Source organism: Raphanus sativus, chromosome 3 (genome assembly GCF_000801105.2).
Source record: "Raphanus sativus cultivar WK10039 chromosome 3, ASM80110v3, whole genome shotgun sequence".
NCBI classification, from domain to species: Eukaryota; Viridiplantae; Streptophyta; class Magnoliopsida; order Brassicales; family Brassicaceae; genus Raphanus; species Raphanus sativus.
This window is the reverse complement of record NC_079513.1, coordinates 6,675,763-6,747,851: the sequence shown is the minus strand read 5'-3', so window position 1 is coordinate 6,747,851 and position 72,089 is coordinate 6,675,763. Positions and strand designations below refer to the sequence as shown.

General features: G+C 32.4%; 4 protein-coding genes, 1 long non-coding RNA gene and 1 other non-coding gene across 7 annotated transcripts; 3 read left to right on the top strand and 3 right to left on the bottom strand.

Moving 5' to 3' along the window:
* Positions 1-18,473: 18,473 nt before the first annotated feature.
* LOC130509932 (uncharacterized) lies at positions 18,474-20,720 on the bottom strand. The gene is made up of 2 exons (XM_057006249.1): positions 20,286-20,720; positions 18,474-20,189 (listed from the first exon to the last, which is right to left on the bottom strand). Exons 1-2 carry the CDS (start codon positions 20,718-20,720, stop codon positions 18,474-18,476), a joined length of 2,151 nt encoding a protein of 716 aa, XP_056862229.1.
* A 1,604-nt stretch (positions 20,721-22,324) lies between these two features.
* LOC108846164 (uncharacterized) lies at positions 22,325-22,984 on the top strand. Its single transcript, XR_001948607.2, has 2 exons — positions 22,325-22,538; positions 22,628-22,984. It is a non-coding gene; the product is annotated as an uncharacterized LOC108846164 (long non-coding RNA).
* Positions 22,985-30,495: 7,511 nt separating this feature from the next.
* LOC108844286 (uncharacterized) lies at positions 30,496-32,557 on the top strand. 2 transcript variants are annotated; one of them, XM_018617513.2, is made up of 7 exons: positions 30,500-30,837; positions 31,057-31,098; positions 31,268-31,399; positions 31,482-31,726; positions 31,996-32,032; positions 32,112-32,169; positions 32,252-32,557. In XM_018617513.2, exons 1-7 carry the CDS (start codon positions 30,709-30,711, stop codon positions 32,323-32,325), a joined length of 717 nt encoding a protein of 238 aa, XP_018473015.1. In that variant the 5' UTR covers positions 30,500-30,708; the 3' UTR covers positions 32,326-32,557. The 2 variants fall into 2 exon arrangements, with proteins under 2 accessions (XP_018473016.1, XP_018473015.1); XM_018617514.2 differs by lacking the exon at positions 31,057-31,098 and having other exon boundaries at positions 30,496-30,837.
* Positions 32,558-33,708: 1,151 nt separating this feature from the next.
* On the bottom strand, positions 33,709-34,593 carry LOC108845037 (uncharacterized). Its single transcript, XM_018618307.1, has one exon. It carries the CDS (start codon positions 34,591-34,593, stop codon positions 33,709-33,711), a length of 885 nt encoding a protein of 294 aa, XP_018473809.1.
* Positions 34,594-38,913: 4,320 nt separating this feature from the next.
* On the bottom strand, positions 38,914-39,020 carry LOC130510364 (small nucleolar RNA R71). The gene has a single exon (XR_008944036.1). It is a non-coding gene; the product is annotated as a small nucleolar RNA R71 (small nucleolar RNA).
* A 26,584-nt stretch (positions 39,021-65,604) lies between these two features.
* Positions 65,605-69,030, top strand: LOC108845731 (probable xyloglucan glycosyltransferase 12). Its single transcript, XM_018618899.2, has 4 exons — positions 65,605-66,997; positions 67,217-67,816; positions 67,891-68,004; positions 68,091-69,030. Exons 1-4 carry the CDS (start codon positions 66,251-66,253, stop codon positions 68,724-68,726), a joined length of 2,097 nt encoding a protein of 698 aa, XP_018474401.1. The 5' UTR covers positions 65,605-66,250; the 3' UTR covers positions 68,727-69,030.
* Positions 69,031-72,089: the final 3,059 nt, after the last annotated feature.

Sequence of the window (72,089 nt, the reverse complement as noted above, 5' to 3'; positions counted from 1 at the left end):
TTATGAAATTATGACGTTTCTACAAAATTTTAAAGAGAAAATGATAGATATAAAATAATTAAGATTAATTATTGTATTATTTGGAAACATTGATAGTAGTATAAAAATATATTGTTTGGAAACATTGATAGTAGTATAAAGAAATAAGTATATTGTTTGGAAACATTGATAGTATTATAAAGAAATAAGTATATTGTTTGGAAACATTGATAGTAGTATAAAGAAATGAACATTAGTGATTTAATGTATGTTTAATTATAAAGTATAAAGGTGTATTTAATTTAAAAACTTACAAAATAAATGTTAGGTCCAACAGAATGTTTCTGTTTTAATAAGATAGATTATATACTTTCATTTTCTCAAAACTTATAAATAAAATAATATTTTACATATAATTTGAATAACATATGTAAGAATACCTAAATTAACATATAAATTGGTTTGGTTTAAATATTTGGATAAATAATCAATAACTTTTCAAGTATTTTGGTGTTTTGAGTATACATTAACTATTTTAGATTTTTACTTTTTACTATTTGTGTATATTTTCAAGTATTAAGACCAAATTAAAAATATCATATATATTATGAATGTTTTTATATAAATTAATTTTAAAAATATATAATATATATATATATATATATATATATATATATATATATGAATCTATTTCGGATCCATTTGGGTACTCAAAATACTTCGGTTCAGATTGGATTCGATTTTGGTTCTCTAAATACCAGAATTTTGAATAATTCAGATATTTGATCAATTTCGGTTCGGGTTTGGGACTACTTTTTCGGATCGAGTTTGGTTTGGTTCTTCGGATCTGAATTTTGTGTCCAGCCCTAATATTGACACGAAAATAAATAGCAATATATTTTTGAAATATACATCCGCGCGGGCGCGCGGGTTAAAATCTAGTTTTACATTATTGGGAAGATTGATTTGAAAACGACCAGTCACGTTTACGCTAGAGTTAATAAGAATACAGCAGAGAGCTAAAACGACCAAGCACCTACGAAATAAGGAAAATCTACCAAGCACTATACGTGTCCACTTAATTTAATAGCCAATATCAATATGCATCATACAGACAGACGGTTGTCTTATCTTCTTTTACGTTGACTATTTTTTTTTTTGATATTTTAAATGAACTTTTCCGTTTTGTATATAATTATTTCTTTATTTAGTAAAATTAAATATTTCGACCAAAAAGAATCTCAATGCCTTCTAAGATTCCATCAACATTTTATATAAAATTTGGCATATCATATAATAATCTTTGTACGTCAAGTTCTAACACATATATTGTTGTAAAAATGAATAATACAAAATAACAAGAAATACAGATAACAATATCAAAATAAATAAAAAAAAGAAAAACAAAAAAAAATACATTGCTAGTGTTACAGAATATTTTATGAAAACTCAGTAAATTTTTTTTTGTTCTGGTTGAAATTAATGTGTTATTTAAAGGCAAAGTGAAGCCTCTTTCTAAAATATAACCATCCTAATGTTTTATATGAATGGTCAAGCTTCATTTTTAAGGACTAAGTAGACCCGCATGGATGTATTTTTTTCAAAAATATGTTATTATTTGTTTTTCATATTACTATTATATATTATATATATCATAATATAATTAATCGTATTTTATATGTACCATCGAATAAGTAGTCATATAATTATATGTACCATCATATATTAATTACATATATAAAATATTTTTTAAAATTTAATGTAAAATATAAACTAGAATCTAATTTGGTGTTTGAAATTGTGATTTGTATAGTATTTTTTGTATGTATTGAAAACATTTTTTATAATGGCTATTGAAAAATATTTTAGTAAAAATCAATTTTTGAATATATGTATATTTTGGAATCATTTTTGATGTAAATCAATTAAATTATTATTTTTATTTGAAATATGTATATAAATTTTAATTTTTTATAATTATTTTAAACAAAAAATGTTTTTAGATAATTGGATTGAGTCGTTTTCATATATTTTAAAACTGGCCTAGAGAGATAGTTTCGATAATATAATGGACTTCCAATTTTTCATAATAACTTAAGTCCATTATTTTAAAGATAATTAGATTGAAAATTTTCATATATTTTTAAGTTGGTCCAGATATATAATTTCTCATTATTTGTTTTGGTTTTGTTTCAAGTTATTTTCTAATTTCAATTATTTTCTGCTTTTATACATACTATCATATAAGTAATCATATAATAAAAAGTATTTTATATGTATAATCATATAAATAATTACATGTATTATATTTTTAAAAACTTAATATGAAATATAAAAACTATAATTTAAGCTAGCGTCTGAAATTAGGCTTTGTATTATTTTTTTAAAATATACTGAAAACATTTTTTATAGCGGTTATTAGAAAATATTGTAGTAATAATAAGTTTTGAATATATGTATATTTTAATCAATTTTTTCTATATAAAACAATTTTAGATTATGTTTTTATTCGAGATATGTATTTAAAGTTTAAATTTTATTTTATGATTATTTTAGACAAATGATGTTTTAGGTAATTAAATTGGGCTATTTTCATATATATATTTAAAGGTGACAGAGATAGATAGTTTTTTAATGGATTTACAATTTTTCTTAATAACTTAAATCCATTCCCTTTTTTTAATGTAAACATTATATTCATTTTATACTATATTCTTCTTTCTAAACAAATTTCAAATGTGTTTTAATTTTAATAATATAGACTAGACTTTGATATGCGCGTCCGCGCGGATGTATTTTTCAAATATATGTTGCCTATTTATTTTCTATGTCACTATACTATATCATATATGTGTCATCATATAACTAATCGTATTTTATACATACCATCATATAAGTAATCATATAATTAATAGTACTTTATACGTACTATCATATAAATAATCACATATATTATATTTTTAAATTTTAATATAAATATAAAACCATAATTTAAGTTGGTGTTTGAAACTGAGCTTTGTATTGTATTTTTCTTATATATATTGAAAATTTTGCTTATAATGGTTATTGGAAAATTTCTTATATATATATATATTTGAATCAATTTTTGATATAAATCAATTTTAAATTATTATTTTGATTTTAAATATATATATAAAGTTTACATTTTGTTTTGTGATTATTTTAAACAAAATATGTTTTTAGATAATTAGAATGAGCTATTTTTCGTATTTTTAAAATAGACTAAAATAGATAGTTTTTCATAATATAATTTAATTTTAATTTTTCTTAATAACATAAGTTTATTATTTTATCTTGTTAATATAATGCTATCCATATATCAGAAAACATCATGTTTATTTTTATACTGTTATTTATGTTTCTAAACAATTTTCAAATGTATTTCATTTTAGTAATATAGATTTGACGGGATTTATATGATTGGTTTATATGTATTGCCAAGCCGGATTCTAAAAAGTCCAAACGCAAAACAATATGTACAAACAAATCGCCATGCCAAGGTCGAAGACTTATGCGAATGCTATTGTTGTTCTATTTAACATGATTTCTGTATGTATAAAATAGATAAAACGGGGAATTTTCAAAAATACCACTTTCAAAGTACCATTATTCATCTTTACCACCACAAAAAAAAAACACATTTTCAAAAATACCTTATTTATTAAAATGGTAAAGACTCTTATATCTTTATTTTTATATATTTTTCAAAATTCTAATCCCAAATTCTAATTCCTAAACCTCCAATTCTAAACCCTAAACCCAAAATCTTCAACTCTAAACCCTAAGCTATATACCCTAAATTCAATATCCTAAACCCTAAATCCTAAAGTCTAAACTATAAACCCTAAATCCTTAACTCTAAACCCTAAATCCTAAACTCTAAACACTAAACTATATACCTTAAACCCTAAAACATCAAATCTAAACCCTAAAACAGTTTTATTTCAAATGTGAGATACTAAATTTAAATGCTACATATTCATGTATATTACTAAATTTTATATAAGATATAATATAGAAATAATCTTTTCAAATATATTTAAATAATTTGATGACTCATTTACTGCATATATATATATATATATATGAATTTTAAGAATTCAAAGATAATAATATTGTTTTGAAAGATCATTTTCTAACCATACTTACAGTTATTCTCTAATCAGATATTCTTTAACCGTATTATTCACAAACCAATTTTTACAATAAAACTAAACAGATTTATTTAAAATGTGACATACAAACTTTAAATGTTATATATTTATGTATATTATTTCATTTAACATACAAATATAAACTATAAATAATTTTTCCAAATATATGTTTCTATATTTGATGATTAATATAATTCACACATATATATATCTGGATTATAAGAGTATAATAGATAAATTTCAATTTAAAATTTTCTTCAAAATAAACATATAAATATAATTTACTTATCATATGAAAAACATATCTATCTATCTTATTAAAACAAAGTACATTTTATTTAATTTAAATATATTCTGGAAATATATATTTATTAATATACATAAAAATTAACCTATTTTTTTTTAAATTACATCAGAAAATGGTCAATGTAATTAAAAACAATTAACTTACCGTATATTATATAACGTATCATTTTGATTGATTTAATATATAACTAACAAATTATAAAGAAGTAAAACCCATCATTTATCATAAATGTTATATATATTACAATAAAAAAATATCTGTTGTAAATATATGTTTGTATAACTATTATATTTTTGTATTTTGAAGAATTCTGTATGTCTATTCTATTAAAATAAACATTTGTGTGGTTATGCGGATAAAACGCTAATTTTAACTAGAAACCAATTTCCTTAATATCAATTTAATAGGTTGCGATGATCTGATTAGATCTTTTCCAAAACCAACAAAACTTGAACATCAAATAGAACACAGCGGTTTAATTACATATACAAAGTTAAATGAATCAAAATATCTATTTTTTTACAAAAATAAATATTAGGACATTCGTTAGTTTCAATAAATTTTCTTAAAACCATATTTCATATTTAAAAGTTACAACCATTTCCAATTATAAGTGTATACTAGAGAGTATCTAATAATTTTTACACTGACTATTCATAATTTTCTAAATGTTATAAGAATTTTATGTAAATTTGCCAATTTAATTTTCTACTTTTTTAGTTTTTTTCATCAGATATTCTAAAAGATCTGGAATTTTTCTATTTTATTTCCTGTTAACCTTTATAAATAGATATTTAAATTGTTTATACAAATCTCTAAAATTAATAAGATATATTTACAATTTTAGTTCATAACTATTGCATAATTTCAATATATCTTAACTTGCGTTCTCAAGTTGGAGAATGGAGATTTCCCTTTGTGGGAGCACTGAAACCATGAGGTAGCCTCATAAACACTTAGTCCTTCAAATCTTCATGAAAAAACACATTGTGTACATCCATCTGATGAAGTTTCCAGTTCTTTCCAGTAGCAACTTGAAGAACCAATCTAATTGTATTCATTTTCATCACATGGGCAAAATTGTCTTTATAATCAACTCCTTCCTCTTGTCGAGTACCACAAACAACAAGTCAAACTTTATACATTTCAATCGATCCATCTGCATTATACTTTATTGTGAATACCTACTTGCATTCATTATTCCGCTTGCCATAAGGAAAAAAATTCAGTTGGCCATGTCTTATTCTTCTCTTGAGCCTCTATCTCTACTCTCATTGTTTCTCCCCATCTTGAACATTTCATTTCTTCAGCAAATGTTTTTGGCTCAGTGCCAGAAACTACACTAGCAAAAAACTCTCTATGTGACTCAGAAAATATTTCACAACTCACAAAGTTATCAATTCAGTGTTATAAACTTCCATCTCGATTCACAGTAGATAAATAAATAGGAACATGAATCACTGTTTTAACCACATAATCATGTAACCTAGAAAAAAAATTATCTCTTTCTCATATACCGTCCTAACATTGTATCTGATGTAACAGTCTCCACATATGTCTTTCATGTAGGTTCAGATTGTGTTTCTATCTCACAATGGTTCACAACTACAAGCTCTGATTGTGTCATACATTCTGCTTCATTCTCAGTCGCTTCCTCTCACACAATTATTAGTTGTTGTAGAGTTATTGGTTGATGTACATCACTATATGTAGGAGTTTTCCCAAACAAAATCTCATAAGGGCTTCTTCCTTTGTGTATCTCACATGGAGTCCTTTATTAAATGTGATGCATCTGACACACAGTGATCCCAAAACTCTATAGGCAATCACGCTTGAAACCTCAAAGCTCGTGCCACATTCAATATATACCTATGTTTTCTCTCAATTCTTCCATTCTGTGAGGTGTACCTACACACAAAGTCAGATGTACTACTCTCAAACGATGAAAATAGTCTCTCATTCTCAAGAATTCAGTACTATCTTCACATACTTATTAAATTGTCTCTGAACTAAAGAAAAAAAATCCACTATAGTTTTTTCAACTCGAGTATTGTCCACAAGAAGAAACACCCAAATAGCCCTAGAATAATCATCCACAATCGAAAGGAAATAAGAAAAACCATTCAAGCTAAACGTCCGATACGGTCCCCATAGATCACAATGTATTATCTCAAAACACTTTTTACTTTTGCTTGAACTCAGCGGAAACTCACTTCAGCATTGTTTCGCTTTAAAGCATATATCACGCCAAGATTCACCAATACTTCCACTATAACCACCATGTAATTTCTTGATTACCTTTTCAGAGGCAGTGTCCCATCCTCTTATTCAATACTTCTAATAATTCGACCTTACTCTCTCTTCTAACACTTCAAATATGTTTCATTCATTGAAGAAAATACATTACTCTCTTCTTTCACCTGTTCCAATCACCATATGCACCCCAAAATCATATATAACACATCATGTCTTTTAGTCAATGCAGCTCAACTCATTAATCAACTGTGATAGAGAGATAAGAGTACAACTCAAATCTTTTACAAGCATAATTCTTGTCAACCTCAAATTCTCTGTCAATATCAGCAACTACATTCTTCACATTTGGTAACCCAAACAAACACGATGAGACTCTATATACATCAACAAGAGAGCTAAATGTACCAGTCATATGATGTGACCAATATCAATTATCCACGTATCCATGAACCTTCTTTCGCTGAAAAAATTAGCCGATTCTGATTTAAAACAAGGATAACCCAAAATTTGTTTCCATTTCTCTTTCTTTCAAACCAGTTTGGCATGGGAATCAATCTGCATCATAACTTTGTGAAGACACAACCATTGTGGATGCCTCTTTACTTATTTGTCTCAGTGAATCGCTTTCCGCAACTTATTCTTTAATAACCCTAAGACCGCTTTCCGCGAATCTAATCTTATCTACTGATGAACAGTCTTCATAATCGATGAACAGTTTCTGATGAATATTATCCGATGAATAGTATTCAATGAACAAAAATGTTCCAAACAGTATCTAAAATCAATGAACAGTAATACCATGACCAGTATCTGAAATCTATGAAAAGTATCTGAATTGTGGATAGTACTCAAATGATGAATATTATTCTATGAACAGTACCCACGAAATTAACAATCGCTTTCCGCGAATTCAATGTACAATAAATCCAACATTCGCTCTGACTTCGTAAAAGATCTGATTTTTTTTCTGTCTTATTTTTTGTTAACTTTTACAAAGAGATCTCTGGATTACATATACAAAGTTCTTATATTTACGATCTTAGTCTATAACTATTACATAATTTCAATATATCCAAATATTCACTTAATATTAAAATTGGAGCACTCTTACAAACTAACCTTATCCTCATGTGTTATTAACCAAAATGTCATTTTCTATATGTCATCACAAGAGCTCTTCTCACACTCTTTAATTAAAAGCACTCTTTTCACTAGCATAATTACATGTATTGCCATTGTTATAGACCAACCTTAGTAGACATTTTTATTCATTACTTGCATCAATGAGTCTTGCATTAAAATTATATAAACTAAACGTGTTTACAATTTTCACACGAGCCGCACAAATATAGTTATATAAATATATACAAAATAATTATATTGTAAGTTATAAGCCGCACAGATAAACCAAACTTCTTATATAGTTATATAGTTATATAAATATATGAAAATAATAATTTTATATATAGTTGATATGGTAGTATTGTTACAAAAAATAGTTATACAAGTAATTTTATTCTTTTTAAGACCTAATAATTGAAAATTATATTATGTAGATTTATGTAATGTCTACTAAAAATAGTTATAGAAATAATTATATTCTTTTTACATGTTCGTATCTTCGCAATTGTAAGAACCATTACATTTGTATATTCAGATAATATTAAGATCATCATACTATTTCTATATGGTATCGAAAAAGCTCCGTTTGGTATATGCTTTCGCACGCATATCTTTTATAAATAGTATGAACATATAAATCGTATTCGAAAATAGAGAGAATATATTCATCGTGTTAGAAAATATAGATGTATGCCGATTAAGATATAAATAAAATCTTATAAAAAATTGATAATATTATATTACATCTGTTTTCTTTGCAATATATTGAAAATCATTGATAATTTTCCTTACATATAGTCACATATCACGCAAATTTGTTGTTAAAATAATTAAGTTTCATTTCAAATTTGACAATACAATAATTATATATAAATTAAATTATTGATCTTTCCATTGCTGAATGTGCGTGAGCTAGCCGTGGTCTATATAAGGTAAGTTGAAGGACAAAATCTTCTTATTATGGTGTGCTAAGGAAATTTGGACGATATTCTTGGAGCACATTTTTTGGTAAATTGATTCTTGATTATTTTATATAACTAATCAAATATGATTTAATGATTTGAAATCTAATCCTTCCTCATCATGTATATAAATATGTGGTACTTGAGCACATATACTCATCACAATCTTCTTCCCAAACCTTCATTGCATATTTTTAATAGGATTACAAACAAATAGTTTTTGAAGACAATTTTCATAGCAGATGTGATTTTTTGAGTTTATTTGTTTATTTGTTTCTTTATGATTTTTTCCTTCCGTATTTTATTATTCCATTGACTATATTTTGTTTTATCTTATACTCCCTCTGTGTTTTAAAAGATGCATGTTCTGGAAAAAATATTTGTTTCAAAAAGATGTATTTTTATGTTTTCTATATAAAAATTGCAAATTTCAATAAAATTAATTGAATTTATTGAAAGACTATTGGTTAAAATGCATTGAAATTTGGTAATTTCTAAAACCAATGCATGATTAATGTGTTTTCTTAATATGTGTGAAAACTCTAAAACATACATCTTTAAAAAACAGAGGGAGTATTCATAATTTATATTATGAAAACAAATTATTTTACCTATGTTTCGTTTTTGCGCGGGAAGAATAACTAATTTTATATAAGTCTTTGCTTACTCAAATAGATATACTTCCAAAATTTATACTTCAATTATATACAACCAACAACACAAGTTATTTATTCGTTCAGTCGTTCATTGTATAACATGTAATATTGTGACTATAAATTTTGCACTTTTAATACCTAAAGATTGAAAGTTATAATTTTTTTTAATTTATTCATGCGCAGTTTCTTACCTAGTTTTCATTAAAATAATTAATATTGTAACTTTGGAGTGCATTTAACACAATTTAAAAACTTTGTATTTGGAAACTTGTTTTATTTTCATATGCACTAATCAGGAAATGATTGGCTATTTATCACTTGAACAAGAAACTATCTTACGTTTGGGTTTTTCTTGTTTCATAACCATATTCGAACAATTATTGTTATTATCTTTAATTTCTATTCTGAAAATTTGGTGAATGATTTTACAGAAAAGTTTGTTTTGGAACTCGTCTTTTTATTTTATTTTAGTAGCATTAGTGTTTATGTTTTGAAACAATAATCCTGTTTCAATTTTTAAAAATAAGAAATTTCTTATATCTTTTTAACTTTTAAAGCTTCAATGAACCAGACCACAGCAATATCTAGAATACACGAAACAGGTGACTGTACTATTCACTAATAAGCCAAATATTGTTTTTTGTTTGCTTAACGCATAAACGCGTATGGTATGGTTCGTTTTCATGCATTCAAAGCAATAAATCAATCTTATTTTCGAGTTTTAGCGTAAAAAAAGCCTGGCTAAGTTAGAAAAAAAAAAGAATAATAATAAAAAAGCCTGGCAAAGGAATCTGATATCAAAAATAGATTAGATGTCATCGGATAATTTCTTAAAGTAACCAGATAGTTTTTGTAACAAAATAAAACTATTTCAAAATGAATAAACTAAGGAGATTTAAGGAAAAGTCGTACGTGGGTCGAATCTTATGGATTCTCAACAACCAGATAGGCTCTTAGCTTTAACCTGTCGCACTCACATCCGCTCAAACGCGGTACTTGCTTCTCAACAACGACAACTATTTTTTTAGCCAATAAAGAAAAACAATTGTTTAGCAAAAAAACAAAACATTATAAAGGATAAAAGGATAGTGCCGGCCGACATATATTTCGATATACTATTATTGTAGGTGATAATAATTTAGATGTTTTGCTTACATTTACGGGCTTAACAATTTTGAATGCATGTTTAATAATTTATTTAAAAATTATAAACAAAATAATATAAATTCAAAGATCTTAAAGTAAAATTTTTCTCATATTTTTGAAATATTTAATAATTAACTAAATATTAATTTTATATTCAATATCTTTTATTTTAATAAAATATCTTTTGCAATGTAAAATAAACTTAAAATATCCATATATACGTAAATTATATTTATTTTAAAATATATGATGTAAAATATTTTAGATAATATAATATAAAATCTTTTAGATAATGATGAATACCAAACTAATGTTTTTTTTAGTTTATGGGTAATTATATATTAACAAATATAATCTAATTATTTATTAAGAATAATAAAGATTTCAACACTCTAAATTTAAACGTGAGAACGAACAAATTATTATAAAAATTATTTTAAAATAACAATACAATATATAACAATTATCTTATTTTAAACATTATTAAAATTATTAATATAAATTCATTTTAACTATATAATAAATTCACAAATAATAGTAAAGATATAGATAAACGATTCTATATCTTATTTTTCAACCTTTATAACAAAAATAATTATTTTAAGATAACAATACAATGTATAAATTATCTTATTTTATTAAAAAAATAAACTGATTAATATAAATTCATTTTTAATTATAGATACAAATTTATTAAGGGTAGTATCGATATTAACTATTCTAACTTTTAATATAAGAATTCTGTTATCAAAAATCACTCCGCAAATAATAGTATAGATAGATAAAAGTAATTTGCAAAATAAAACTCTAATTTTACAAAACTAGACCCTATATTTCTAACTAATTTTTTTTGGTGGACCTTGTGTAAATGTGCCTTGGGCACATGACAAGAACCCGCACTGGTAATTATATCACTGTTGGAATCAAAATCTACGTCATCGAGATCAACACACAAAAGGACTAAATACGATAAATAATCATTCAGTAAAACCGAGCTGGAGATACTGAGACATTATTCTACATACGCCACCGAATATATCGACAGTCAATCAAGAACAAGATGATTGTCTCGACTTCAAAACATTTCAAAACAATGAAAATTAGCTATGTATTTCTTACTGAAAACCAACTCACTACATGATACATGCTCGAAATCCATCTTAGTTTAGATAACATGGGTTTAAGAACTCATGCTTGAATGGATGGTGAAGGATGGTAGAAATGAGGAGGAAAGTCTGTTGTTTGATTCCACATACATCAATCGATCAAAAGAACTTGATCCACATGCAGTAAGAATCGAGATGAAATGATGACATCATATAGATCATAAAATGATCTCTTAGAGCATCCACATTGGTAGACCTCATGTGGGAGTCTTTAGCCATTATTAAAGTATTATACTTTTTTATTTTTTTTGAATAGTTAAAGATTTTTAGGATAAAAGTCCGTCCAATGGTGAACTCCAATTACGAGTCCTTAAAAAAAAGAGTAGCCTGATAGTTACATCTGTTCCTCCACTCGCAATCAGCAAACCCGCATACAAAATCTTAATATTACAGAGCATTATACCATTTAGTGAAGACAAGGAAAGAAGAAGATGTCTACTATGGGAAAGGAGGTATCATTACTATTTCTGCCAAGTAATGTGGACTAGAGACGATCTCAAACCAATCTCCATGTGGTATTATGTACTCTTTCACTTGGCTAGGAGTTTCTCGGAGCGAGCCCTGCAGTAGCATTTTTTTTTAATAAGAAGAATCTCATTGTAAAAAAAGAAGAAGTAGAAGATCAATCACACGTTGCCAACGCATCAAGGATCAGGTCCATAAAAGCTTACTTAAGGACTCATCCTTAACTAACAATTTTTTTATTATTATTTTAATCTCAAATGTACAAGGATTTATGCTAAGGATTGGATTAAATTCCTCGTTGCGAGTGGTCTTATACATCAGCACACTCAGCTTTATTTGAAAAAAATAATGTATTAATCATAGAGAGTTGAATGTTTATAAAGCTGTAAAGAACTTTATAAAAGGGGGTTTCAGTTGTTTTGATAGGTATAAATCGACACAAAACTGAATATAAACTCAAACAACATAATTATTAAAGGAAAACTATAATGCATCTAAAATAAATAAAAATGTAATTTTACCAAAATAAAAAATGTTATTTAATCTAACTACGGCCTTGATGATGCTTGAACTTTGGTCTCTTGTAGCTTTATAAAGTAGAACATTTATAAATTAATACTCGATAAATCAATAATTTATATAAAATAATAAATTTGCCGGTCCCAATTTGGACCGGTGTAAAATATGATACAAATCGATAAAATAATAAGATAATATTTTTTGAAACTCTCATATAAATATATAATCCCATTAAAATCATAAATTAATAATCTATCAATATATATTTTTATCTAAACTAATAATCTATCAATATATATTTTTATATAAGTACAAACTAAACATTATATTGAGCAATGGTTTTAGTCCTTGTCAATATAATGTTTAGTTTGTACAACTAACCATCTCTAAGAACACTACGAGCAATGTCTTGAGCAATGGTTTTAGTCCTTGTCGATTCCTGTTTAAAGGTCACACTGTTGAAGTTGTTGCAGAGCCCTGTGATTGTATCCAAAAAGGTCCTATAGGGGGCCAAGCAACACCATTAGTCGGAGCATCCATCAAATTCCGATTGTCCAATCCAATCACAATATCATGGTGACCCAAGTCTCGCAGACTTTGAAGAGCCCATATGCTACATCTTAGTTCCCAAGAGATTCCCAAGCAAATGTTCTTCATCCATGGGATGGCTCTCCTCAAGTTCTCCGGAATTGTATTCTCTATCATTGTCTCTAACGCTACTTTCATATTCTCACAAAGGTATCTATTTGAAGCTGACAGAGTCGGAAAATGCACTTCTTTCAACATCTCTTGAGCCGGAATGCATTGGAACACAACATGGTTGATCGTCTCAGCACTGTTTCGACAAAGCTTACATTCCAACTCTACATTCATTTCTCTTATTTGGAGTCTATCAGTTAGTGCTAATGCTCCTGAAACGGCTCTCCATAGGAACAATCTTATCTTAGGTAAAGTCTTGATTTCCATATCTTTTTTTCAGTTCAGTAATCCTATGTTCCATTGGAGCGACAGCTACGGAATATGAGTTGAAACTGTTAGCAGCAAGCTAATATCCACTTTTGACCGTATAGGAGCCATGATCCGTAACAGCCCATATGTTTCTGTCTGTTATCCTTCCTGATTGACTCTTCTGTATTCTTTTGACTCCATTAACTGGAAACAGTCTGTTTAGCTCCTCGATGCTCCACTCTCTGTTTTCATTGATGAGAGTATTGACCTTTCTATTGACCTCAATGCTCATCTCCTTGTTGACAGGTTGTCTTGGACAAGTATCCACGATCCATTTTTCAGACCAGATATAGGTAGATTCTCCAAAAAAGTTCTCTGCCAAACAGGATGCTGCGCTAAGCATATGAAGGCCTATATATTTTGCCGCATTCCGAGAAATTTGATGATGCGTAGTAACAACTTTTGAAGACTCTCCCAAGTAAGGTGTCCAGATTGTTAAAGATCCTCTAGGATTGCTTAGCCAGCAGCGCTTGATTAAACATCTCTATATCTCGAAAATCAAATCCACCATTCTCTTTTGACATGCACAATTTCTCCCAGGCAACCCAGTGTATCTTCCTCTTGTCCTCACACGCGTCCCACCAAAAGCTAAACATCGCTGTCATGATCGTCTTACAGTGATGTTTGGTGAGATGAAAGCAAGACATCGTATAAACTGGTAATGCCATTTCTATCGCGTAACACCTCTTTGCCTCCATGTGAGAGTTTCTTTGCAATCCAACTCTTTAATCTTTTATTAAGCTTCCCTCTAATGGATGCAACCAGCTTCTGTTTCAATCCATTGAAACACTCAGGTGAGCCCAAATAGTTAAATTAGGTATTTAAAATTCAGTTAAATCTTTTTTTTTTGTCAAAGAATACTTCATTCAAATAGCACTTGTCAACGACAAGAAAAGTAACTGAGAACAAACTGAAAAACCAAAACAAGACTCGAAAAAGATAAGAAGAGAAAAGCAAGGAACAGAGAAAACAAGATAAGAAAAGAACATCAGTAGATGTTCAAAGAGTAGCATGTCAGAGCGCCGAAGAGGGTAAGGTCATTCCGGAGACCAGCAGTCTACAAGCTTGGAATAGCAGAGGTATCCAAACTCAGTTAAATCTATACTATTAAAAGAGAAACATTATGAAAAAATCTACTTAAACAAGGTTGTTGCACTTTTATTAATAGTATATTAGTAATTTAGTTAATGGTCTTACATATCTATATATATAAAGTTGCCTTTTCTGGTAGCTCCTGCGTCCACGTCAGCAAGGAAGAAGGGGCTTTTTTGACACGTGTCTTCTCCTTTTTACGTGATTTCTGTGTAATTATTGTTTTAATTTTTGGGAAAATTGTTTTTTTGGGCCAAAAAAACAGTAACTATGTCCCATTAGTCTAATCTTATATTGGTTATGTCCTATTAGACTAATTTTTTTCTAAATGGCAATACTGCCCCTAATTTCAATTAAAAATACGAAATAATAATGAAAAAAAAATATTAAGTAATAAATTATATTTTCAAACGAAAATGATTAAAAGAATATATTAAAATCCAAGAAAAAAACAAAAACGACGAAGACAATTTTGCATCGGGACCGATCGATCCCGTAATCACCCGATCGATCTGAATCAGTCGATCCCGATAAATGTCCAGAACAAAAAAAAATTGCGGACCATATTCTGATCGAGCGAAGCCCAGGTTAGCCGATCTGCTATAGCTCGATCGACAGTAGATCGATCGGTCATATATTGGAGACCGATCGATCCCGTGTCCATGTTAGTCGAAAAATGATTTTTTGGTTTTAGTCGGTTAAGTCCGGTTGGATTCCCACTTGATTTAAACCGAACAAGCACGAATCTACACTATTAAAACTCGATTTCTAATCTATCAAACCTATTTTTCTCTGCTCCTTGGAGAACAAGGGGTAGAATATCATATTCCCAAGTTTATAAACCCTAACTCATTCAATTTCACTCTGATTTCGACGATTCTTGAACCTAGCCGAGAAGATTTTGTGATCTCTTTCTGAATTTATCACTATTTCAGTCGATTTACAAAGGTATGAAATTCTATCACCAGTATTAGAATTCGAAAATATATATATATATATAAAAGAGGCAATTTTTGAATTTGTTAAATTGTCTGTTAGGATGATGATTAACGAAGATTTCACACACAATCTATTATTTTAGTGATTCATATTAGTTATTGATAGCTATTATATTTTAATTATGTTTAATTTTCAGGTATGGAGTTGGAATTGCCGAGTCGTCAATACGGTGAAGGCTTGGAACCTCAGGTTAAAAAGATTAATAACAGCTGCCGTTTGAAACTGCTCGAGTTGCTGAGAAAAAAAATGGAACCAGAATATGATGAAGTGATGAAAGATCCCCTTTTCTCGCATATTATGAATATCGAGAAAAATAATCTGAAGTTTTCGGCGAGGCTAGTACACTCTTTCTTGTGTAAGGAGTTGATAACAAGCAAGAGACATGAGAAGTGGTTCACATTTGCTAAGAGACCTATGCGTTTCGGATTGCAAGAGTATCATGCTGTAACTGGTCTCAAAGTAATGGAAGAAAAGAAAAGTAGGTTGGTTAAATGGAAAGATGATGATGGTTTTTGGAGCAACCAGATAAAGACAAGAGGGAAAATCAACTTGCAGATCATAAAAACCCAGTATTTGGAAGAAAGCAGTACCTGGACTTGGGTTGATAGGGTGAGGCTGGTCTATCTTTGCGTTGTTATGGGTGTGGTAATGGGGAGAGATGAGAAGGTGAATTTCCCACTTCTTTACATGAAGTTGGCAATGGATTTGGACAAGTTTCGGAACTACCCATGGGGTTTGTATTCGTTCAATTTTCTGTTGAAGCAGATTGATAAAACAAAGGCTAAATTGGAGAATAAGGAGGGGTACCTGATGGAAGGATTTTTGGTTGGTTTCCAGATTTGGATAATGGAAGCTATTCCTGCTTTAGGAGAGATTTGTGGTACAAAAGTCAGCGACAATTACACAGGTCCTTTGTGTGGTAATTGGAAAGGATGTGCAAAATGTTCTTATGAAGATATCATTGGTGTTGAGACTTTATTTCCAGAGAATGTATGCTAATATATTTTTTTTAATAATAATGTTTTCATTGCCTTGTTCACTTTGTTAAAGATTTGATTATTTTGTAGGGAATTATGCATTCACTCATAGAATTCCAATTAACTTGATTTTATCTTTGAGAACTTATTTGTTAAGTTTTTTTGCAGCAAAATGGTGAAAAAATATGCAAGGAAGAAGAACCAGAATACACCATCAGAAGCACCAGAGACACATGACACAGTAGCTGCTTCGTCTTCAGCTCAACCAGAATGTGATAAGCCTCTAGAAGCAGCTCCTTGGCCTCGGGATCCATTGACTCCATTCGAAAATATCAGAATTCGTGGACACCCTATCGAGAGTAAAAAGATGCTGAAAGAAGTTTCATCCTACAATAACCGTGACTACAATGCTGCTTGGAGTGATTACCACTGCATTCTCTACAATGGGTTGCAGCGGATGACATTCAAACCAACAAAATTCATCTGCGATTACACTACAAAGGAGATGGGAATTGTCAAAGATGTCAAAAAGATGTGGAAAAGTATGGGACTTGGGACTCTTGGCTACACTCCGGAACCTATGTATCCAGACTTGGTAATACAGTTTCTCTCTTCAGTTGAGTTACACTACAAGTCTGAGCAAAACAAAGTTGCTAGCGAAGGCAAACTTACTTTCTTATCCAGTGGAGTGCTTTATGAGATGTCTATACAGGAGCTATGTACTCTATTCGGATTTGAACCCAACCATGAGGCATGCTCTTTGTCCAAGTTCCCTTGTGCGGCTTATCTGTGGAATATGATTGCAGACACTTCTTATGTTTCTCGGGAAGCTAAACTTGCAATGGTCAGAAACCCGGTATTGCGAGTGGTAGCAAAATATCTGGGTCATCTTTTACTGGGAAAGGAAGAAGCAGGATCACTTACGGAGGATGAAGCGCAACTTATTCATTATGGACTTCCAGTAGCTATCAGGCCTAAGTATGGCCTGAAAGAGGAACCTCCAGCAGAGCTTTCCGTAAACATGGGAGCATTATTTGCTCAGATGTTGTTTGAAAAGAAGTTTAGAGGTCTCCGTGCTTTGGAGAAGAAACCATTGGAGGATTCTATTGGCAGCTTACTTACTCGGATCTTCAAGTTCCATGATATAGATCTTTCAAAGACTCCTTGTGTGACCAAGATTGAGAGATTTGATGAGCAGTTCTTCTTCAACAGCAGGACTTTTTACCCTGGTAAAATTTACCGTTTTATGGTTCCTGATGGGACTATCCTTCACTGCAAGCTCCCACAGCCTACCATTACGTCTTTGACTTCTGCGGAGAACATGCGTTTTATGCCTTCTTCTGAATTTCTTTGCCCGTCTCCTCAGCCTGCTACAAAGCGTCGCCGTGGTTCCTCTTCTTCGGGTCCTGCTCAAGGGCAACGTGAGGATGATACCATTCATGATATCCGAGTGGATCATACTCCAGATCCTTCGATTGAGTACTTGTTGCCCGCATATACTGGTCAGTATGACTCTGGAGCACCACCATTGGATGGTACACCGCAGCAGCAGTTCGCCTGGACTGCAACAAAGTAAGTAGAAATCAAACAAATATCTTCTGAAAAACGAAACAAAGTTGCCCATAATAACAGCAGACAAGTCGGCTATATTGGCATCTTGCAAGTTGCTCTGTTGTGGCCACTACCAGAGCATCTACTGCACTTGCGAGTCTTACTTCCCTGTGATCCTTGTGATGATCGAATTTTGTCTTCAACGGTTTCATATCTGCTTTTTCTTTTTCTTCCAAGAGCCCTTCTTGTTTCAGGCGGTAGCACTTCTGAGTTTTCCACATTTTCTGGGACGGACCAAGAGTCTTCAGGCACAGTAATAGGATTAATGCTTTCCTGATAAGCTTCTCTCCAAGCTCCCGTGGTGTACATAAAATCAGTCAAAGTGTGTGCTTCTCTGCCAACAGAATAACCGGCTTTTATTGCGTGTCTACAAGGAATCTTCAAGAGGTTGAACTTCCCACAAGAACAAGCCCGTTTATCCAAATCAACAAAGCAATCAATTATATCGCCTTTCACAAGCATCTGACTATCTGTTATAGGGTAAACTACGAAAGTTTTTCCCTTCTCGATTCTCCTTTCAATCTTTTCCTCTACATCTATGGTCAAAGGATGCTTATGTTTTGAAATCTTTTTCTTACGCTTAAAAAACCACCGTGTCAGCATTTCTCTAATACTGTCCAACAAAGGAATAACAGGAAACTCTCTTGGCGAACGCAAAGCAGAATTTATAGACTCAGCAGGGTTGTTTGTCCTAATGTCATACCTGAATCCAATAAATTGACATCTAGCCCATTTTTTCACATCTGCTTCCATTAGATAGGTTCCTATTGCTGGACTGATATTGCAGACATGACCAAATATTCTCTTAAAGTCAGCAACTCTATAAGCCTTCGAAGCCTTAGAAACCAACCCAGCTAATCCCTTGCCTCTGAAATATGTTACCACATTATTCAACAAATGATGAATACAAATACCATGTGCCGCTAGAGGATACACATTCTCAACTGCCTTCGCTATAGACCCTTGTCTATCCGAAATAAAAGCCAAGCCATTACCATCAGCAACAACCACTTTTAATTGTCTCATAAACCATTCCCAAGACTGATGATTCTCAGAGTCTACTATCCCGAATGCAATAGGATACAAATTTGAATTTCCATCTAAAGCAGTTGCAACCAGTAGCACCCCTTTAAATTTACTCTTCAAGAATGTTCCATCTATAACAATGACACGTCTCATGACATTGGTGAAGCCTCTAATCGATTGACCAAACGCTATAAATAGATATTTAAATCTTCCATTGACGTCAGTCTCGTAAGAGGAATGGGTACCTGGATTGGCCTCTTCCAGCATGTGCAAGTATTTTGGTATTTTTCCATAACTTTCGTCTGGAATACCTCTGACGGCATTGATTGCATATTCACGGGAATCCCATGCTAAAGAATCAGAGATCTCACATCCATAATCATGACGCATAATCTGAACAATATCTTTTGCTTTAGGTCCTTCTTTGACACCTTCGTACTTATGCATGATGAGACTGCCTATTGTTTTCGCTGAAGCTGTCTTACCGCCACTGGATTTGTTTGAAGGTGCGCATGAATGTTCACCGACATACTTATTAATAATAAAATATGTAGAGCCCTTCAAACACTCTGCTCGGGCACCCCAATAGCACACCTTATCAGCACATCTAATACACCAAACTGATTTATTGGATTTGGTAACTGTGTAGTGAAAGTTATGCTTCATTGCACATAACTCAAACCTTGCCTTTAACACTGTTTTGTTGAGGAAAAGATCTCCTTTCTTAACCAAATCGAGCAAAGAACTCTTTGCTAAAGTTTCTCTGTTTTCTTTTTCAGAAATGATTTTGTCAGCATCATCATCATCATCTCCATCAACCTCCTCTTGCTTCATCTTTCCTTTCTTTTTCTTGTTATGCTTGTCAGCATCATAATCATCTCCATCAACCTGACCTTGCTTCATCTTCCCTTTCTTCTTCTCATTATCTTGCTTGGCTTTATACGTAACACACAATTGAGTTGACGGATGCTTCTTACAAAACCCTAGAAAGTTTTGAACTTGGCTTGAGTTTGCAATGATCACTGGTGGACATTCTGATGAATTGATCAATCCAATAGGTAGATAACTCAATTCCAAATCTGCATCCGTTACCTTTAAACAAAAATCCTCAATTACAATTTTCTGAAACTCTTCAATAGAGGAGCTCAATTGGAAACCATGTAATCTTCCTCCTATCTTTGCATCAACAGAAAAACTCCAACCTGAAGGTACAACCAATTCCCAAACACCACATGAACCATAGACATGAATCATGGTAGAATGAATGTGAAATTTTTGTGAAAATTTGGTGATCAATCAATGGAATATAGAAGATGACGTGAGATGTTTTTATTTGGGTAATCACGTTTTTTTTTTATTAAAACGATTTTACTTTTTTTTTTTATTTTTTTTTAACGACTTTGTTTTAAAAAAAATATTTTTTTTTATTTTTTTTGTAAATCGATTTTAATAAATAAATAAGGAAACCGAATATTCTCAAAATATTCTCTTCTAATATTATCCTTATCCGTAGAACCTGTATTCTAAAATAGGTAGAATAGAGTAAATATGTTAGAAATCGATTTCTACTAGTTTTAGATTTATAGCAATATGTAGATTCTGATTTCTACAGGTTTTAGAATTTTAGTAAAGTGTAGATTTTGATTTCTACGGATTTTAGAACTATATGTTAAGCGTAGAATGTGTTTTCTAAAGATTTTTAGATTACTATTATTTAAGTAGAACACGTATTCTAAACAAAGTAGATTCAATGAAAAAAGTAGAATACGTTTTCTACTATGTAGAATGTCAATTCTACCTTTTTTAGAACAAAATATGAATTTATGATTTAAACATTTTTTGAACTTAAAAAATATATCTATAAGTTGATATAAGTATTTCATCAGTATTTACTATTTTCTGAATTTTTTTTTGTTTGCTAAACTATTTATTTGATTTATTTTAGAAAATATTAAAGGGTATTAGAGGAAAATATGGTACAAAAAAGAAATTAGACTAATGGGACATAGTTGCTGTTTTTTTGGCCCAAAAAAACAATTTCCCCTTAATTTTTTTGGCTACTAATGCTTTTTGCTTTTGTGGGTTCTTCGATGGCCCATCTCCTTCTAGGGTTTCTGGTTGTTGCGACCAAGGACTAGCTCCTCTTCCCAATCTCTTCGTCTCCTAGAAACTCAGATCATCACCTCTGTAACGTCATCCGTTTCTTGCTTCGATCTCATCATTTACTGCTTACCCACTATTGATTCCACTCTCTCTAAATTATATATCATCACTATCATCAAGAGAAGCCGCCTAAGACTCTTCACTATAAAATGGTACCTTCTCAGCGATGAATCCACAGTTGTACGAAAATTCTGTTCCCGCGCTTAGTGGGGCATTACACAGAGAGACAACAAATTCCGGCTCTCTGATGCCCTGTCTCTATTCGATTCACCGCTGGTACAGCATTTGAAGACCTAACGGATTCTGCTAAGCTGATACCAACTGAGACGTTTCGATTCCGCAGCTACAACAATCTATTGGCACTGGCAAACACCAATAAACAACTACCAGGTATGTTTTGGATCTTCTATATCTGACTGCTCAACAAGTCGTCACCGTATTATTCACCCCATTGGACTGGTAAACTTGCAAGATATACCTGGCCAGTTAACTCTATCATCAATGATGGAACACACGGTTCACATCGTTTCATGCTTACACTACGTATAGAAAGGTACTTTGTGTAGATGGAATTCAATTGTAAATGTTCGTTTTTGACTGTATATCTGAACTTAGACTTTATGGATATTAATAAAATTGAATCTACACAGGAACGTGAATGTATGTGTTAGCATCTTTGATCGTTGGTGGTGAGTTACCTGGAATTAATTTTACTCCACTGCCCTGATTTAAAAAATTTCTATTATATCTTATAGTCGGTTATGAATTCTCTGACTTGTGATGTGTATCTTGTGTGCTCAAAGAGACGTACCATCATTTCAACTAACTTTCCTTTACACAGGTATTCCTTAATGCAACCTCTGGAAACCACATGTGCTTGGACACTGCGGGAAAAGAGCACTATGCAAAGTAAGGAACTCACCTAGACATATTAGACATACATTTTGTTCACGCTGATTCTTTTGAATTAACTCAACATTTTTTCCTGCAAAATTAAGCCTCTGTTTAGGTTGTTTGGAGTGGCTTAAAGCAGACAGCCTCTTCATCAAAGCTGATTCATGCTTAAAAGATAGAACCCCTCACTGTTTCTGAGCTTAACCAATATGTCCTCACAGCTGATCCTCAGGTGATAGAAAGAGTTATATAAAATATAACTTCCTACCTCTAGGAGTTGCACAGTCGAATGTCCACTCTGCTGCTACTTAATATTTTTTGTAAAAGTTTTTGTGAATTGTATAGAGTCTTGCATCTTATTTATTTCCTTTTGTTTTTAGGTTCTTCTACTTATCTTTTCCTCGGCCTCACTACGAAAACTATAGCCTTGACAGTTGTAAATAATATTTGCCTTTCATGCAGCTCATTATCTGTTGTTGTTGTAAAGTAACCTTGGTATCTCACCGGTATACGCTTTCCCACAACATCATGATTAGAACCTAAAAACTTATCTCAATCAATTTCCAAATTCGGTGCTGCATAAACAAATATATAAAAAAAAGAAGAAGATCAACTCACAGTATTTTAAGGTTTGGAATATGTGTTAAGGTTGCTGGTAGTGGGCCAGTGAGCTGATTGCTCTTTAAGTTCATAATGTGTCCACAAGTTGGAAGGTCCAGAAAAATGTACGAGAAAACAAAACTAACAAAACTGGAACGTGAAATAAATAAACACAGAATTTTATGCATCTTACAAATACAAAGTGTCCAGCTGCGTGAGTTTAGAGACTGAGAAGGGTATGGCTCCATATAACAGATTATCAGAGGAACCCCTGAACAATGGATCATTTAAATCTCATATGTAAAAACATTAAACATTAAAGATAAAAAAAAAAGAACATTAAAGATATGTTTTATAAGTAAGGTTACAGATAAATAAGAGAAGAACAATCTCTAATCTCATCTGAAATAAGACCGTTTAAAATCATCTCAGAAGTAAATATGCGAAACCAAAGTCGACAAGCTAACTTGACAAATGCCAAGGACGGCCACAGTTATATAAACATCAGGTTCTTACAACATTATTACCTTTCATGTTTCTCATCTTGATCTCCGCCGTCTTTTATGCAAGAAAAAATAAGTATTGCGTAGGATTAAATCACACATGAAATTTAATAAAACTCACTTCTACCTACATTCTATGATGCAACAAGTGGATACGTTATAACTGTTATGACACTTAGAGGGGTGTATTCAACTAAGAATTTCAAGTGATTTGTATTAAAATAATAAACTACTGTTATTCAAACGTGGATTTTAAAAACCACTTTAAAATCTAGTGTTATTGAACTTGTCATTTTATAAAACACTTTAAAATTCACTGTTATTGAACAAAATTTAAGTTAGAGATTTTAGAGTAGTTTAAGTGTTTCTAGAGTGTTTGAGGGAAGTTCCTTAGTTATAAAAATAAAAATCCAAATCCCACTGTTTTAGATGAGATTCTAGAATGTTTTAACAAAAATCACCTAAATATCTGTAATTTATTGAAATCATCTAAAACTTCATTAAAAATTCAAATCACTACAAATGTTAAATTGAATACATCCCCTTACAGTTTTACATGTTTGAGACCGAATCGTTTGTTCCAAAGTTAAATAATAGTGTTATGTAATTTGAGAATGTCTCAAAGCTTATAAAAAAATATTATGATAAACAAATATGACTACATAATACAAATATGCGGATATTTTACAAGGCATGCACATCATCTGGGCAATCTATGACATGCACATCAATGGATAAGCTAAATCACAATTTAGGTAAATTATCTAATAAATAATTTGAAATCTATGCTTATAAAGTTATTCTATCCTTTTCCTCCTGCTACAACACTTTGTCTCTTTTTAGAATGCTATGTCAGCATCTGTTTTTACACAAGAAATTGTCAGGTTTAAGATTATTTTTTAGGCTAGATTTATTATTTCATGTGACATGATAATGGCTGTAAAATGATGAAATAATTTTTCAAAACTTTGGGTTTCAGTTACATAACTAAATGTTTTTTATTAGAACCATTGCATTTACACATGTTTTCCTTTTAAAAGTTATATATTCTAATGAGAAATATTATACTAATGTATAATTTTCCACATTAGATGTGATATCAGGATGGATAAACCCAGTAATTCGACCTTTTATATACAACAATAGTTATATTTAACTTAGAGCACTATAATTGTAAATTAGTATCTAAGTTAAAACTAAAATAGTTTAATAATATATGCTGAGTTGATTTTGAGAACAAAGAGGCTAATGAAAAATTAGTCAAAAGCTATAAAAATAGAATTAACAAAAATAATTATTTAATGAATATACATAAAATAGTTCAATAATATAAAAGTTCCAATAATAATAGAAAACTTCTGTAAAAAAGGATAAAATCTACTTTTGATAACTTTTTGGTTTCATAAAGTTAAAAACATTAACAAGAAAATAATTGAAAATCCCAACACAAATTAACATGTAATCAGAACAAAAATTTCAAAAATAAATAGTTGTCAAAATATAATATGATATAATAAATAACAATAAATATAAACACAAAGTAAATTATTAAATACTAAATAAATGTAATTCCTTACAAAAACATTAATATACTGATCCCATAAAAAAATTTAAACATAAATTTAATATTGATATAATAGTAAAAAAATATGTTGGTACAGTATAAAAAGAAATGCAAAATAATAAATTGACAAAAATATAAATATAAATAAAAATAGATGACCTAAAATAAAACAAATATATTAAAAATCTAACCTGTAAAAAACAAAACATAACCATAATAAATTATTTTAACAATCACATTAAAAACCTCACTTAATTAAATTAAGGATGAATATTTTACCTACATAATATAAAAATATTGTTAAAAACATAAACAAATATTAAAAATACTTAATTAAAACAGATAAAACAAATAAAACTTGAGAAACACAACTGAGAAAGCGTTTGGTGTGTAGAAATGGAACTATATATATCTAACACAAAAAACTTACAATATAAACAGTTAGACTTCAGATCAGATGTCAAAAAAATGTAACTTCCAAATCAAACATTATACTACATATTAACCGAAATCCGCCCATAGCGATATAAGCTGTCCCATATATAGGGAAATTCATCTATGATTCAGATAATTACAATTTATAAAGAGGTTTTTTATGTTCTAATTTTCAGATTTATTTACGATATATACAGTGTTTTATTTTTATTTAATTTTCAAACAAAATATATAATTTTTTTTTCCATTTCCTAATATGTTTCATTGTCTGAATTAGCTTTTACCAAAAATCAAATAAGAAGAATATATGAACAAAACTTCATCAACATTTAAATTCAGATTAATCTATAAACTAAAATTTCAAATGTCGTTTCTTCTACATAGTGTTTATATAGTACTTAACAATATAAGTATGTTCTCTAAACAAAATATCAATTTTACTTTATATTTAAATTTCAACTAAACTAACTTTGGTACGACTATTGACTTTTTATTCTACTTTTATTAAATCGATTAGTCACAACCAATTATGCTATTCCACTTTGAAGTAAGCAATTTCAACATATTTTTATTTTTATTATATATTTTATTTACTAAAACCATAAAATGAATTACAATTTATGTAAAAATAAAATATACAAACCCGGCGCGTAGCGCCGGAATACCACTAGTAATTATAATAAACCAATTCTATATAATATCATCTATTCAGTGTCAGAACGCCGAAGAGGGTAAGGTCCTTCCGGAGACCAGCAGTCTACAAGTTTGGAATAGCAGAAGTATCCAAACTCAGTTAAATCTATACTATTAAAAGAGAAATATTATGAAAAAATCTATTTAAACAAGGTTGTTGCACCTTTATTAATAGCATATTAGTAATTTAGTTAATGGTCTTACATATAATTATAATAAACCAATTCTATATTATTTATCCACTTCAACCACATAATATGAAACGTGCCGGACCGGGGACCCAATTTCTCAATTTAGTAGACGATGGTTTTTGATATGCAAAACCAATCTATCAATTTAATACATGAGTATATGTTATTAAGCACTTTAGTTATACATTATACATTAATTAATCTAATAAATTAATATATGCCTATATTTACTTCTCTTACTACTAATACCTCAAATCTAAATTTGCGTTTACATTTACTCAACACATCTATACTATTAAAAGGGAAGCATTCTTGAAAAATCTATTTATACAAAGTTATTGCACCTATTCATTTTCTATTTATTATTTTTGGTCATACCCTTATTTTTCTCTAACTATACAACAGTCTAAATAATATAAATGATCGCATGTAAACTCAGCATATCGTTTGATACAGCCGTATTATACATGGTTCCATTTTATTAAAAACTTCTTGATAAAACGTGAACGATGAAACTTAATACCAAAACAAACTGATGAATCTCAGTACCAAGACTTATTTGTGTATATTCTTTAGCTCAAAACTATACAACATATTAATATAAAACATGATTGAATATCTACACATTGAATCTATCACTATATTATATCAAAAACACACTTGCAACTATCATCCCAAAATCATAACATGGATAAAGAGGTAGACCTCAGTAACTTCTTTAAGCTTATGAAATCAGTGACGTTTATACATCAATGTCATTTGATGAGTTTGATAAAACTAAATTATAACCAACATATATCATATTCATCACAACATTATTTATATCAAAGTTACGTGTATTATTTTGACAATAGCTATACTTTTATTAAAAGAGACATTGGTTTTTGCTCATTAACATACAGTAATTTTTGAAACGTTTCATTCAAAGTAAATGTAGAAAATGTGGTTGTCAAAATTCAAAATGTTAATGCTGATATTGCCTAAATTGTAGCAATCAGTTTAAAACCAAAGAGAGTATATTGTGGATATGCTATTTAAATTCATTAACTTGATTAACACTTTTACTAATTTCGAATTCATTTTAAATAGTCGACTGTTTTTGCGGTTCTACGCACCTTTGTAACATACTGCTATATAATCATATTATTCATTATTCATTTTCTTTTTAGTAAAGGTCATTATTCATTATTCATGCTACAATATAATAAGTAGCACTATAAACATAAGAATTTTTCACCCAACTATCAAATTTCAGTTCCATTCCGAACATCTAAAACATTTAATAATTAGTGAAAATAAGTAAACATTCCTACGTGCAAAACTCACAAATCCTTATTTTTAATGAAACCATAACTCTATATTTTTCTTCATATCTATTCTATTAATTTAGTAGTATGACCAATTGATAATAGTTGAGTCTAATTTAAAAAAATACATAGAACCTATAAATATAACTGCAACAACCTATATATAACTGTTTATATGCCGATATATAACTGCAACAACAACAAAGAAGTTCCGTAATGATCAATTCCTATTTTTTTTAGGAATGTCATATTTTTTTATATCAAACTCCTTATCATGAAATTTAAACTCCTATTTTAAAGGCCTATTTATATCGAACTCCTTAACATACTAATCTCAATTTTAATTTTTGTATATTTCTGCAGCTATATTTATAGGTTAAGAGATGTGAGAGAAAAATTAAATATATCCCAGATAAAAATAAGATATTCAGAGATATAATTGGTTACAGTCTGGATTTTATAAAAATTATATTTCTTAAAAAAATATAAAACAAAAAATATATCCGTCCTTTTAAGGACGGATCATAAATTGGGTTCAACTATTTGAAAAAATCAATTTGCGGATGCGGGTTATGAGTATTTTATTCGGAGTGTGTGCAGATTGGTAGATTTTGGATTGCGGGTACCCGCCGACCTGAAAAGTATTTAAAAATAAAAAGAAAAAGAAAAGTAAACACTTTTTTAAAAATATGGTAATTTAAAAACCACTAAAAGTTTTAAAATATATTTTTTATTATAAATATAATTTTTATATTTTTATAATAATTAAATTAAATAATTATTTTAAGAAAATTATAACCCGCGGATAACCGCAAAATTAAATGAGGTGGGTGCCGGGTCATATTTTCTGACCAAAACAAAATTGAAACCCCCGGATTGGCGGATTCGACCAGCAATATACCAGATAAATTTTTAAATTGCTATTATTTAATAAAATATATTTGGATTAAAATTTATACACAAATATAATTACAAAGAAAAATACAAATATAATCACAAAAAACACAAATATGAAAACTAGATTAAAACAAAAATATACCCGCCCTTAAAAGGGCGGGTCAGAATCTAGTTATAGTTAAAAAAATATCAAATGATTTTTGTACTTTAATTTTTAAATCTAACTATTAAAAGATAATCATTCAAAATAATCTACTAAGAAATGTTGTAAGATCATGCGTAACTATTTATCTTTTTTATCCTCCTATTAAATATTCTAACCATCCAAATTTTTAAATATTTTTAACGAAATCATATTACTCACTATTTCATGTGATATACTTTTCTCTAAAATATTTTATCATCTAACATTATGGTTGTTATGCAATAATGCTATATACCATAATTTATGTTCAATATAGACCTATAATATTTACACATTAATTATAAAAATGAGTTAACATACGTCATAGAACATAAAACACTTTAGTAAACTATCTCTTGAAAAAATTATATATTATGTTAAATTATTTTTACTAAAAAGTATTTATAAAAAATATTTTAAACCCTAAAAACTTTTTATTTTTATCAAAATGAAATAACCTACAAATCTATACTATTAAATTAACCAAAAATCTCTCAAATAAATCTTAAGTCTTACCAATTCAACAAATATAACACTTATAAAATACAGAAAAATATAATGCAAAAGGTTTGGACATTCAGATCTTCGGGCCGGGTACCAATTAGTTTCTTTCAGATGTGATTTCTTCTGATCCTAAACATTTGGACCCAACTAGATGTTTTAAAAAATCAATTTGGGTTTGAAATGGTTTCTTTTTGAATCCATATCGGTTTGAGTCCATAATTCAAGTACATGTAAATACATGTAATTTGGAAATATAATGGGTCGTAGTCAATTCAGGTATTTAAGACCAAAAAAACTCCAAATACCTGAAGCCATGAAAAATCCAAAAAACAAAAAAGTACCCGAAAATCCTAACAAATACTAGAAATATTCAAATATCCAAAAAACCTTAAATTTTACCCAAAAGTTTACTTGAAGAACCAATAATATCAAAAGTTTTATTTGAATACACGAAATATAATTTAAAATATTTGAAATTTTACCGAAACCCGAAACTACAACCAAAATCTGAATCTGAAACTTAAAAACATATATTTAATACTGAAACATATCTTAAATACTCAAATATACACAAAATATTTTGGGTACTTTTGGTAATCGGACTCGGACAGAGACATGGTCTGAAAACACACAAAAGTACTTTCTTTAATCCCAGACCCGAACCTATATGTTTTTGTTGGTTTTTGTTCAGTTTTCTGAATTCAGGTAAAATGCACATGTCTAAGAAATAAGTACATAAGAGGTGTGTACATAAAAAATCTAAAATAAACTAATTCATATTTATATAATTTATATTATTTTTTATTCGGCATAATACAAGTTTGGAACATAATAATATATAAAATTTCAGAACTAATTGATATAAAATTTCAGAACTAATTTCAGAACTAATTTTTTTTGTAACCCAAATAAAACCCGCGCTCGGTCAAAATCTAAAATCTAGTTAGGTATTAATAAACGAGTCTCTTAAATAAAATTGTTAGCCGACAAGAAAAAATGGCTAAAGTCTTGTAGGCCCATAGATTAGAAATTGTAAATTGTATAAAAGGGATCAATATTCATTTTGGGGTGGAAGTAAAAGCCCAATAAGAGCGCAATCATGGCTCACCTATCAAAATCCGGAAAGTCTGGTCTTGTACACGACGGAGAAAACGTCCTTTTGAGTTTGATTGGAAACAGCAAAGAATTATACAACACAGCGAAAAATCAAGAATTGAGATTCCCTAAGAATCGACGGGAAGAGGAGCAATCGAATTTCCCGGAGGATGCTGCTAGGAGCCCCAAAGATTCTGTAAATTGTAAAAAAAATGGGGGGAGAAGATTCTGAACGCGATAAAGATGGAAAGTGGAAACCTCCGCCGCCTCAGAAGGCCGACTTAAAGCTTTGGGGAATCCTCGCCTTTACTGTAATCGGCGCAACCGCCACCACTTTCGCCGTGAGTATCATTGATTCTCTTGTCTATTAGTTTTTAGTTTCCTCGAGTTGTGATCGTGAATATGTGAACATAATTGAGCCTTGGAGAATGAAAAAGTATGATTGGGTTAAAAAAATCTGCAGAACCATTCTTCAATTCTGTCTCCCTGCAGGTCTTATGTTTGGTTTTGGGCTAAGTTTTTGTCGGAGTGTCGTGTCTGATGGTTGTGTTGTTTGGTAGGTTCATCAGTTGCGAAGAACTTTTGATTGGGTCTATACTCAGGTGATTAAAAACCAACTTTTTCCGTGTGATATTATCATTATTAGCTAAAAGTCCTCAGCTTTTTTTTATGTTTTGCATTGGCCATTATTCATTTTCTTTTCTTTTTTTATTTCTCGTTAAAATTCATGTTCAAGCTCCCAACCTTTTTGTTAAATTTTGCTAATTAAAGGTAGGTAGAGCACAGTCAGCAGCGCGGAGAGGAACCAAAGGCGGTTCTTTCAGAACAGCTTATCAGGAGGAAGCATGGAGAAGGTACAATAAACGGATGCAAGAGGAGTATGAGGAAGAGCTTGAGAGAGTGGTTAGTCTAATTAATTCACCTTTTTTCCTACTGTAACTTTTGAGATCTTATTATGATGCTCTCTCTCTTCTCTGTCTTGCAGGAACGTATTAGGCGTATGCAAAGCGTTTTCAACAGGGAGAGGAACAAATTTAGAGGGGGCTTCGAGAACTGGAAGGAAAATGATCCTAATGCTCACCAATACCATCAGCAGTATCAGCGAAATGATTGGTACTGGAAAGCTGAGTCTACCTTTAGAAACCAAAGGACCAACAATCACCAGGAGCCTCCAAAACAGTCTAGAGTCTATCCACTATCGCATCACTACTCTGTTTTAGGGCTCAGCAGGTTGTGTTTTCTTTTATTTTTTCTATTATAAAAGAAAAACAAAATGCTCACACATAATGATATTTGGATCATTTATCTGTTTTAGGAGGCTTAGTGCCTTTGAGATAGTTTAAAGTCCTCTTTGACTCACTTTCGTTTGGGTTCTGTTTCTGTTTCTGTCATTCATTCTGTCTAAATGTTTAGTTCAATAATGAAACATTTCGATTGTGGTGTAACTATTCAAGAATGAACATGTCGATTGACCTTAGTGGGTGTTTCTTGTGTTATAGGTCCAGGGCAACTCCATACACAGAAGCTGAGATTAAGGTAAGCATTGAAACAACTCTGTTGATGCTGTAATATTCACTTACTCTTATGCTTTGATTCGAATTTGTTGTGCATTCAGAAAGCGTTCAGGGAGAAGGCGATGGAATTCCATCCAGACCAAAATCAAGATAACAAAGGTAGCGTTATAGTTTAAAATCTTTAACACTACTTTGATCTTACTGTGTGGGATTGAGTGTGTTGTCTCATCGATTCTTGTAGATGTAGCTGAAGCAAAATTCAAAGAGGTGTTACTTTCGTATGAAGCTATAAAAGAGGAAAGAAAAGACAAGTAGGTTTTTGTTTTGTTAAAGAGATCAAATCTTTTTCCCCATACAGGCGACGAATGTCGATATATGAAACAGCTTTCTTCGGGTGTGTTCGCATTATAGGTTCATTTATATAATAATTTTATGGTTTGTGTTCGACGCAGTTGTGGTTCTTTGTTGTAATATAACGAAACCAAGTCCAGATTAATTAAGATGGAAATAAGGAAAACATAAGAAAAGAGAATTTTTTTTTTGGTCATCTGTTGGATCCCCTAGACTATATTTGAGAAGTGATTTTGCCACATGTCATCTCTATTTCAGTTTCACAAAAAAAATATGGCATGGTTACTATAATTGATGACATGGTTTCCGAAAAATATGACATGGATTATTTCATTTAATGTGATTTATATTTTTGGTAAACTTTTTAGAATATGGTAATAAATCATACCTTACATTTAATATTGATATTTATTTTTGGTAAACTTCTTTAAATATGGTAATATCGCATACATCATCTCTAAAATAAATATATTCATATATAACATTAAAATTTCGAAATTATATTATATTTTATTTTCTATAATTATACAATATGTATTGCCACATGTCCTCTTTACCATCAGTTTCACAAAAAAAAATATGATATGGCTAATAAAATTGATGACATGGCTTCCGAAAAATATGACATGGATTATTTCATTTAATGTTAATTTATATTTTTGATAAACTTTTTAGAATATGGTAATAACTCATACCTTACATTTAATATTGATATTTATTTTTGGTAAACTTCTTTAAATATGGTAATATCGCATAAATCATCTCTAAAATAAATATATTCATATATAACATTAAAATTTCGAAATTATATTTTATTTTATTTTCTATAATTATACAATTTGTATTACTAAATCTTTAAAAAATTGCTACAATTTTTTAAAAAACTTGATTTCTAATCATAAAATCATTAGATTCTTATATATCTACAGATTCTATAAATATTGTTAGTTCAAATTTTTGATAATTATACAATATATTTTTAAATAAAAAATCATTTTATTTTAATTTAATATTTAAATAAATAAAATCTATATTTAAATATCGGTAAAAATAATAAAATCTATAATATTTAATAAACCTTATTTTAAATATAAATTAAATTTTGAAAACAATTTTACTGCACATGATGCAGGAAAACACCTAGTTAATATTAAAATATTACACAAAGCCGGCAAAATACAAATTTTTTTCGAAACCATAAGCCGACGAGGTAAAACAACGCGTTTTACAGATAGTCCGTACCAGATGAGTATTTAGGGCGTGGTTGAAACTGTGACTTTTTGTTTGTGGTTTTTTTTTTGGCTCAACTTCAAACTTTTATTAACCAACATTGTTCAGATTTACAATTTAGTTCAGTCCTACATAAGGCATATCTGCTTCTAATACTGGTTTCAACCAACTTGGCACAATAGAATACAACTTAGGAACATGATTCATAAAAGAAAAAGCTTCCTTTGCTATCTTATATGTCGTTTTGTTACCATCTCTAGAGAAAAATTCTACCTTAAAGCTACTGTTCATCTTAAGGGAGTGGGTGATGTCTTGGATGATCGGTTTCAGCTTTGGCCATATTTCCTTCACACCTTCGATCATCTTCACTAACACCTGTGCATCTGTTTCAAAAATCACCTGTGAATAATCCAAGCGAGACATAGATTTTATAGCCCAGTTTAGTGCAGTTGCTTCAGTCTCCACATGTGAGTCTAGCCCTTCGAACCTTTGCGCTCCAGCCCACAGCAGTCGGCCCGTGTGGTCTCTACTAATCCAGCCAATACCTTGTCCTTGCTGGTTTTTATGCCAGGCTCCATCTGTGTTGCATTTGGTCCAGTTCTGTATTGGTGGTTTCCACTTGACAGGCTGTTTGTTGCTTGTGGGTTTTTTAACCTCTATATTATTCTCCTCCTGTCTGCTCATCCACTCTGCTGTGTTTTCAATGGCTTTATTGACTGTGTCTTGTGCTGAGTAGTATTTGTCTTGGAAGAGGAACTCATTCCTATTTTTCCAAAGGCGCCAGAATAACCATGGGACTAAATCCGTGTATGCCTCGTCAGGAGGATATCGTTCTTGTAAACTCAGTACACGGTGGAGGTTGTAGTAGAGAGAGTCAGACATTAAACATTGTGGTGGTGCGTGAATGGGGGAAGTCGTCCAAATCAGTCGAGCATATGGGCATTGGAATAGTATATGGTTGACTCTTTTCACTTTCTGCACCACATCGAGAGCAGCTATCATCTTTGTAGATATGTCTATTCTTCATGTTTGCTGCTGCAGGGAGGGAATTACTGATGCATTGCCAAAGGAAGTGGCGCACTTTTGGACTGGTGTTGTGCTTCCAAGCTCGCTGGTATAGGCCATCGAGACTCGGTTGATCTACCATTCCTTGGTGATGTTCAGCCATGATGATGTTTGTTTGGACCCAATACCCAGACTTAACACTATAGGCCCTGCCTTCGAGTAAGCTCAGCTATAAGTATCTTTGAATTTAGTAGAGACCACGCGTTAAATAAAAATCGTAAAAATGATGTTCAGCCATGATGATGTTTGATGATGTTCAGCCCTGATGATGTTTGTTTGTGGTTCTAAGATTTAGTCCTCAGATTTCGGTAGCATCCTTTTCCAAAACATTAAATAAAAATTGTAAAAATCTCTGTAAACTAAGTTTTTTCTTTTATGATTTTTGGCTGTAGTTTCAAATTTAATAACTAACGCATGATAGTTCTCTGGAACTGTCTTTGCATCTTGATGTATCTCGTGTTCCGTGTACTTCCTGTATATATCTCAAGATCTTCCCAAGTAAACTAGAAAATTACAAATCTATTACTGAAGCAAAAAAATAAAACAGAACAGTCTATATAAAACATATTATCGATTCATACCAAAAAAATACATATTGTCGATTGAAATCTTTAATAATAGTGATTTTGTTTTGATGTCAATCATAAATAAAAAAATTTAAAATGTTATAATTGATTGGTTGATGAGTTTTATTTTTCTTTTATTTTATTTTAATCAAGTCTAAAAAAATTCTAAAGCAATTCGTATTAGTTTCCAAACAGTATATATAATATTACACATAATCATTTATAGTAACTAAATGTATCACTTATAGAAAGTTTATATAATACTTTATATTTTCTTTTCCTTTATTAATTATTTATTTATAAGCTATATAAAGTATGTTTTTATAACTAATTTATTAAAATCAATATATATCTTTGTTTTTCTATTATAAATCAACATCAAAATAAATTTATTTTCATATATATATATATAGATCACAATATATAGCTATATATATAAAAATATGTTTTCTCTCTCATGGCATACCACCTCAGCGCCATATCATAAAGTCGAAGTTCCTGGTGTTGACACGTGTCCGATTTCCATGATCCACAACATTTCATTAATTTGGGTATACATTGTGTTTGGTATTGGACTTCCCAAAAAAAGTTTGTGGTCTTTAGCGTTTTAATCATCAAATCTATCACAATAGAGAAACATGAGTATTGTCTTCCCCAAAATCGACACCGAAATCTAGTGTTCATGTTCTTCTTAGATCTCGAACACAAGCAGTGTTCTTCTATATTCTCTGACATCAACAATGGAGCTTCGAGCTGATGGGGTCGATATGCTCTTACTGGATGAAAATGTTATTATGTTCTTGATCTAATGTTCATAGTTAGATTAAACTATTCCGCCGTATTATTGATTGCTATTTAACCCGACTCTGAAAATCAAACTATGTGCTCTCTACTTGATTTCTCCACTAAACTTCAATATTTAATGCCCAAGAAGTAGCACTGCTGATAGTTTTGTTAAATCACTTGAGATTTCACATTTAGGTGATGAAGGTCTATACTTTTTTGGATTCGGTTCTTAATCTGTTTGTATTTCATGTTATTTTCTCACATATGAAGTGATTTGAGGGATAAAGGGATGAGAATTTTCCTCAAGAAGGTGTGGTCTGTGGTGGAGCTTCGTCGTACGGAAGTTCAAGGTTCTATGAGAGTTCATCATCACAACCCCAATTCTAGACCACTTGAAGGTCTTCCCTTTACTGTGGTTACAGCTCAAACCTGTAATCACAAAATGTCGTTGACTGAGCAACATAAAGGAGAAAGAGAGAATCACTCAGTGAGTTATGATCATGAACCAAGATTCAATGAGGAAAATGGTGATGGTCACAACGAATCCAATACATCAGCTAAAAAGTCCCTATGGCAGTGAGTGAAGTGGACTGATAAGATGTTGAAGTTGTTGATAACCGACGTGCCTTATATAGGTCATGTTTCGCTTCAGCAGTGTGAAGACAAGTTTAATGATTTGAAGAAAGGGTCTAAGAAGTTTAATGATAATAGATTGAATCTGCCTCATGACCTTGCTTTGCAACATTTGGTAAAGCTAGCTGATGTCTTGCATATTTCCATTGTTTTATCTTTATATTCGCATGCATTTTGATCATCTAGAATAGGATTTAGGCATGTTTAGGTTGCATTTTGCATACATAAGTCTTTATCAGGTGTTGGAGTACCACATGGAGCATTTGGGATGCATTGGGGACTCAAAAGAGGCAAAATGAGTGACTTAGAGACGACCAAGGCCACATCGACCTCAGTGCAGCGGGTCCAGTCGGTCGCTCCGACCTCATGACCTGGAGCGGCCTCACCCCAGCGACTCCCACCACCCGCTGCGACTTCACCATCCTGGGGCGGCTCCACCTCAGCGACTCTAGCCGGTCGCTCGTCTTCTTTGCAGCGACCATGCGGAGCGACTCCACCTGCTCGCTGCGCCTCATCCCTTGGAGCGACCTCGAGCCAGCGACCCCGACTGCCCGCTCCACCTGCTCGCTGCGCCTTGTCCCTTGGAGCGACCCCGAGAGAGCGACTTCGACTGCTCGCTCGTCTTCTCCGCAGCGACCACCCGGAGCGACCCCGCCTGGTCGCTCCACACCCGCTCCAGCTCGAAGATTAACATTTCTCAGGGGCATTTTAGTCATTTGTATGCACGTTTTTCTGTTCTAAAACCTAAGTTTAAGTATTGTGTAAGCCACCAGAGGCTGATCTATCTTTTGTTACTTGGTAAACATCAAAAAAACTATTGGAGATTTCATCTTTTGATCATTGATTCTCTTGTTCTTGTTTTATTTCCTGTTGATTTCAGTTATTTCATCTCTGTTTATGATCAGTCTGAAACTCAATATGAGTTTAAGAATGATCATGAACCTTAGTGAGTAATCCACCATTGAATTCATGGGTTAGGAAGATTTAGGGTGATTAAGTTAGTTCTAGGATGTTTTAGTATTAATCAAACCTTATTCCTTGCCTAGGAGAGTATTCGTAATGCATCTATTGAGTTGGCTTCTCAAAAGTTGATCTTTAGACATATCCCATCCACAAGGTGTTCGATGATATGTCTGAGTCAACTCTCCTAAGCTCTTAACACACTTTACCAAAGAAATTTGTTGTTAAGGGTGTTAAGATAGCCAATAGACTTGTTTGTTAATGATTGCTTTTATATTATTCAGCCAAAGGCATTTGATATCTGAAATATGTTAGCAAATGAGCATTCATCTAGACATAGAGTTTGTTTAAGATTGTGTCTAAGCTTAAGGTTGATTAGTTTGATTGACTGTTGCCATCCTTAGTTCGAAGCTTGATCACCCAAAGTCTAAATTCCTATACCCATGAGTTCTCCTTTCTCATAAAAGAAAGTTCATTGATTTACTGTTTTTGTTGTTTAGTTATTGCATATTAGGTTCTAGAAATCATCAAATCTTCGATTGCACTTAGATTAAGGAAGTACTTGCATTCTTGGTGCTTTGAATCCCTTGGAATTGGTTCGACATTTCACTCATATTACAACATTTGTTTTAGGAACTTTGAAATTCCTAGCATCAAATTGGCGCCGTTGCCAAATTCCGAGTTGATTTAAACATTGAGATTTAGTCGCTTGCTTGAGACTAAGTCATTTTTCTTTTTCTGTTTACTGATTCTACATTTTCATCCCTCTTTTAATTTCAGGTGTATGAACTTGAGGAGCAAGGGCACATCAGACCTAGCTCCACTTGTACCTGACATCAGAGCACTTGAAAGGGGTATATCAAGACAGAGAAGAGCTCAACAGGATATCGATATGGATCCACCTGCAAACGGTCAAGGGGTCAACCCTCAGCACCCTCCGCGACCTGCTCGACCGATTGGTACCTATGACCGTACCAACATCAATGGTCATAGGCTTGGCATCAGAGCCCCAGCTGTGGAGGCTAACAACTTTGAGGTCAAACCAGGACTCCTCAACGTGATCGAGAACAACAAGTATCATGGCTTGGCTGTAGAAGACCCATTCGATCACTTGGACAAATTTGACAGCTACTGTGGTTTGTCAAAGACCAATGGTGTGTCCGAGGATGCCTTCAAACTCAAGCTATTCTCTTTCTCTCTGGGAGATAAGGCACGTCAGTGGGAGAAGTCTCTACCTAGCGACTCCATCACCACCTGGGATGACTGCAAGAGAGCATTCTTGGAGAAGTTCTTCTCTACTTCAAGAACTGCTAAGCTAAGAAACGAGATATCCAGTTTCCAGCAGAAGAACTTAGAAGGCTTCAGTGAAGCTTGGGAGAGATTCAAGGGCTACCAAGCTCAGTGTCCACACCATGGTTTCTCCAAAGAGAGCTTGCTGAGCACCTTCTACAGGGGTGCACTTCCTAAGTACAGATCCAGATTGGATACTGCAAGTAATGGGTTCTTCTTAGGGAGAACTGAAGCAGATGCAGAGGAGCTGGTTGACAACATGGTGAAGAGTGACGCAGTCTACAGTGGAGACCATGACAGAGGAGATAGAACTGATGACAAGCAGACGAGGAAAGAGTTAAAAGCTTTATAGGATAAGATCGACATTCTGATTGCTGATAAGGCTACACAAGAGCAGCTGAACTTCGTTGGTAACCCAGCACAAGAAGCACCTCCTGGTGCTAATGAAGTTGATGGTTTAGAGGGTCAAGAAGAGCTATGTTTCATCAACAACAATAGCAGTTGGTACAAGAAGGAGCCCAATTTTCAGTACAACAACTACCAACATCGATCTTACCCAAACAACCAGCAGAATGGTTACCAGCCTAGGAGCAACCAACAAGGCAACTCTCAGCCTCAGCAGAACCCTCCTCCAGGTTTTCCCAACAAAGGAAACCCATCTTCTCAGCAGCAAGCTCATCCTTCTAGTTCTGCTCCTCCAGCCAGCAGCACATATATTCTACTGAAACAAATCTTGGACTCTCAAACTAGAAGTGAAAAGCATGTTGGCTATGAACTCAAGAATCTCCACAACAAGATTGATGGTAGCTACAATGAGCTCAACAACAAGTTCAAGGCCTTGGAGAACCAGTTTGCTTCTTGACTACTCACCAAAACCGCCAGCAAGGTTCTCTACCTGGAAAACCTGAGCAAAACCCCAAAGAAACAATGAAGGCTGTTACCCTTAGGAGTGGCAAGCAGTTGCCTCCTCCAACTCTCACCAAGGATGCTGAGAAACAAGGTGGGGGGGTAGCCATCAACATTGATGATGAGGTCGTGATTGTGGATGAGAAGATCAATGATGAGATCTTAGAGAAGATTGTGGAAGCCAAAGGCAAAGGAAAGGTAGGAGAAGAGAAGCAAACAGTGAAAGATAGTCAAGCTGCTCCAGCAACTGAGAATCCTTTTGTTCCCCCTCCTTATGAGCCCAAACTTCCATTCCCTGGAAGGTTCAAGAAGCAGCTGCTGGAGAAGTACAAAGCCTTGTTTGAAAAGCAGATGAGTGAAGTTCAGATCACAATGCCCATCATAGATGCTTTCATGCTGGTTCCTCAATACAGTAAGTTCCTAAAAGATGCTGTAGCTGCAAAGAAGAAGGAGATGCAAGGTATGATGATCCTCACTCATGAGTGTAATGCCATCATTCAGAGACTTGATGTTCCAAAGAAACTAGAGGACCCATGATGCTTCACACTGCCTTGTGCCCTTGGACCTATGGTTTTTGAGAGATGTCTCTGCGATTTGGGAGCTAGTGTCAGCTTGATGCCTTTGTCAGTTGCAAAGAAGCTTGGTTTCACTCAGTACAAGAAGTGTAGACTCTCATTGGTGTTGGCTGATCGTTCAGTGAAGTACCCTGTTGGCATCTTGGAAGACCTTCCTCTTATGGTCGGGAATTGTGAAATCCCTACAGATTTTGTAGTACTTGAGATGGGTGAAGAAGCTCAAGATCCCTTAATCCTCGGGAGACCTTTCTTAGCTACAGCTGGAGCTATTGTGAATGTGAAAGAAGGCAAGATTGATCTCCACTTGGGTAAGAGACACATTCTCCACTTTGACATCAAGGAGGTTATGAAGAAACCAACTGTGCAAGGACAAATCTTCTACATTGAAGAGATGAATGCTCTGGCTGATGAACTCCTTGAAGAGCTGTCTCTAGAAGATCCTCTACAGCTGGCTTTGACAGTGGAGAAAAGGGCTGAAGTGATTGAGAACTTGGAGAGTACAGCCTATGGGATGATGCTGGATTCACACAAGGGGTTTAAGAGTAAGGATCAGTACGAAAAGCTGTCACAAGTGGTCCATCAAGTAGCTTCAGTGACTCAACAAGAGGACACCCAGCAAGATGACTGGAGCGAGCTTAAGGCACCCAAGGTGGAGCTCAAACCACTCCCCCATGGTGTAAGGTATGCATTCCTTGGCCCTAATGAGACCTATCCTGTCATTGTGAGTAGTGAACTTACTGAACCTGAGCTTGCTGAACTTTTGAAAACACTTAAAAGGTTTAGAAAAGCAATAGGTTACTCCCTTGATGATATCAAAGGGATCTCACCCACTTTGTGCATGCATAGGATACATCTTGAGGATGAATCAATGACTTCTATCGAGCATCAAAGAAGGTTAAATCCTAACCTGAAGGATGTTGTAAAGAAGGAGATTCTTAAACTCTTAGATGCTGGTGTGATTTACCCTATTTCAGATTCTAAATGGGTATCTCCTGTGCATGTGGTTCCAAAGAAGGGTGGGATCACTGTGGTGAAAAATGATAAGGATGAACTAATACCCACAAGAACCATCACAGGACATAGAATGTGCATTGATTACCGAAAACTGAACTCTGCATCTAGAAAGGATCATTTTCCATTGCCGTTTATTGATCAGATGCTTGAGAGACTTGCAAATCATCCATTCTATTGTTTTCTTGACGGGTATTCAGGGTTCTTCCAAATACCCATACATCCCAATGATCAAGAGAAAACGACATTCACATGCCCCTATGGTACCTTTGCTTATCGAAGGATGCCATTTGGGCTGTGCAATGCTCCAGCCACTTTTCAAAGGTGCATGATGTCGATTTTTTCTGATCTTATTGAAGATGTTGTGGAGGTGTTTATGGATGACTTCTCTGTCTACGGATCTTCGTTTTCTGCTTGTTTGTCTAATTTGTGCAGGGTCCTACAGAGATGTGAAGACACCAACCTTGTACTCAACTGGGAGAAGTGTCACTTCATGGTTAAGGAAGGAATTGTTCTTGGACACAAGATATCAGAGAAGGGGATTGAGGTGGACAAAGCAAAGATTGATGTGATGGTCAGTTTGGCTCCACCAAAGACAGTGAAAGACATCAGGAGCTTCTTGGGGCATGCTGGTTTCTATAGAAGGTTCATTCAGGACTTCTCCAAGATCGCCAGACCACTCACTAGACTGTTATGCAAGGAAGAGATCTTTCTCTTTGGTAAGGAATGTCTAGAAGCTTTCAAGAAGTTGAAGAATGAGCTTGTAAATGCTCCCATTGTCCAGCCACCAGATTGGAGTCTACCCTTTGAGATCATGTGTGATGCTAGTGACTATGCTGTGGGAGCTGTTTTGGGCCAGAAGAAAGATGGCAAGACTCATGTGATCTACTATGCGAGCCAAACCTTGAATGATGCTCAGATGAAGTATGCCACAACAGAGAAGGAGATGCTAGCCATTGTATTTGCATTTGAGAAGTTCAGGAGCTATTTGGTGGGGTCTAAAGTCATTGTCTACACAGATCATGCAGCTTTGAGACACCTTTTGGCCAAGAAGGATGCAAAACCGAGGCTTTTGAGATGGATCCTTTTGCTCCAAGAGTTTGATTTGGAGATTAGAGACAAGCCTGGAGTTGAAAATGGTGTAGCTGATCACTTGTCTAGACTGAAAATAGAATGTGGTGTTCCTATTGATGAGGGACTTCCAGAAGAGCAGATCATGGCTATTGGAGCAGTGATGGCAGCTTGTGAGACTGGTAGAAAGCTTGAAGAGGTTAAGGCTACTGAAGAGAAGGAACCTTGGTATGCTGATTTGGTGAACTACTTAGCCACAGGAAAAGAACCTTTGAATCTTGTGGGCTATGCCAAGAAGAAGTTCTTCAAGGATGTGAAGAGATACTATTGGGACGAGCCTTACCTCTACATTCTCTGCAAGGATCAGCTCTACAGAAGAGTGGTTGCCAATGAAGAAGTTGAAGGGATCCTTACACACTGTCATGGATCATCTTATGGAGGTCACTTTGCCACCTTCAAGACTGTTGCAAAAGTGCTACAAGCAGGATTCTGGTGGCCACACATGTTCAAGGATACACAAGATTTTGTTTTGAGGTGTGATTCATGCCAAAGAAGAGGAAACATTACCAAGAGGAATGAGATGCCTCAGAACCCTATCCTTGAAGTTGAAGTGTTTGACGTGTGGGGTATTGACTTCATGGGACCATTCCCATCATCTCATGGCAACAAATACATCCTTGTGGCTGTTGATTATGATTCAAAATGGGTGGAAGCCATAGCAAGTCCCACCAATGATGCTAAGGTGGTAACCAAGATGTTCAAGAGTGTCATCTTTCCAAGGTTTGGAGTCCCAAGGGTTGTGATCAGTGATGGAGGCTCCCACTTCATTAACAAACTGATTGAAGGGCTTCTCAAGAAGAAGGGTGTGAAGCACAAGGTAGCAACTCCTTACCATCCTCAGACAAGTGGTCAGGTTGAGGTTTCTAACAGAGAGATCAAGTCCATTTTGGAGAAGATTGTGGGGATTACAAGGAAGGATTGGTCTACTAAACTTGATGATGCACTTTGGGCTTATAGGACAGCTTACAAGACACCCTTGGGAACCACACCTTTCAACCTTGTCTATGGGAAGTCTTGTCATCTGCCAGTGGAGCTTGAGTACAAGGCACTATGGGCAGTGAAGTTGCTGAAATTTGACATCAAGAGTGCCAAGGAGAAGAGACTTTTTCAGCTCCATGAACTTGATGAGATAAGGATGGATGCTTTTGAGAATTCAAGGATCTACAAGGAAAAGACCAAGGTTTTCCATGACAAGAGCATTCTGAAAAGAGAGTTCAAGGAAGGAGACCAAGTTCTTCTTTACAACTCTAGGCTGAAGTTGTTCCCACGAAAGCTCAAGTCAAGGTGGTCCGGTCCATTCAAGATCAAGGAGATCAGACCTTATGGGGCTATTGTTTTGTGGGGTACTGATGGAAGAGACTTCACAATCAACGGGCAAAGAGTTAAGCTCTACATGGCCACAGCACCAAAGGAAGATGGAGTCTCAACTCCACTTTCTGATCCCACCCCGGCCTAACCCCGAAGGAGGTAAAGTCAAGCTAGAGACTTTAAACAAGCTCACTTGGGAGGAAGTCCCATGTCTATCCTTGCATATATTGCATTTCTAAATTTGTTTTCAATTTTTTTTTTTTTTATCTTGTTTTGTTTCTAAAAAAAAAAAAAAAAAAAAAAAAAAAAAGCAACGTGAACAGTGTGCAGGTGCAGAGCGACCAAGGGGCAGCGGGTAGCACTGGCCGCTCCAGCCCGCAGCGACTCCCACCCAGCGGCTCGGGCCGGTCGCTCGTCTTTTCCGGAGCGACCTCACGGAACGGGTCTGGTCGGTCGCTGTGGCCTCCGGTCAGGTAAGTTCTCTAATCTGAAAACCCGGTTCACTCTAATTGAACCGATCCTAACCACCCTAACCGGACCAACCCGACCCTAGACCTACCCAACTCCCCCCCCATCGACATCTTCTCCCTCACTCTCATCCCTCACCAAAATCACAAACTCTATCAAGCTCTCACCACTCCAAACCCCATATCTCACTCAAATCTTCACCAAATCAACTCATTCTTTCACTCACATCCAAGCTTTCGCCCCTGTAGTCTAGTGCCCCACACCCATTCACCTTTTCCATCCATCCAAAGCAAGGTATTGTGTTCTTGAAACCAATTTCGCAAGTCCATGAACCCTAGATTTTCAAAATCAAAATTTGGACTTTTTCTTGCTTGATTGTGGTGAAATAGACTAGGAAAAGTTTATATATTAAGTTGGGTTGTTGATTCCATGGTGAAATTGAGTTGAATTTGAACTTTTGCAAATTAGGGTTCATGGATTTTGGGGATTTTCGAATTGGGTCCTAATTGATTGTGTTTGTGGTTGGGTTTGCTTGATAAGTTGTTTAGAAGTTTGAACTGAAACTCTTTTGACTCTAGAATCACTTTGTTCATCTTAACTTTCATATATTGAGATTTTGAAAAGTGTGATTCTTGCTTCATTCAACTTACTCCTCTCCAAGTTTGTCTTGTGTTCAGGTACAATGACTAAGACAAGCAAGACGGCGAAGGAGATTAAGGAGCAAGCAGCTCGAGGGAAAGCACCCGCATCTGGCTCTGGAACACAGTTGACACAGAGGCAAGCTACGGCAGCTGAAAAGAAAAAGTTGGCAGCGGTGAAGAGAGCGGGAAAGAGTGTAGCAGTTCCTGAGATTGAAGAGAGCGACTATGAAAGTGCAGATGAGCCTGCTCCAGCAAAGAAAGCTAAAACGTCTAAGGGAAAAGGAGTTGTGGTTGAAAGAGACAGAGAAAAGAAGCCAACTGTTGAGCAACTCTATGACGTTCTGAAGAATGAGATAACTTGGATGCCAACGAGGTTTGCAGACGTCCAGTTGCTGCGCCAGCTGGGTCTCGAAGCTGATATCGAGGCAATGCTGGTTCATTTGAGGATGCCCAAGCTCTACACCATGGCATATCCTCTCTACAAAGAAGTTTCATGCCAGTTCCTCTCCTCCCTATTCGTCACTGTTCACAAAACCAAGCACGCAAGGGAAGGATGGGGAAAGATCGCATTTACAGTGCATGGGAGAAGCTACACCATGAGCTTCAAATAAATCGAGAGAGTGATGGGTTTTCCAGATTTGCAGTACTCTTTTCCTGAGAAAACCGACAACCTCCCCCAGAAGCTCTGGAAGCTGATCAGTGGTAACGAACGCTCTACTGGAAAGGACAAGAACTTTCATATCAGGCATCCCTCAGTGCGTTACCTACACAGGCTACTTGTCCATATCTTCTATCCACGAAAGGAAGTTGGCACCATCACGGATGAAGACATGTACCTATTCTTCCCAGCCATTCAGCCATACGCCACACACGCGCAGCTCCCTTTCTCCATGGAGCTCTACTCAGAGGTTGGATGGGTCAGGTTCTTTGTGGCACGTCTTCGGCACTACAGAGATTGGGCTTGGACCACCGGTGACTCCTCACCAAAGATTGGGATTGGAAGTTTGATCACACCCTTGCTTGAGTTCAAGGGTATCTCGTTGGGAAACGATGCGACAACACCGATCTTCTTGGATGCTCCTTACTTGAGGCAAGCCACTTACTTTAGTGGGAGATACAAGGGTGACTACGTCTACCACTACAAGATCGGGGGCAAAAAGGCCGAGGTGGTCCTCCCAAACAGAGAGCTGACAAACCTAAATGGGCCCTGCGGTGTCAGCTTCATCATTCCTACGGGTGCTTTCCTTCGTGAGCATGGGTCCCTTGACCCCATCGGCCCTTGCACGGAAGCAGAAGAGACTATTGGGAGAGCTATGCCAGAAGCTGAACCAGTGGAAGATGAGGACGTTGAGCCAGTCTATGGGCAGCGTCGCTACACATTCACACCATACTCCGGAACCCTTCCCCCTGGTGCCCTTCGCGACGCCCACGATCATATCAGTAGGCTCCAGAGATGGAACAAGGCTCAGGATAGGACGATTGAGAAGCTCAAGAAGAAGTGTAAGGAAATGAGCAAGACTGCGAAGAAGAAAGCGAAGTCAACATCCAAGATCTTGAGAAAGATAGCTGATGTCTTGACTAGGGGAGGTTTTGCGGGATGTAGCAGAGCGGACTTCGAGTTCCCAGACGACCATGTACCCCAGCCTCCACCAAACCCCTCAGCCATTGGCTTCCCTGTCACTGAAAGGCAGCAGCAGCGTCGCTGGAGAAATCCACCCATCCTCCCCTCTTCCTCGGGCAACAAATCACCCTCCCTTGCTGATTCTGAGGAGGAGATCGAGATCGAAGAGATCTCTAGCCAGCCACGATTTGAGGAGCACAGCACCATGCCAGGCGGCTACTACACCACGTTTCCACCTGACACCGATGAGTACGAGCCATCTGGCTCTACTCGCTACCGATAGGAGGTACTCTGTCACCTTCTCTTGTATATACTAGCTTTTCTTTGTTTTTTAGGATTTATTTTCGGTATCTCTCTCAGCTTAATAACACAGAGACTGTGTGACTTAAGTTTGGGGGAGGTACCAAGTATTTAACCATGTTTGCTTTGATGGTCCTGCATTGAGTCCATGCATTGTACATATCTATTTGCATAAAAAAAAAAATTTGAAAAATCCGATAAAAACCAAAAAAAATAGGCATGTAGTTGCATCAGCATCCTTTAAGTTTGAGTCTAGAAGCATTCATATAGGTTGCATCCATCTGCATAGGGAGCAATGATTTTAAAATGCCTTGCAAAGAGCTTGTTTAGCAATCAAAGTGACACCCTAGTTAAGCATATCAAGTAGCCTAAGCATCTCTTTAAAGCCTTGCACGCTTCGAGCCTTGAAAACTCTTCTTGAAACTTGTGTGCTTGCTTGTCATTGACATTGTTCTGAAAACCAGCTCCAATCTGAACTTAGGCTTAAATGAACTTAATTTCTCTCACTTATGGGCATTTGCATACTTGATCATGGTTCTCATACACATTTGGGTTATCTTTGTCCATTGTACCACTCTTTGTTAACCCAAATGGAACTCCCTCACCCTTGAGCCCTTACCTTTCTTTGAAGCCAACATTGATTTGCTTGAGTGAGGCCTTTTCTGATAGCTTGTCATGTGCAAAATCTTGAGAGTATTGGAGGCGACATGGGTTTGTTCTCACCTCTTGCTAGCATAGGATCATTATTTGAGCTAGCTTCTAGGATGATGGTTGGGTGCATGTCCTAAATGAGTTTGTATCTTGGGTTTGGGTAGTGAGAAAGTTGAGAAAGATAAGCCTTAGGGACCTTAGAATGAAAAGAAAAGAAAACTCTAGATTGTGCTATTTGACTCCTTCCCCCTATAAAAAAAAAAAGAAAAAAAAGGAAGAAAAAGAAAACAAAAAAGAAAAAAAAATGATAAAAAGAATCAATAAGATAGTGGGGAAGGGAAAAGAGAAGTAGAAGAGCTAAGTTGAGCAAAAATTGTCCCTAGTAGGCTAAGTAAAGAGAAATAGCTTGTTCATTGGGTTAGTCATGAAAATGAGTTGCTATTTGGGTTGTGAAATGAAGTGAATAGGGGTAGAACTTGAAATCACTTAGGAAAAGGGTAGAATGATGAGAATGGATCCATGTATGCATGAGTTGCTTCTAATCTTAGATAAATTTTGCGTAATGATCAAGCTCATTGTTCTTGAGTGATAACCACTTTAAAATGATGCATTTGAACCCTTCTCTTCATTCACTTTAGACCATTTGTTTACCTAGCCAAATGATTGAGATCATGTGCCCATTTGTGAGAATCCACCTTGTGTGTGTGTGTGTGAATTAATGTGAGAGCTGGTTAGGAAGACTTGTTGGTTGATGAGTATTGCATCTTGTGTAAAGGCATAAGGGTATTGGTAGGCCTAGAGAAGCTAGAGTATAACATGATAGTGTGCTTTTGCTACTTGCTATGTTTCTTTAGGATGTCAAGTTGAGTGTTAGGAAGTATTTCTTTTGGCTATGAGCTCCCAACTTCAAACCTCTCTCCCTATGGGTTCTTGCAAGTTCACTTGAGGACAAGTAAAGAACAAGTTTGGGGGAGTTGATGTCTTGCATATTTCCATTGTTTTATCTTCATATTCGCATGCATTTTGATCATCTAGAATAGGATTTAGGCATGTGTTTGGTTGCATTTTGCATACATAAGTCTTTATCAGGTGTTGGAGTACCACATGGAGCATTTGGGATGCATTGGGGACTCAAAAGAGGCAAAAGGAGTGACTTAGAGACGACCAAGGCCACAGCGACCTCAGTGCAGCGGGTCCAGTCGGTCGCTCCGACCTCATGACCTGGAGCGGCCTCACCCCAGCGACTCCCACCACCCGCTGCGACTTCACCATCCTGGAGCGGCTCCACCTCAGCGACTCTAGCCGGTCGCTCGTCTTCTTTGCAGCGACCATGCGGAGCGACTCCACCTGCTCGCTGCGCCTCATCCCTTGGAGCGACCTCGAGCCAGCGACCCCGACTGCCCGCTCCACCTGCTCGCTGCGCCTTGTCCCTTGGAGCGACCCCGAGAGAGCGACTTCGACTGCTCGCTCGTCTTCTCCGCAGCGACCACCCGGAGCGACCCCGCCTGGTCGCTCCACACCCGCTCCAGCTCGAAGATTAACATTTCTCAGGGGCATTTTAGTCATTTGTATGCACGTTTTTCTGTTCTAAAACCTAAGTTTAAGTATTGTGTAAGCCACCAGAGGCTGATCTATCTTTTGTTACTTGGTAAACATCAAAAAAACTGTTGGAGATTTCATCTTTTGATCATTGATTCTCTTGTTCTTGTTTTATTTCCTGTTGATTTCAGTTATTTCATCTTTGTTTATGATCAGTCTGAATATTAATCAACCCTTATTCAATTAAGTTAGTTCTAGGATGTTTTAGTATTAATCAACCCTTATTCCTTGCCTAGGAGAATATTCGTAATGCATCTATTGAGTTGGCTTCTCAAAAGTTGATCTTTAGACATATCCCACCCACAAGGTGTTCGATGATATGTCTGAGTCAACTCTCCTAAGCTCTTAACACACTTTACCAAAGACATTTGTTGTTAAGGGTGTTAAGATAGCCAATAGACTTGTTTGTTAATGATTGCTTTTATATTATTCAGCCAAAGGCATTTGATGTCTGAAATATGTTAGCAAATGAGCATTCATCTAGACATAGAGTTTGTTTAAGATTGTGTCTAAGCTTAAGGTTGATTAGTTTGATTGACTGTTGCCATCCTTAGTTCGAAGCTTGATCACCCAAGGTCTAAATTCCTATACCCATGAGTTCTCCTTTCTCATAAAAGAAAGTTCATTGATTTACTGTTTTTGTTGTTTAGTTATTGCATATTAGGTTCTAGAAATCATCAAATCTTCGATTGCACTTAGATTAAGGAAGTACTTGCATTCTTGGTGCTTTGAATCCCTTGGAATTGGTTCGACATTTCACTCATATTACAACATTTGTTTTAGGAACTTTGAAATTCCTAGCATCACTAGCGTTTATAAACATAGATGATTAGGAGAATGATGATTTTAGGAATCATAAACTTGAGAGACGCCAAATAGAAAAAAATAAGACACAAATCCAATATCTGATTTGTCTATTGTTTTGGCTCATCAGAACCGAACATTAGCTCATCTTTGAACATCAAGCAGCTTAGGTTTGGAGCAATCAATAATCTACTTTGAAACAATAGTAATCAGATTAACACATCTCGGGTTCTCTCCATTTTCCTCCCTCTTCAATAATGAATGTTCTTATTTTGTCTACTTTTAGGTTTGCTGCTGTACAGATGGTTGAAAAACTTTACAAAGCTTTAAAATTTAAACACATGATTCTCAAAAGCCTCTTTGTACTTGGATTTAAAAGAAAAACAAGAAACAAGATCATGTTTCTTTTTTTTACTTATCTCTACACGTGCCAATCTTAGTAATCTTGAACCCTTTTATTTGCAGTACCACTCAAAAATCTCAATCCTTTCAATTACTAATCGAAGTTCAAACAAAATAAATAGAACTTGAGATAACAAAATAAAGAGATTTGTCCTTATTTAAGATTATATTTTAAAGAACATTATGAAAGTAAATATTCATTCAGGTTCTCAACCACTACATATACCACCAAGGCCAAAAATGTTTTTATCAAGTGCACAAAATATATATAAAACTGCAATAGATACATTAGTTAATGAAAATATTATTTTTAAGAATATTATGGATGCATATATAAATATTAAGCCAAATGTATAAAAGAAATAAAAATAACAATAACTTAAAGGAAAAATGTATAAGCCTGAAAATATTTAGATTTGTGGTCTAAGATACATTATTCAACTTATTGTCCTAATCAAGGTAGAATAAAGAGTGAATAATATTTTTAAAAAAATTATATATACATGAAACATTTTTAATGGTAGGGTAAAATATATAATTTCTAATAATCCGCCAAAAAAAAAAAAAAGGAAACGTGCATGTATATAACTATGAAAAGAAAAGCACTTTAAATAACTTAACCAGAACAATAAACACATTCAACTAAACGCATCAATTTCTAAACGCAATGAATATCACAACCACAAAATAATGATGGTATATAAGGAAAAAAAAATCCAAGACATGACCTATAGTTTTGTTACTTTTGTATTAACAACTCACCCACCAATTTAATTTACAAAGATATTTTATTTAAACAGTAATCAAAGCATATCTCTCGTGCGAAGTGCGGATCGGCCCTAGTAAGACATATAATAACTGCTAGTGTTTTATTTATTTATTTTGTTATATTTTCAGGATGTACACACATTTATAGTTAATAATTAAAAGTTTACTATTAGCTACAATTTGTTTAAAAATTTAAAATTTAGTATTGTATACCTTATAAACTTAATTATTTCTTAAAAGGGAAATGAAGCATATATAACTAACTTAGCATAATTTTCAATACATGATATTATGAATACTGATATTTATATTTTACATAAACAATAAAATAGTAAAAAGAATAGAGAAATTTTTTTTGGTAAATATATAATAAATAAAATTTAATTTAATTTTAAATTTGGAAAAATAGAATTTATATTTTATAAAATATTTACATTCGCGAAATCGAAAAGATAACTTTAGTGTCTAAAGATTTTTCATTTTTTCTGTTCTTCTGTACTTTTTTCTAAGATCTAATACATATGTTTTCTGCAACTAAGATACTAAAATACATTTTTGTTTAGAAAATTATTTGTTTTTAATTTATTTGAAGGGGTTTTTCAAACATGACACAAGATTTGAAATCAAACACAAAAATAACTTATGTTTTTTTTAAACTTTCATTTGCCATATTCACCTGAGAAGTTTGAGTTATTTACGAAAATGTCACTACTCTTTTTTCTTTTTTCGAAAATAAGTGTTTACTTATTCATTCTCATCTACTTCATTTATTTACAACATTACTATTGTCATCAAACCACCAACTACCATGAATAACCAATTTCAAGCTATAAATGCACCTAAATCAACATATACATTTGCATATCCTTATCTTTTACACACATAAACCATTTCCTTTTCAATTTATTTCTTATTTCATCCAAAAATCTGATTTTTTATTTCAAAAACTATAAACTTATTAGAGTTACTCAAATTCATAATTTATGGTCAAGAACAAGCGAGTAATTTCCATTAAGAAGAAATGTGAGCTTGTAAAAGCTAAACATGAATTTCACTAGATCTAACAATGATATTTGAACTTTTTCAGTTCTATTTCGCAAAGAAGACTCCTCTAGAAGTCTTTTCCAACGATAAGACTCCTAGAGAAGTCTCTTGGTCAATGCATAAGTTAGTTTTGCAATTGATTTTTTGTAAGTGTTTTTAGAAAAGACTTCTCTAGAACTTTTCTAACTTTTTTTGTTAACAAAAAAAAATAAAAATAAGAAGACTTCTCAATAAACAAGTTAGTTTTGAAATTGACCGAAGTTTATCAGAAGTCTTCTCACTATCCTAAGAAGTCTACGTAGGTTAATTTTGCAATTGACAGTTAATAGTAAAAAAATAATATTAATGAGAAGACTTCTCTCTAAAAAAGTCAAATATCTGAGAACTTTGGTCAATTACAAAACTAACATGTATACGAGAGAAAACTTTTCTAGAAGACTTCTTCTTCCTTGTATTCTCTAGGTTTTTTCAAATTCAAAATTAAGCTGATACCAGAGCTTGACCCGCACACCCGTGCGGGTATATTTTTTATTTATGTAAACTTTTCATTTTGTTTATATAACAAAATTATTTTTAAAAAATATAACTTAGTTTTGCATATTGTGTAACATTATTAGCAATGTTGGTGGATAATTTTTATTTGATTTTTGTTTATATGAAAATAACTAAAGATTTTATTTACAATATATAACATATATATTGTGTAAATTTTGTATATTATGTAAAGCGGTAATGAAAAGCATAAGAGAAAAGAATCTCTATCACTAACTTTAAGTGAAAATTTTCATTTTCCTTTGCTTACAACTCAGAGTCTACCTCATAAATCACATCATTTTTTTTTTTAAAGATAGAATTATAAATGGCTATTAATTCTTTGATTATGGTTCGTTAAGATTAAGCTGTACAGATTTGTACCAATATGAAAAGAATTTGTTCATTTGATGGTATTAAAATAAAAACTCTCATATTTCAAATGATAGATTGATATAATTGTAGAATCAATTATATCAAAGGTGTATTCTTGTTTTTAATTTTCTAAACTTGATTTTATAATAATTATATTAAGGTTAGTACAATTTCTTGTTAGTTAAGAAAACTTCTGAGAATCAAAAGATTGATATATTTATGGTTAGTGTGATTGAAATTAATTAAGCTCACCTTAAGCTAAGTTAAATTAGCGTGAATGATATTGATTTTTAGGAAAAAAAGACATTGATTTTAGGAATATTTTGTGGAACAATAATGACATTGATTATATCATTTACTTCCAAAATAATTAATATTATTATGTTACTTAATTCAATGGCATATAATTGTAATTATTGAGGAACACTTAGGGCTAATTCAAATTTGTACTTTAGTTTTAATATATTAGATTTACAAAGAAAGACTATTCAAGATGTTTGTTGTAGAGCAGTCTTTTCTAGAAGTCTTCCTTTATAAATTTGTAATTGCAAAATTTGTAATTTGATGTAGAAGTCTTAGGAAGTCTTCTACATCAAATTTTAATGAACTTTCAATAACTCTACAATTAAAATGATTTTAAATATTTTTTATTAATTAATGTATATTAGTCAATATTGGGGCTCTAGATGAAATTCATACTTATTTGGTGATAATTATGAGATTTCAAATATTCATATTTACTAATCCTTCTAGTTAATCAGAGAAGACTTATTAAGAAGTCTTCTAGGTTAGATTTTCAAGAGTATTAAGTAACTTCTTTTTTAATTTTCAAAAGTGTTAAATAACTTCAAATATATCAAGTCATATAGTTTAATGTGTTTTTTAGATCATAAGATATAATTTTTAACATCCATGAGATTTAAAATTTAAATTTTCACTTAAATTCAATTTTAATCTTTTGTGAATTTGACAAAGTTTTCTTGAGAAGTCGTATCTCTTAGTTTTAGTAAATTTGACTAAGTTTTTATGTTGTTTTGTTTTGTTATGAGTGGTTAGAATGGTGTAACAAAATTCTTGGTAGTATCATAACTTCAATAATGTCAAGTACTTTTGGCAAAACATGAACATATTTACCAAATTCTTCTGATTAACATCTCTTAAAGTCTACAAAAGAATTCACAACTAAAATAGTACACATACAAATCATAAAACAAACCATGAACAAAATTCTTACACATTGAGCTAGATATTACTCCTCAACATAGATAAGTTTGGACTCCACTTGAAATCATCCGTCTGTACCACTTTGGGCATAAGACTTCATAAGACTTCCTGAAAACTTCGTGGGAAGTCATAGCATAAAATACATTAGAAGACTTCACAAGAAGTCTTCCCGGGAGTCTTCTCAGAAGTCTTCCAAAGTCTGTCTCAGATCTGAAAAATCTAAATATTCAAAAGTATTCAAATGGCTTCAAAACAGACAATACTTCGAAAGTAAATTTTTATGCTTAAATAATAAATAAAATAGTCACATTATGTTGTATCTATAACTTTTTATAATCTAATATATAAAACACACCAAATACATATCCAAAACGTGTACCACTTTGGACATAAGACTTCGTGAATACTTCCCAAGAAGTTTTCAAAAAAAAATGCATTAGAAGACTTCCTATAAAGTCTTCTGAGAGTCTTCCATGAGTCTTCTATCACTTATATCTGAAAATTTTGCATATTCAAAAGCATACAAATGGTTTTAAAACAGAGAAAACTTCAGAGTAATTTTGTTATGCTTAAATAATAAATAAAACAGTCATATTATGTTGAATCTATAACTTTTAAAAATCGAATATATATAACACACAAAATACATATCCAAAATTTGTACCACTTTGGGCATAAAACTTCGAAAGACTTCATGGGAAGTATTTCAAAGTCTATCTTAGATCTGAAAAAAACCTGCAAGTTCAAAAACATTCAAATGACTTCAAAACAGGGAAAAACTTCAAAAATTCAAAAATGAATTTGATGCTTAAAAGTAAACAAAAAAGTCATATTAAGTTTAATCAATAGCGTTTTAGAGTCTAACACATAAAACACACAAATTACATATCCAAAATATATAGATTTATCTTTGAAGAAGTGAAAGACGAGAACTATCTAATGAAAAACCTGCAAAAAAAGATAAATTAGTGAGAAGATATAAGAAAAAATGAGAAATAGATATAAAGTTTGGTGTTTAGATTTTCAAAGAGATTAGAAAGAGGTTGGAGAATTTTAATGTGAGAAAAAATTACATTTTGTTGCAGCCATTTGAAAGTGAGAAAGAGAATGTGTAAATTTTCTTTTTATGAGACAAAAAATTCAATTAAGTTAAATATTTTCGATACAGAAAAAAGTTTTATAAATGAGAAAGAAGTCTTTTTGACCCTAAAATCAAATAACTAACTAAATAGCGAAAAAGACTTCCTTAAACTTAAAAAAACTTTAAAAATGTTTAAATAAAACTACTAGATATTCACTAAACATATACATGTCAAATTAAAAAAAAAAAAGATTTCAAAATCTATAAAAATACCACCAATATTATACATATTGCCTAACCATAAACCAAAGACCATTGTGATCCAATCTACATTCAACCATTTATGTTAAAATAATTCAATTTAGTAAAACTTATTTTTATCTTTTAACTTCAAAATAGATTTTGACCCGCCTTTCGGAAGGGCGGGTATATTTTTTGTTTTAATTTCTTTAAAAAAATATTTATAAATTGTGTTTAATACTAATTTAATAGAATAAATAATTTTTGGTAATTATATTAAATATGTCACGTTGCATAACTATACACTTGTGATATATGCATTTCAGAATTATTTTTAAACTTTATTGCTAAAGTTTACAAAATGTTATATTTTCTTAGTAGTTAATTAACATAATTAGTGAATAACATTCATAAAAAAGCGATTTGGAATCGACCTGAAATCTAAAGTGTCATACTCTATTAGATGGTTTATACTTTATATACTCGAACGGTTCTTAAAGTATTATATCAGAAAACCAAATATTTTTTTTGAAAAATATTTAAAAGTAATTCTTAATATATTTTGTTAAGTATATGTATACATGTAAATGAGTTAATATTATCTTCACTAATTTTAAATAAAATCACATTTAATAAATATTTTTAATTAAATAACCTATTTAAAATCCGTTAAACTAAAAGAATTTATATGAATATATTTTTATTTGAATCCATTTAAACCCGTTACCAAAAATACAATGGTGAATATAATAGTGGACACGTCTAATATATGGTTGAAGACAAATGATTAAAATTCATGTGAAAAGTTTTTTTTGTAATTTAATTCATGTGGAAAGTTTACAAAAGAAAAAAAAATTGTTGATAATACCAAACGGTTATTAAAAGGGAGTTGGAATTATAACTCGTGGCTTTTATTTCTGATTGTCCACTAAGTCAAAAGTAGTTATATATATACTTTACCACTCAAATAGTTACATACACATAAATTTTTTGGACTGAACTTTTATCAATATGGCACACTTCAACTTTAATAGTATTGATACAAAACAAAATTTTAGTTTCATATAATAATACAAAATTAATAACCTATAATGATAGTTTTTTTAGTTTTTTTTAGAATGATAGGTGGACCTTTTTAATTCTCATAATAATACTAACATCAACAAATATTTAGCTTGCGGCAAATTTAGTATATAATGTATTATTTTAGTAATTTAGTACAAAAATATGATATTCCTAAAAAATAAAAATTTATCATTATGGATCTTTTTTGTTGTTGTTACAGTTATATCTCGGCATATAAACAATTATATATAGGTTGTTGTAGTTATATTTATAGGTTCTATATATTTTTAAAATTGGACTCAACTATTATCAATTGATCATACTACTATATTAATAGAACAGATATATAGTTAACAATCTACATTTGTTAAAAACTCAACATGAAAGAATAATTATTGTATATGTATATGTCCGTTTTATGTACACGCAAAGCAGTCATATGGGAAAGATGCGGTGAGTGCAGAGAATTGTGGGCAGGAAGTTACAAATATATATTGATTCATAAAAGGTATTTTATGAATGTAGATTGTTAACTATATATCTATTCTATTAATATAATAGTATTACAGTTATTCAATTTGATACAGTTATATAGAGAATAATAAGTGATTTCTTAAAAAATAAATACTTGGATATAACTATTATTAATAGGGCATGCTTCAACTTTAATAATATTGACGTCAAGATAATTAGTATTGAGCAAATCTTCCTGACAATGCCAGTTTGTCAGCAATGTCAGACAATTTTTCTGAAAGAAGACCTTGAGTTATCTGAACGTCATCATCCTCAATAGCATCAAGAATATCATTGGTGGTATTTTTATAGATTTTGATGATTGCTCAAAGGCAACCAATATCTAAATGTCAGTCCTCCGCCGAATTCTAGCTATAGAGGCATACATGGATTAGTCAATTATGTACATTTGTGAAGCATCCTTTTTCTATATACAGTAAAATCTCTATAAATTAATAATATTAGGACTATACCAAAACTATATTTTTTATTAATTTATAGAAATTATTAATTTATCGAGATATTAATTAAACCAAAAACTCAATTTGATACTATAAAATTATATTAATTTATAAAAATATTAATTTATAGATTATTAATTTTAAAAAGTTATATTGTAGCTAACTTTTCTTCTGAGCAACTCCATATAGCTAACTAATGTTCCATTTTGGGGGTATATGCTCCAAATTCTCTTTAAATTAATGTCCCAGAAAAAGAATAATTGATAAACCTAAAGTCAATAATAAATAAATAAAAATATTGCAAACATGGGAAGCATAATAGAACTTGTAATGTTTGCACGTTTTTAGGTATAATTTATCTTCGGAATACACGTTGTGTTGTAGGTGTGTTACACACCGACATTCTCGAGTTAATTTGATACAAACATTTTTTTCAAAAAGGTTTTCAAAAATAATTCTTGATACAAACTTTTCTTCTATTTGTTTTAACCAGGGCCGTCTAACAGCACGTGCAAATAGAGCGATCGAATAGGATCCGAGCTGAAAAATTAAAAAATATTGAGAACTTTTGAAATAAATATATAAGTTATGATATAATGGTTAAGGTTTAAAGGCTTTTACACCCAGGTCTGGGGTTCGAACCCCACACTATGCAATTTCTTACAGATTTCAAGAAATCCAGGTTTCAAATCCCAGAGAAAACGGTTTATTAATGCAGACAACAGAAGAAAGGCGTGCAAGAGATCTTCAACATGGTGCAAGTAAATCGGGTCAGGAGTGGATCTTCATAGGACGGTTCAGGTGATGCAGTTAGGTGTAGATTTCATAAGGCAGATAGTTTGTCGGTTGTCGAATTGTCTTTGTAATCTTTCTCATAATTGCAATGTCATAATAAATCAGCGTTAAAAAAAAGTTATGATATAAAACTTTAAAATTTTAGACATAATACTAAATTTAGATCTGATAATTTCAAAAAAAGATATGTCAAATATATATAAATAAAGTTATAAGCTTTTAAAACCAATGTGTTACATATACCGTTAATATTTTTTGAACAGAGTCCATAAATAATCCGAGACGGCCCTGGTTTTAACAATTACATTATATATACAATATTTAATATAATATTATATATATATAATATAATATATTTAACTACCACATGTCAAAGAATCCCATAATTTAATGAAATACCTTTTTGAGATATTAACTAACGGTTTAATATTAAATAAAAATCGGAACCACAACAATAAACGAGCATATGGTTTTGTGAAGGTTGAGAATGGTATCGGATTCTAGCTACTCCGGAGATTACAGGGCTCGATGCATTCACTGGGTGCCAGCTATTCCAAAGATAACATGGATATTTTCGGTATCTAAGGAAACAAGGAGAACCTCACATAAATATGGTTTTGTCGAAGGAAGATTTTTAAAATTAAATCTGAGAACAGGTTTGTGGAATGTGTCGTGTTTAATAGGTGGACGAAACTAACTTTCTAATTGAATGGCTCGGGAATTTGTTCAAATCGACCTTGTAATAAGTTTCTAAATCCACAATGAAACCGACTCCAATAGCTAAACCAATAATCCAACATACGGTTGATTATAAACATATTTTGTTGAACAACATTATGTATTTAAAAATAAGTTTGTTAAAATAAGTTTAACACAATAAAATTTACTTATAGTATTTTTATAAAAAAAATCCTTATAACAACCAGGGCCGTCTCAAACCCTTCCTAGACCCTGTTCAAAAAAAAAAATAGGGTCCTTTTTAATAACCTAAAATAATTTATATGCTTTTTCTGATAAAATATTGCTATAACATAAAGTAACTATACCAATCTGTTTTTTTTCATCTGAATAATGCCAATTTTCTAGCTTTTTTTGATGCAGAGTCATCGACCAAATCATCAAACTTGATTTTTTCCAAAATATCATTTTCAATTGCAATCATCGCTAGCCCATTTAATCTTTCTTGTATCATTGTTGTCCGCAGATATGACTTCAACAATTTTAGTTTCGAAAAACTTCTATCTGCAGATGCAACAGTTACAGGAATAGTTAGTAAAATTATATAGGCAATAATAGCACTTGGAAAAGAATTAGCACGCAGCAAATAATTCAAAATGTCAATAGGACCTGGATAGTGGTTAGACAAAAAGGAAAAAGCTGTAGACTCTTGATTTGATCAGACACGAACTTGGAGATTCTTCTTTTTATCTTCTCCACAGAAACTTAGAGCAGTCTTTCTTCTATGTCTTTGCTTATATTTTTTTTTGGAAAAATTGGTGAAAAAATTATATATTTCTCTCCTATTCATAATCACTAATTAATAGTAATTTCCTAAACAAAATCAAATTAAAATACTAACTTTCTAAACTTACATCGGATATCACCAACAGCTATTCTTTACTTTCCAAAATATATAATTGATATAAATGCTAGTTAACTCCTAACTTAATGCATTTTTGTTAGTTATGTTAACAAAATCGAATTTTTAATTATATGTATATTTATTGCTTAGTAAATACGAAAATTAAATTTAAATATAGCTATAGGTTTTTTTTATAAATAATATGATATTATATTTATAAGTATTACTAAAACAAGAAAAATTATGGACCCTCTAAAATTTTGGACCCTGTTCGACCGCTCCACTTGCACGTACAAAAAGACGGCCCTGATAACAACAATAGAAAAAATCCTATAATTTTAGAAAAATGTGAAATTACATTCATAAAGTTTTAGGTACGTGTTTAGAACCGACCCGGATTTAGTGGCAAATCACATGCACACTTCGTGAGCAGTAGAAATCAACCAAGTTGTGATACCCACCCACAAAACTGGTCTTCGAGGTTGGAATCATCCGAAAAAAAATAAAAAAACCAATCCCGTAATCTATAATATTCTAATATTCCTATAATATTATTTGAAAATCAGTTTATCAAATGTCACGTTCACATTAATTTTTTATTTAAAATGGTATTCTTGATGAATTAAATATTTTTTTTCAATAATAAAAAAAATCTTTTTATCTAGATTTCCTTATATTTATATTTTTTTTAAATAACCTGTACAATAAAATAATTTAAAATTTTAAAAATTTAAAAATTCAAAATAAAAATATATTTTATATATAATGTGATTCGTAAAAGGAAGTTTCCACAAAATAATCTTGATTTTAAATTCAATGAATAATTTTTCCTTTTAAAAGATAATCTTAAACAACATAATATATATTAAAAGCAATAAGTATTTGATTTAAATCGAACTTTTTCGCAGATTATTACACAAAAAAAATTCAAATAACTTAAACTAAGATATGTTTATTGAATAAAACAGTCTTATTTTTTTCTTTTTTTTACTTTTTATAACATCATACTTTAATTATCAGAACTTCATTTTACATAGTCTTCATGAAGAAACTTGTTATCATTGAAGAAGGAACAAAAAAATGAAAACAGTAAGAAAAAAGTATCTGGAAGTTAATTCTTTTTATATTTTAAAGTAATCAAATACCAAATTATTTACAAAATAAATATATACTTACATATCTAAGTTGAAGAACCAAACTAATATTTAAAAAAAGAACCAAACTAATACAATGAATACAAACTGATTTGAACTGGATGAATTAGATTTAAAATAGTTTTACTTTAATTTGAAGGATTATATGTAACACAATACATCCAAAAATGTGTTACTGGACAAATACAAATTTTTATATCCAAAATAAAAAATTTAACAAAAATAAATATAGTATTATTTATTGTAATATTTTGTATACATATAGATTATAGAACGACTCAAAATATTAATAAATAAATATAAGATTAAATTTTCAAATAATGTTTATAAAGATATTAACCAACTATAATCAAGATTTTGTACAATTTATACATATGTGTGAGGTTTCAAGAAACTGTTGTTGTTGTATTTGTGTATTTAATTTTAAATTGATCAATACTTTAGTTTATTTTTACTGTTTGATTTCCAAAACAACATATATTAAATTATGTATAGTCATAGAAATGTATTTACAAATCTAAAACATGAATCAAATTCAATTAAATAAAATATATAAAAGTTAATCTTTTTATTTTTGGAGAAAAAAGCATTATGGTTGAATAGGTAAAGTAGATATTATCAAATTTATCCAAATAATAACTAAACCAACGAGATACAATATATCCAAAATCATATGCCTAATTTAAATAATATAATATTATTTAAAATTAGTTATACATGTTAGTTAAAATATAAAATAAAAATATTTAAAACTAAAAAATATTAATAAAGTATCATAATATGTATACTTTGTAAATACTGACATCTATTCATGAATACGGAAAAGTCAACTAGTAACTATTTAGAATAGAACCACGTACATATTTTCCAACTCCATATGTACATACTTTTTGGTACTACATATGTACATATTTAATGGACTCCATAAGTCCAATTACGCTTAACAATATTTCTTAAGAGTTTTAGAATAAATCTTTATCGAACTTATTAAAATATACGTTAAATAATTTAACTTATAACTAGATAATGACCCACCCTTTCAAAGGGCGGGTATAATTTTTGTTTTATTTTCTTTCTGAAAACTTAATTTTTATATTTGTGTTTTTGTAATTATATTTATAATTAATATTAATTTAATTAAATATATGTTTTGGTAACTATATTAAATATGTCAAGTTGTATAACTATATACTTGTGTCATATGCATTTTAGAAACTATTTTAAACTTTATTCCTATAATTTTCAACATATTATATTTTCTTGAAAATTACCTAACCTAATTAGTCAAGAATGTTCATATCCAAAAAATTCGACTCGAAGTTGACCCAAAAATTAAAGTATCATACTCAGTGTGTTAAAACCCGATCTGGATTGAACCGATGAACTCGGTGATCCAAGATAAATTCGGTTTGAGTTTTGTGAAAAAACGATATTCAAAACCATATAAAACCCGCGAAAATCACTAAAACCCAGAACCGGTTACCGGTTGAACCAATATATAACTTTTCCTGTTTTTAGTTATGTCTTTTAAATCTGTTTTGTATAATTTTTAATAAAAAATTAGGTTTTTTTAGTTTTGTTATCGACAATTAACTAATAATTTTTTACTTTTGATTTTATTTTGAATTTGAAGTTTAATTTTATTATTCACATAACACATATAAATATTTATGAATTTTTAAGTCTTGATATTTAAAAACCCAATAAAACCCGTATTAATCACTAAAACCCAGAACCCGGTTACCGGTTAAACCACTGGTTGAATCAATAGATAAATTTACTTCTTAGTTTTTAATTATGTTTTAAAAATCTGTTATGTATAAGTTTTGATAAGGAAGTTAGGTTTTTCAGTTTTGTTATCAATATTTTATTAATAATGTTTACTTTTGGTTTACTTTGAATTTTAAATTTAGTTTTATTATTCACGTTACATAAATAAATATTTTATATATTTTTATATTTTGATAGTTTTTTTCAGATATCATAAATCTTAACTTGTTACAAAAACATTTAAACAATCTAAACTATTTTGATATTTTATATGTCAAATGAAAATAAAAATCTAAAAACTGAAGTTAAGTATTTTCTTAATATTTTTTAAACATAAATATACATATTTAATCTATCATTTTATGTTGGGTATAACTAATCTCTTGAATCATGGATCGAAAGGTCCATATATCTCTGCCTGAGATAAAAATCTTAATGGTCAACACTAAAAAGTAGCGTGCAAAGAACTAATAAGAATGTGACGGTTATATTTTCGAACATAATAAGAAGTATAGAATGTGGAGCAGTTATATCTAGTAATAGTTTACTTTAGGTAGTTATATTTTAAATACCGTTATATTTTAAATTGGACCTAACCCATATCAACTGGTCATGTTCTAAAATTAATAGTATTGATATACATGTTTAAGAAAACAAAAATAAAACTATAAAAATCTAAATCTTTATATTATATTATTGTCTAAATCTTTATATTATTATTATTATTATTATTATTTCATCAATATGTACAGACTCATATTATTTTTATATTATTATTATTATTATCTTAATAAAATTAATGTGAGCATAATTCGTATAAAGACTATGACGTAGAAACCTTAAATGAATAAAAACTATTACAATCAATTGTCATTTTACCCTTTTAGTTTGCTTTTAATTCAAAAAAAATATTCTAATATTTAGAAATAAAAACTCATTGAAAAAATAAAATATCACAAAATTATATAATATTATTAGAGAACTGTACTTTTTTTTTTTGCTCACATTAGCTTTTGAAAATACAGTCATATAAGTACTACTAATAAATTTATTTAACATTTATTATTATTTTATGAATAAAATATTTTGAAGTAATTGCTAAAATTTTCTTATTAAATTTTGAACTATTTGCAAAATTGACTCAAAACTCAAAGTCAACCCTAAAATTAACCCATGTTTTTTTTAGAATTTTGTTTTGTTCTATTTTCCTAAAGTTCATATTATTCATGAAAATACCATTAGTTTTTTTTTAATTCGAAAATTACCTTTTTGCTCTCTCAACCTCAAGATCTTCAAAATTATCATTGCTATCAATACACCAACCACCATGAACAACCAATTTGAAGTTCTTAATGCACCTTAAATAGATTTACACTTTTTCTTTCTAAATTCTTATGAACAAAAAACAACATCTCTTTCACTTTCTCTCCATATTCATCAAAAAAAAATCCAAGATTTTGTATCTAAATTTCTTATGGTTCATAGAACCATTGAAACTTACGATTCCTGGTGTGTCACTTTTGTTTGAGATTCTAGGTGCTTGGAGAAGACTTCAGTGTGCTAAACAAGTTATTTCATTGGTTGAAACTGTGAAATCAGTTTTTTTTTTCAGATTTGTTCGCCCAGATGACTTTTGGGTAAGTCGTCTAGCTGTAGACGACTTACATGGAAGTCTTCTGGTTAATGCATATGTTAGTTTTGCAATTGACTTTTGAATGTGTTTTTAGAGACGACTACATGGAAGTCGTCCATCTTTGTTTGTTAAAAAAAATTCAAAACAACTTCCATGTAAGTAATCTAGGGTAACCGGGTTAGTTTTGCATTTGACCGGATTGTATCAGAAATTTAACTTTTCATGGACGACTTCCATGTAAATCGTCTCAGGTTAATAAATTTATTAGTAGTAGAAAATTAAAAAATCAACATTTTATTATACCTAGACGACTTCCATATAAGTCGTGTCTAGTTAACTTTGCAATTGAAAAATAACTTTTAAATTTTTTTTTCTAGATGACTTACACGAAAGTCGTCCATAATTTTATTCTGAGATTCATATCAAACCTTACTTATTTTGGACAACTTCCATGTAAATCGTCGGACGGACGACTTCTGTATAAATCGTCTAGAAAAAATAAAATTTTAAATTTTATTTTTCAATTGCAAAATTAACCTGAGACGATTTACCTGGAGTCGTCTAGATATAACAAACGATCGAGCTTCGGGTTTTGGATATAATCGATTGAGTTTGGATATTCAAACTTGCTCATTACAAAACCCCATCTGTTATTTTGCAATAACTGTGTCCAAACTGAAATGTTTACTTCTAGTTGGTTTTGGGTTCGAATATCGGTTATTTTTTCCCATGCCTAATAAGGATTAGATTGAGAAGGTTGTAACAAATACGAATTAACGAGAAGAAACTCTAGAGAAACTATTACATAATTATAAAAATTTGACCAAAAGAATGAATGGGTGAAAAGGTTTAAAGAAAAACAAAAAGCACTCTATTCGGAGGCAAACTACTAAATGAACGGTGTAACAAGAGACTTGGTCATTTCTTTCTGTCTCCTCCACGCATTAAGATTTAATCACAGTAAAAACAGAAAATCCTAATCTCAAATCCATTTTCTTTCTATTTTTACTTTCTTCATCCCCACGGTGTCTTTGCGGATATTGTTTCGATACTATTACGATATTTTCATTTTTAGTTTTTACCAATCCTTCTTCCTTTCGCGTGTGATCATTAACTCGAGGTGGATCCTCCTATATCATGGTTAGTTATCACACGCGGAATAACCAAAGATCCGATTGTACACAATGTTTGGAGATTTAAGAGTGGAGTTTCTGAAAGAAGAAAAAGAAGGCCAATAAATTTGGTAAAAGACCGCTCCTTTCCGTATCTTTGTTGTTTGTGTCAAAACAGGCTCTTTAATCACTACCTATCATATTATCCGTTGCCTTTTTTTTCCAAGAGCTAATCGATCCGGGGGAATAATATTAAACAATTTGACCATTGGGTGTGGTTTCTCTCTATATATTCTTCTGGCTAATTTTTTTTTTTGTATATTGTTTTAAAAATATTTCAAAAAGAACGTGCTGAGCTGTTACCACTTTCTTGTCGTCTCTCTCTCCTCGTCTTTTAAACTTCCTCATTTTTCTTTGAAACCTGTGAATCGAGTCTTTCAGGAAATGAGTTTTTTTCTTTTCTCCTCTTCATTACATCTTCTTCCACAAGTAATACACGTGTCTCTGCTTTGATCTTATTGCTGGCAATGAGATCCGATTTGTAGCTCTTTAACATCCCTTCTTTTCTCTTACTACTATCCTCTCTCTCTTCTAATGGCACCCAAGTTTGAATGGTGGGCGAAAGGAAACAACCGTAAAGGCACTCCGGTCGTGGTCAAAATGGAGAACCCTAACAACTGGTCAATGGTGGAACTCGAATCACCGTCCGAGCAAGATTTTCTCGTGGAAGGTCGCCGTGAGAAATCTCGGAACAAGAACGCGAGACAGCTCACATGGGTCCTCCTCCTGAAAGCCCACCGTGCCGCAGGCTGTCTCACCTCCCTCGGCTCAGCATTAATCGCTCTCGGAACCGCCGTACGCCGTCGTATCGCCGCTGGCCGTACAGACACCGAGATCTCGTCTTCTTCTTCTTCTACTTCGTCTTCCCCGGCTGTTATTATCAAATCGAAACCGAGGTTCTTGTACACGTGCTTGAAAGTGTTTCTGTTGCTTTCACTAATGCTTCTAGCTTTCGAAACGGCTGCGTATTTCAAAGGATGGCAGCATTTCGAAGCACCGAAACTTCAGCTTCAGTTGCCTTATGGTTTCTTCGATTGGGTTTACACTCATTGGGTGCTGCTTCGTGTTGGCTACCTTGCTCCTCCGCTTCAGTTTCTCGCTGACGCTTGCATCGTCCTCTTCCTTATTCAAAGCCTTGACCGACTCATCCTCTGCCTAGGCTGTTTCTGGATCCGGTTCAAGAAAATCAAACCGGTTCCCAAAACCCCAATCTCCGATCTAGAATCCGGTTGCTTCCTTCCAATGGTTCTTGTTCAGATTCCCATGTGTAACGAGAAAGAGGTAAACCCAAAACACATTTCATTACCAGATTTGCATGAGAAAATCTTTTTTTCTTTTTTTGGCAAATTTTATTAATCTCGGCCAAACACGCTTAACTGCTGAGTTTTGATGATATCCGGTGCATGGTGCATTAGTGGTAGCATTAGTGGTATCCGGTGCATTAGTGTTGGTATGATCGTATGAGAAAATCTTTTTAATTTTTTTTAAAAATTTGGACAGGTTTATCAGCAATCAATTGCGGCTGTGTGCAATTTAGACTGGCCAAAAACGAAGATTCTGATTCAAATTCTGGATGATTCTGATGATCCCATAACGCAGAGTTTGATCAAAGAAGAGGTTCACAAATGGCAGAAGCAAGGTGCACGCATTGTGTATCGTCACCGTGTGAACAGAGAAGGCTACAAAGCTGGAAACCTCAAGTCTGCAATGAACTGTAGCTACGTCAAAGACTACGAGTTCGTTGCTATCTTCGACGCTGACTTTCAGCCTTTACCAGATTTTCTCAAAAAGACAATTCCTCATTTTAAGGACAATGAGGAGCTAGGTCTGGTGCAGGCGAGATGGTCGTTTGTGAACAAGGAGGAGAACTTGTTGACTAGGTTACAGAACATTAACTTGGCGTTTCACTTTGAGGTTGAACAGCAAGTCAACAGTGTCTTCTTGAATTTCTTTGGATTCAATGGGACAGCTGGTGTCTGGAGGATCAAGGCTTTGGAAGATTCTGGTGGTTGGCTCGAGAGAACTACTGTCGAGGATATGGACATTGCTGTCCGTGCTCACCTCCATGGCTGGAAGTTCATTTTCCTAAACGATGTTGAGGTAATTCTATCAAATATTATTATTATTATTATTATTTGGTTCCTCCAGCTCTAATGTTTCTCTTTCTCTCACAGTGCATTTGCGAATTACCTGAATCGTATGAAGCTTACAGAAAGCAACAACACCGATGGCATTCAGGACCGATGCAACTATTTCGCCTTTGTTTGCCAGCTGTCATTAAATCAAAGGTCACACAAACCTTTAAAACAGTGTCGTTTATGACATGTAGCTAGTGTCTTCTGATACGGTTGTGTTTTTTGTTTTGTTTTTGCAGATAAGCATAGGGAAGAAATTTAATTTGATATTCCTCTTCTTCCTCCTAAGGAAGCTCATCTTACCCTTCTACTCCTTCACACTCTTTTGTATCATCTTGCCAATGACTATGTTTGTCCCTGAGGCTGAGCTTCCTGCTTGGGTTGTCTGCTACATACCCGCCACAATGTCTTTCCTCAACATCCTTCCCGCTCCGAAATCGTTTCCCTTTATTGTCCCATACCTTCTCTTTGAGAACACAATGTCTGTGACCAAGTTCAACGCAATGGTCTCGGGTCTGTTTCAGCTGGGAAGTGCATATGAATGGGTCGTTACAAAGAAATCAGGGCGTTCATCAGAGGGAGATCTGGCTGCTTTAGTTGAAAACGAAGGAGGAAAGAAAACGAAACACCAGAGAGGCGTCTCTGCACCAGAAACAGAGGCTGAGAAAAAAGCTCAAAAGAAGAGTGCCAATAAGAAGACAAAGAAGAAGCACAATAGGATCTATATGAAGGAGCTGTCACTAGCGTTTCTTTTATTAACTGCAGCAACTCGAAGTCTCTTGTCCGCTCAAGGAATCCATTTTTACTTCCTCTTGTTTCAGGGAATATCCTTCTTACTGGTTGGTCTAGATCTAATTGGAGAGCAAGTTGAATGACAGTAAAGATATTGACTGGATCTTAATAGTGCTTGTAGAGAAACTTTGTAGAAGACAAGAACACAATTTCATCTGTATCACATCATTGAACATAAATCAGCTTCACAGAGGGAAGAACATGGTTATATAACTGTTGCTAATATGTAAGCTCTATCTCCTTTATTTTTTATTGTCTCTTTTGGTTTGGCTACTGTTCTTTTATTCTTTTTCGTATATGGACGATTCTTTTGTAAGAAAGTTTTGTTCAAGAAAGCAAATCATTTTAGATAATACTATGATCTGATACAACATATCGGTTTCATAATAGGCTATTTACAAACAGTTTAATTAATCATATATGCCTGGACTTTCACACAGTCACTGTATCCATTTTTCTGGACATTAGTCTTGCGTACCTAAAGTAGATACTCCGTTATCTCTATCATTACCTAAATGCCAAAGAAGTGTAAGTAACTTGAATATTACCTAGTGACGCACGCAGTCATCCTTTTTCACTTGGGTTTAGATGAACAACCAATAGCATGTTAATTTTATACAGGCAGTTTAATATCCAAGTCAATCTGCAATTCGAATCCAAGGTTCATTGCTCCAGTTATATTGAGTGTTGGCTTCACCATGATCCCTTAGCCACTTGCGTAAATGTGACACTTTCTCCAAGTCATGGAACTGAGCATTTAAACCCATAGTGACACAATTATCTTAGCCATGCACTGGACCGGTCCATGTCCATTTAGGGCTCATTCGGAACTAACAAATGTGTTTTTTTAAGTCCAGTTAAAACTTAAAAGTAAAACAAAAATTTTAAGAAGAAAATACAAAATAAAAGTTTGGGCCCAGTGTCTTATGCTTATGTTGTCCATTCATTTTATTCTAATATGATTATGTATTGTTGCTGACAAAAAAAATAAAAAATAAAACGAATTTGTTTCTTACCAAAATTGATAATGAATAATATCTGAATCTAACAATGAAATATTAATCCTGATCTCCAAAAAAATTTAGACATTTTTTATATATGTAGATCCTCTAAATGCAAATATATGTCTATGTCATTAGCCTTTTAAAATGTTTTTCTGTCTTTGTAGCATGTCAGAGGGACTAATTCATTATATTAGTCTGGAAAGCTATTATGTACGAGATGCTGTCAACCTCAACACACAAGCTTTCCAAGCCACGAGAATCAATGAATTCTCTGACGGTAGTGTTCTACTGAAAATTTACTACGCAAATGTACTTGTTACTTTTGGTACTCCATCCAAGTGATTATTAATTTAATAAATTACATTTTGAACTTTGTTATAACTAGGTTGGTAATTTACTTGATTGAATTATATTTTAGTTTGCAGTTTAGTGGTAATAGAACTTCTTACAAAACCGAGATTTTACTGAAATAAACCTTATAGAAGGAGAAAGATATACTGCAAAGATGTTGGATCCTTTTGGTGCCTTTTAGTTTCTGACAGTGTATCAGGAAGACAATGCTGACATTTACCAGCATATTGACCCTTGTGTAATGGTAAGTTTTTTTAAAAAAATTACTAGTTGCTGTTATTTACATTTCCCTAATGGTATTTATTAACATTTTTTTAATTGATTAGTGTAACCAAAAACGTCATCTTCCTACCACATGTGATGAAATGGTGAGATGGGCTCATTATCTTGAGAATCTATTTATGATAAGTCAAGAAGAAAGAGCAAACAAAACCTTGAACTTATACCATAAACTACAAGCGGTAATGTTCATTTATTTTTATTTTTAAAATTTAACAATGATAATGAAACTTTGATAATTTGAATATAGGAAATGTCAAGCTTAAGAAATCTTAAGTTTCAATATGCATCTGAAGACATTGACCAATTTAATGATGTTCCATATCTACGTGACATGTTTGATGAGGTAGTGTTTATAGTATTTGAAAACATATTTTTTGTTTTATAATGAATCTTTGTTTTTTCACTTTGTGGAACAGTTGGAAAGAATAACTTTTTCGACATGCATTAATTGTCCATTATTCCTCAATCAGGAAGGTTGAGAAGAGGCTCCCTGTGTTTTAATACCGAATCTTTGTTTTTAAATGCAATTCCCCCCGCCCAACTCATTTGATCCTGCTTGTCCTCATAAACTCCTCAGAACTCGTAGTAAGTTGGCAGATTCATTTCGTCAGTTGGTTAAGCGCTTGCAATCCGCAAGAAAAACAATGAACAAGGAGATACTTGGACTCGAGGATGAAGTCACCTGGGTTCCCAATCCACAAGAAGTGTATATTATGGACGTCATTTTCAAAGACGTGGATTACTGGAGGCATCAAAAGTATTAGAAGCAAATGTAACTGAGTATTTATATGTTTATCTAATGAATTTGTAGAACAATGCTTATGAATCCTTTTATATGTTTATGTAATGAATTTGTTATGCTTTGAACTGATATGTTTATGTAGTGACATCATTGTTATATCTCTATTATAATTTGAACTATATTTGGTAATGTTTAGCTTTGAGCTTAGTTATGTTTGGACTATGTGATTCAACGTTGCTGAAAACCTTAAGATAACAAAATTACAATGCTAAGCTCTCTTATGTTTTGTTTGCAAATCATGTATCTAAGTCTCTTACTACGCGTGCTTCATTTCATATTCATGTTCTGCATGTTGTGGTGGCTGTACAGTACCTGATGATATCATACAAGAATTATGTTGGAATTGTGATAACGCTTAAGGGCTGAAGCCTAGAACTCTACGTTTAATCTGCCCTAGAGTTTATCTTGTTATTAACAAGAGGAAGCAACTTCAATCTTGTTTTTTTTGGTCTACGTTGAGTTCCAGGCTTCAACCCCTAAGCGTTATCACACATCTAACAGCATTCTTGTATGATATCATCATGTTACGGTACAGTCACCGCAACATGCAGAACATGAATATGAAATGAAGCAGGCGTAGTAAGAGACTTAGATACATGATTTGAAAACAAAACATAAGAGAGCTTAGCATTGTGATTTTGTTACCTTGAAGTTTCGAGCAACGTTGAATCACATAATCCAAACATTAGCTAAGTTCAAAGCTAAACATTACCAAATATAGTTCAAATTATAATAAAAATATAACAATGATGTCACTACATAAACATATCAGTTCAAAGCATAACATTACATAAACATATAAAACAATTCATAAGAATTGTTCTACAAATTCATTAGATAAACATATAAATACTCAATTACATTTGCTTCTAATACTTTTGATGCCTCCAGTAATCCACGTCTTTGAAAATGACGTCCATAATATACGCTTCTTGTGGATTGAGAACTCAGGTGACTTCATCCTCGAGTCCAAGTATATCCTTGTTCATAGTTTTTCTTGCGGATTG

Excerpts from the sequence above, each read along its gene's own strand:
- LOC130509932 (XM_057006249.1), bottom strand. The coding sequence starts at position 20,720 with ATGATTCATGTCTATGGTTCATGTGGTGTTTGGGAATTGGTTGTACCT. Across the intron at positions 20,190-20,285 it reads GAAAGATGAAGCAAGAGGAG|AAAGGAGATCTTTTCCTCAA; the intron begins GTTGATGGAGAT and ends GATTTGGTTAAG.
- LOC108844286 (XM_018617513.2), top strand. The coding sequence starts at position 30,709 with ATGGGGGGAGAAGATTCTGAACGCGATAAAGATGGAAAGTGGAAACCT. Across the intron at positions 30,838-31,056 it reads CAACCGCCACCACTTTCGCC|GTTCATCAGTTGCGAAGAAC; the intron begins GTGAGTATCATT and ends GTTGTTTGGTAG. Across the intron at positions 32,170-32,251 it reads CCAAAATCAAGATAACAAAG|ATGTAGCTGAAGCAAAATTC; the intron begins GTAGCGTTATAG and ends CGATTCTTGTAG.
- LOC108845731 (XM_018618899.2), top strand. The coding sequence starts at position 66,251 with ATGGCACCCAAGTTTGAATGGTGGGCGAAAGGAAACAACCGTAAAGGC. Across the intron at positions 66,998-67,216 it reads CCATGTGTAACGAGAAAGAG|GTTTATCAGCAATCAATTGC; the intron begins GTAAACCCAAAA and ends AAATTTGGACAG. Across the intron at positions 68,005-68,090 it reads CAGCTGTCATTAAATCAAAG|ATAAGCATAGGGAAGAAATT; the intron begins GTCACACAAACC and ends TTGTTTTTGCAG.
- LOC108845037 (XM_018618307.1), bottom strand. The coding sequence starts at position 34,593 with ATGATAGCTGCTCTCGATGTGGTGCAGAAAGTGAAAAGAGTCAACCAT.